This window comes from Ovis aries, chromosome 9, assembly GCF_016772045.2.
Source record: "Ovis aries strain OAR_USU_Benz2616 breed Rambouillet chromosome 9, ARS-UI_Ramb_v3.0, whole genome shotgun sequence".
NCBI classification, from domain to species: Eukaryota; Metazoa; Chordata; class Mammalia; order Artiodactyla; family Bovidae; genus Ovis; species Ovis aries.
In genome coordinates, this window is record NC_056062.1 from 25,461,119 (window position 1) to 25,533,207 (window position 72,089).

Here is a 72,089-nt window from a genome sequence, read left to right on the forward strand (position 1 = left end):
TGTCCCCGGGCACACCCTTTCTTTCATGTCCCAGTGTCCCGGTCACCTTCAGAAAAGATCCACACATCTCCTGGCACTGGACGCATGGCACTACGTCTTCATGGTTGGTGGCTGGATGTTATTTCTTCATGAGAAGTATTACTGAGTCTTCAGCTGAGCATTTATTCTATTGATAAGAACAGCAAGGATGGTGTTGTTCCCTTGAGGCGCGTGGCTACTACTGATGATGTCTATCTAGCTGATTGGATGAGAGGCCAGCTCTCGCATCATGAACTCTTGGGTTGCGTCCCTGTTACTTGCAGCTGTCGACATTTGGTAAGTAGATCTCTTGAGCCTCCGGTTTCTTCATTTTTAAAAAACAGCAACAACAACAACTAGTATTTATCAAGTGTGAACTATGTGTGTACTCCGAGCCAGCGTTATTCTAAGCACTTTACCAACTCACTGAGTGCTCATAACATACCATTATTGTTCTTGGCGTACACAGGAGAAAGCTGAGGCCCAGAAAGGTTAAGTAATCTGCCCAAGTTCACACAGCTATTAAACGTCAGTCCTGGGATTCCATGGGCAGTCTGACGGGAGCCTGTGCTTCAACTGTCATACACAAAAGCTCTCACGAGGTTGTCAGAGGTGGTGTTATGAGATCATAAAAAATAACACGCTTACTGGGCTGCCTGGCACAGAGTAAGGGCTCAAGAGGTTACAGAAGTTAATGATTAGAAGTTAATGTCTTTGGTTAGGCAAAAACACAGGATTACTATAGCAGGCACGTGGTTGATGGCAGCGGGGGTTGGGGGGCGGAAGCTGCTGCCTGCTATGGTACTATTCCTGGACAGGTGTCCTCCCCACCTGTTCCCAGCTGGCATTCTGCCTTGGAGTCTCAGCACAGGCAGGAACAGGGGCGCCGTGCCCATGAATCTATGCGCTGACCTCTCCCGTGGGGAGCTTGCATGGAGATCTACGTAGGGGCAGCCTCAGCGGGGAGCAGACCAGGTCTGAGATTCACCTGGTGGGAAGAACCATCAGATTCCAGAACCAACAGTTCTAACCCCAAGGCAACAGACATGTGCTTCTGAGATTCTCCACAAATGGTTCATCACACAGATTTGGGGGAAAGGGGCGGGAAGATCCCTCGTATGGAAGAGGCAGAGTGGTCTAGAAAAACTGGCGCAATTAGAGCCCTGGCGTGGCAACCGCTACGGACAGTGGGGTGATTGTCCGCCACTCTCTCCATCCTCGGGTGGACACGCTCCGTTCTGTTCGGGTCCTGGGCAGGGAGCAACACCCATGGAAGGGGCCATCCTCTTGTCTCTGCTGGAGGCTGGCTTAGGAGGACAAACTGGCCCCAGCTGGCCAATAAGACAAAAAGGGAAGTATACCGGGGAGTTCTGGGGAATATTTCTTCCCTAACAGAAAACAGATAGTTTGCCCTAAGAAGACGCCCCTCTTCCTGCCTGCCATGTTTCCTGCTCTGGATGCTGTCATGACCAGGTGCCGACTGCAGCAGAAAAGGGCGGCTCAGAGAAGCGAACCCAGTGCCCTGACGAGCCCGAGCTATCAAATGCCTCCTTTTTGACACACCTGACCACACCAGGTGCTGGGGGCAGGTGGGAGTGGGAGTCGGGGGGGGGGGCGAACATGGGGAAACAGAAACCCCTGAGCACCAGAGGTGGAAACACAAACAGGTAGTCATTCTGGAAAACAATCTGGCGGTGCTTGTGAAATGAACTTGAGCAGCATCGTGACTCACCCCCCCACCCCACCCCCAGCCCTGGGTCCGCATCAGAGAGATTCTCCCACTGGCCACGCGGACACAGAACTTGGCTGGGCTTCTCCCTGAAGTGTGTCAGCAGGGATGCAGGAAGTAAACAAGGCAGGGCCCGCAGTCAGGGGAGGGTGGACACTGCCCCTCACATGAGCCCAGCATGCACAGGCCAGCAGGAGTAGAGCTAAAAACAGAAGGCGGCTCTGAGTAAAAAGGAAAACAGAGGGACATCTATAACAGAATCCTGTTTGTCAAAATGAGAAACAGATACCCGATCAGAACAAAACAGGAGGTACCACATGGGGCACACGGCAAACACACTGGGAGGAGTGGGAGTCTGAGAAGCTCCTAGTGAAGAGCTGCTCTCTCTCTATAACTTCCCCAGTCCCAGGGAAGACACGATGCTGTATGTGATTGCCACATCTCAGATTGCTGTTGCTGCCCTTAAGGTGGTCCTCTCTTCTCCATCGCAACCCCTCAGACTTCTGGGAAAGATCTGGTAGCCCAGAAATACCATGTATACCCCTCCAGGACCATTTTCTTTCCAGTTTTGCCCCTAAGTGTGTCTGCCTGTACCAAAATCCCTTCCTGCACACCACTGACTTCTCTCCTCCTGAAACATGTCTTTGAAATACATTCCCCAAATTGGGACACAAGGTCGAAGCGATGCTTTGATAACTCCTGGCAACTGGTTTTCCCCAAAGAACAATATAAGCTGCCACAAACCATGGAAGTGCATGCCAGGTTCCCCTCAAATTCTTAGAATGAATTTCAAATCCTATTAGTCTAGCTCTTGGTGACTTACTTTTGAACTGTGGTGTTGGAGAAGACTCTTGACAGTCCCTTGGACTGCAAGGAGATCCAACCAGCCAATCCTAAAGGAAATCAGTCCTGAATATTCATTAGAAGGACTGATGCTGAAGCTGAAACTCCAACACTTTGGCCACCTGATGCGAAGAACTAACTCATTTGAAAAGACCCTGATGGTGGGAAAGATTGAAGGCGGGAGGAGAAGGGGATGACAGAGGATGAGATGGTTGGATCGCATCATCGACTCAATGGACATGGGTTTGAGTAAGCTCCAGGAGTTGGTGATGGACAGGGAAGCCTGGCATGCTGCAGTCCATGGGGTTGCAAAGAGTCAGACACGACTGAACTAACTGACTGACTTGTGACTTGCAGGTGGTGGGTCGCCACAGTCACACTGTTCTGGTGAGCCTTACTTTCCCTCCCAGCTTCACTGATGCTCTGTATTTCCTTTTTTGAGATCTGTCTGCCTTAGGAGATCTGTCTCCACATAAAGGGACCGCCCTCACTCAGGTGGGCTGAGAGGATGGTGTGAAAGTTGGGGCGGAGGAGCAGCAGCCCGAGGTCACCCAGGAAAGAAGGAAAAACAGAGGGATACCAACGGAAACGTTTGCATGAAAAACTGCACTTTAAAAAGCCCTACATCTTGGGATTTCCATGGCAGTCCAGCAGTTGAGACTTCACCCTCCAAGGCATGGGAGGGTGTGTGGGTTTGACATGCATCCTGGCTAAAAAAAAACCACCAAAAGATTAAAAAATAATCAATACTGTGGCAAATTCAATAAAGATTTTCTAAATGGTCCACATTTTAAAAAATCTTAAAAAAGAAAAGTCTTACGTCCACTGAGAATGTGACTGCATCATAAAATGTCCGCACACCCTGGAGGGGTGGAGGGAACTTGCAGGAGTGACCGTAAGAGCTGGAGCACTGTGGATTCTGGCTCTGGGGTTTTGGGCGTTCTTTAGAATTTTTTTAGCGTCCCTGGTGGCCCCTGCTCACCCCTGACTCCATCTCCCCAGCACGCAGGCTTCTCTGCAGACTGGGAAGTCCGTGGAGCGCTCCTCTGCCCTCGGATCAGGCTAATTCCCACACTTCCTTCCTGGCCCAGCTTCATCATCAGTTCCCCTGGGAAGAATCCCCCTGCCTCTGAGAGCTGATACGATGCCTGTTCCCACCCTGCCCAGACAGCCTTTGCTTCTCTGGTCCCAGGGTCTGTGACAGCGCTGGCTTGAGCTGGACTGCTTCACCAATGGCCTTTCGATTAGAAGCTTGACATGTCAGGGCGTGGACAGAAACACATGGGCTGTGCCAGCCACGGCAGCAGAGTCTGGTCTGGCAGAGGGGAGAGCGAGGACAGAGGCAGAGGTCCTTAGATGGTATTGCTCTCGCTTCTCCCCTTCTACTCCCGACCCCTGCACCACCAATCCAACCAGCTCTTCAAGCACTTATTTCTCAAGTGCTTGTTATCGCCAAGACACCGGGATGAGCAACTGCAACACCAAGGCCATTCTTTGAGTGCTGAACATAGGTAGGGAGTCAAAGCTTTGACATGAGGAATTTCAGATAACCATGGAGGAAGGGAGTGGGAGATAACAAGACAAGACAGTGGAAGATGGATGATGTGTGGGTACCGTATGGTTTGGGTGCAAGAAGGCAGGTCCCTGTGGGCTGCAAAGGGAAGTCCTCTGAGAACCCAGATGGGAAGGAGGGTCATAGGGTAGGGGACTGGGGGACCGGCTAGATGGGGAGGGGCGCTGCATATTAGGGGTCAGTGAGGAGCCCGTGGAGGCTGGAACAGAAAGAAAAGGTCAGGGAGTCCTGGGAACGTGTGTTGGGGCCAGAATTTTGAGGTCCTTGAAAGCCAGGCAGAGGAATCAGTGCTGGGAAAGGGCAGGTGAGGACCATGGATCGCCGTGTAGCTGATGAGAAGTTTCTGGGGAGATGGGCCTCGGGTAGCCCTCAGGGAGGACACTGGAAAGAACCCAGTTATTTAGAGTAACCCCCGCAGAAGTCACAGCAGGGACTGAGACACAGGGGACCCGACCTTCCCTTCCCATCTGCCAGCACGGCCGCCGTCACCCACCCGTCACAGCACACTGTCGCTGTGACCCCAGGTGGGACCGCAGAATTTTCTGCCAACTGAGGCTCTGGCAGCCCCCTACCGATCCATCCAGGGCGACAGGAGCTGCCAAGCAGAGATCTGACCTGTCACCCCCTTCTCATTAGCTTCTTTTTTTATCTTCCTAAAAGAAAATGTCTTGCTGAAATGTTTGGCACGTATGTGGATCCGTCTCCTTGCTAACTGCCTGTCTCTCCAACTAGGATCAAAGCTCCACATCTGCCTTGTTCAGAATGCCGGCACCGAGCAGGGTGCTCAGCAGGTTATCTGGGGGAATGAATGGACGAAAGAATAAACGGAAGTCCCCTGGGGGCTGGGGCTGAGTCAGGTTTATACAGCTGCCCCCGCTGCATAGGACACCCAGCACAGAGTCGCTCATGGGGATTCAGGGAAGTCTGCCAGCTCTTCCTCATGCCTCGGCTTGAGGGAGTGGTGAAGCCCTTCTTCCTCTGTGGGGATTATGCTGAAGACTGGCCTTACCATGTGCAATGTCTGCTGTTAGCAGTTTCAGCCTTGAGACCCTCACTCCCTTCTTCCCCTCCCTTCGGCGCCCGGGACTGGGCATCAGACTGGCCTGAGGACAAGAACGAAGGGCAGAGAGGCCACAGTGAAAGAGACAGGAAGAAGAGACCCCCAGGAGATGTCACAAGTTCGTGCACACTTGTGCACACGCACATGAGTTGTGAAGGCTGGCTCTGGTTTGGATAATTCAGGAAACTCGCTATGTGACCATGGCTGAGTCACTCTTGCTCTGGGCTTCAGTCTCCCTGGTGGTAAAACGTGGCCAGCGAAGACGAACATTCCCAAGGGTCCTTCAAGAATGAAAATGCTAGGAATAAGAAATCACCTAGGGTTACACTTCGGAGAGCGATGTCGATGGGACTGGAGCTTTTGCATGGCTTTTGAGGGCCTAGCACACAGTATGTCAAATATATGAAACCTACCCAGATCCCCCTGAAAAAAAAATTCCCAGATAACTGCAAGAGCTAAGTAGAACTCATTAAGTTGCTATAAAGTTACATATTAACACGTAATGTTATTTCAGTTTTGTAGTTTCATTTTCATATTTTGAGACTAGTCCTTGTATCAACATATAAGTTTTCTAACTTGCTTGTGGGGCCCCAGAATTCTGAGAGGTTCCAGGCACTCTGCTGGTAGAGCCTTCCTAGTCAAAAGGACCTATCTGAGGTGTTTGGTGAAAATGCCCATTTCCGGGCATTAACTCCCTCCTCCCCCTACCCGCCACTGAATCAGAAAATTGGGTGGAGGTGCCTAGGAATCTGTATTTTAGCAAGATTCTCAGGTGATCATTTGCAAACTAAAGTTTGAAAACCACTGCCATAAAAAGCAGCTGAGGAAAGAACCTAGGGCAGGCGATTCTGGAGGACGAAGCAGGGTTATAAAGGGGACCGAAGAGGGAGAGGTGAAACAGAGATGACACGCGGTGGCTCCTGCTTTGCATGTGTGCACACTGCTTCTGCCCACGTGCGTCCTGCGTGTAAACACACTTTGCAAAACCCTGACTCACCCGGTGCCGAGCCCCTTCCTGAGGGGGCTACGCACACTCACATGGCCTGGGTCTACATCCGCTTTCGTGATTTGCGGGAAGAGAACGTTTCCAACATATGGAGTGTAAGACCTGAAGACCGAAACCACTGCTACCGGGGACCGGTACTACAGAAGGACATAAATAGTGCTGGCACCCAGATGTTTGCTGCAATTGGTGCTACCTTTGATTGGTGACAGATACTAGCTCCAGCAGCGGGCGGTCTTAGCTCATCTGTGGAGAGGGAGGTTTCGTTTAATGTCAAGCCATACGCACCAGTTTTTACATACATGCTTGCATGTGTGTGTGAACATGTTGTTGTTTAGCTGCTAAGTCATGTCTGACTCTTTTGTGACCCCGTGGACTATGCAGCCCCACCAGGCTCCTCTGACCATGGGATTTTCCAGGCAAGAATACTAGAATGGGTTGCCATGTTCTTCTCCAGGGTCGATCTTTCCGACCCAAGGATCGAACTCGTGTATCCTGTATTGGCAGGCAGATTCTCTACCACTGAATCACCAGGGAAGCCCACGCATGAACATATACACACCCCAATGTTATTTGCAGGTGTCTGCAAGTTCCTGCAGTAATTAGAGATGTAGCCCAGTTGTCAGAAGTCATCTAGATTATAATGCTGAATGCTAGGTTCCAAGGTATCAGAAAGATGCTAGGCTATCAAGGGTTGGCAAAGGAGTAAACAGATAGGAAGAACCAAGTACTATGTTGGGATTTTCCCAGGTATGTTTCACATCAATTGACCAGGGAGAGTATTATCAGTTCCATTCTCGTGATGAGGAAAACCAAGACACAGAAAAGATCTGTGACTTAGCCACCATCCTGTAAGACTGAACTCTGACCCGGCTAACCCCAGAGTTTATATTCAATGCTTTATGCAGTGCTGCCTTAAAAATCTTAAGCTGTAAACATGGTGGAGAGGGAAAAAGAGGATCTATTCCAGAGAGAGGAAACTGATCTCTCTAGTCAGTGAGAAAACAAAAAATAATTCCTTAATTTAATTCACAAACAATACGTGGTCATTGGGAAAAAATAATTAACAGATAAGCAATTAAAAAAAAGCAAGTAATCACATCTCTCCCCCTAAATAATGGTGGTGTTTGTTTATACTTCTAGTGTTTTCTTTCCATCAAATATATATTTTTCTCTAACCTACAGATAAAATGATATGATTTTTGCAATTTTATCAACAATGCTATAATGCTGATTTTTACCATGGGTAATTAGTGATGCCTATCCAATACTAATCTTCTGTGCATTTAGGTCAATCCATATTTCTTTGCAGATTCTAAGAGGGAGAGATTAAACTTTTCACTTCTCTGTTGCTTGCTTTCTGTTGGCTGTTCATCAGCCACGAATGCATTTAGGAAGGATTAAAGAGTGTTCTGTCTAAATCCTTTGTTCTGCTGAATGATGCAGCTTTAGAAAACATACCAAAATGAAGCAAACAAAAAAAAAACCAACAAAACAAACTTAGTAAATCAGGTTGGTTTCTTCCTCCCTGTGGATGGAAATGGAGCATAGGTTTTTGCAACAACCAAGAAAATGATCCAAAAAACTGAAAGTATCTTAACGCCAAAGGGGAACTGCAGCTGTATCATGCAGAAGAGCTCGAGTCAGGCTCTCTCGCTGCCCCCTTTGCCCACTGCAGGGAACAGCCCTCCAAACGCCCCTCCCTCCCTCACTTCCTGCCATCCCCTAGTTGGGAGAGTGAAAAATAACCTCCCATCACCCCCCCCCCCACCCCCTGCTGATGTTAACGAGGCTCCCTATTGAGACATAGTTAATCACATCAATTAAGAGCCCTTTACACTTGGCCTTGCCTGCCAGGCACAGGCCTTCTGTCCAGGAGAAGGTGGGTAAGGTAAGTTAGGTCATGAGATAATTTGTGTATTTTTTTCTTTTTCCCCCTCCACCTAGTTGGGTTTTTCCCCCCATTTTTAGTTCAGTTTTTTTTTTTTTTAATTTGGGCATAATTAACACTCAGTGAAATGTCCAGATCTGAAAGGAACAGTTTGAGGAGTCCTGACAAATGCACATAGGAAACACACTAACCCACCAAGACACAGAATACCTCTACCACCCAGAGAACACCCTCCACCCTGTTCCCAGAGACGACAATGGCACTGACTTCTAGCACCACTGACTAACTCTGCATGCTCCAAAAATTCATGTAAAAGAAATTATGCGACATTTAAAGTTGAGCATGAGTGATGAGCAAGAAGAGGCAGGTCTGGCGGGAACGAAAACCTGTTGTATACATGTGCTTCGGAAAACAATCTGGCAGTTCCTCAAAAGGTTACCCAGAGAGACACCACATGACCCAGCAATTCCCCTCTTAGGTATACAAACTCAAGAAAGATGAACACCTACAGACACAGAACCTTGTACATCAGAGCAGCATTATTCATAGTAACTCCAGGATGGACAAACTCAGTGTCCATCAACTGACCAATGAACAAAATGTTTATATATATCAACACAATGGAACACTGTCTGGGCATCACAAGGAATTATGTACAGAAAGAAGGGACGAGATGACGTGGATGAACCTTGAGACCATCAGGCCAAGTGAAAGAACCGGTCACAAAAGACCCCACACTAAGCTACACGCCGTATCTCATTTAAACCTCAACCATCTTTGTGCGAGGTGGGTCAGGTGGTAACTCAGCTGAGATTAAAGATTTTGCTGAGCAAAACAGCAGGGTCACGGTAAAACCTGGTCTTTCTGACTCGAGCCCTTGCTTCTGACCATAATAAAACATCATGCCGGCTGCCAGGACACAACAGGGAACCAGATCCACGCAGGCTCAGCTCCAAACGCCACAAATCATGATTTCATTGATTGGAGATGTGTGCTGCAGAAATCACGGGCTGGAGGGAGGAAGAGCATGGTGCAATCCACTGGGAGGGAGGGCCTCTGAGAAAGGGGCACGTGGCCTGAGCCAGGTGACTGGTGCTATGCCAAGTGCCGAGAGAAGAAGGCCCTGCTGTGGATGGCTCAGGACACGGCGGTCTCACACATGGTGGCCGAAGAATAAATGTCCAAACTCCCTGAAGGAGAACGTGGCAAGCTAAACAACCTCAAGAGTCCTTGTTTCAGTCATTGTATGTTATGGGAATGCATCTTAATAAAACAGGAAACTGCAGTTGCAAAGATTTAACGATGAAAATATTCACTGAAGCACTGTTTGTGCGTGTATGCTAAGTCACATCAGTCATGTCTGACTCTGTGACCCTATGGACTATAGCTGGCCAGGCTCTTCCATCCATGAGATTCTCCAGGCAAGAATACAGGAGTGGGTTGCCATGCCCTCCTCCAGGGGATCTTCGAAACCCAGGGATCGAACTCCTGTCTCGTGTGGCTCCTGCATTGCAGGTGGATTCTTTACCCCTGAGCCTCCGGGGAAGCCCGAAGCACTGTTCATAGCAGTGCAAAAGTTGAATTCAGGTGTCTGCCCCAGATGCTTAAGAAACACCGGAGAGGCTTTGCCACTTATGTCTGAACAACGTGAAGCTGGGTGTCCCAAGAGTCAAACGGTGATGAAGCAGAAGGGCAAGATATTTATCACGTATTTAGTAAAATAGCTAGTTACGAGCTGATGTGTAGACTGCTGTACTATTACAAGTACACACACACACATATGCATATGCTTTAATTCGTTTAATTAGTCACCTTTGAGTGATAACAAGTATTCTTAGCTTCCCCCCTTTGTTTGTCTGCATTTGTGTATTTTTCTGGAGAAGATATCTTATGCTTTGTAATAAGAAATGAAGGACAGCTGGTGCCCAGACAGGAGTGCAATTCTCCCAAAGTGGTCTGATTGGTAAGAATCATTCTTCACTCAATTTATCTAGTGCATCCTTAGGAAGAGTCCACCATGAGCCTGGGTTATGCACTGGGAGATGGAGGGAGATAAGGCAGACAGAGCTCCTGTTTCATGAGGAAGCTAGTTAGGTAAACACATCTTTGCAGTCAGTGGTCATATGTTCTATGATATTTGCAGAGAGGCCTCCAGCTTATGAAAACAGGAATGATCTTTTCCCATACTTTGAATGCAGACTCAATTACACCTCACAAACTCAGCCCTAAAGATCTAGTAAACTGAAAGAGTCTCAATAGCTGTGATAAGGCTAGCTTTTGGACTTAAAACTAGCCTGATGTCTCTACCATGGGGGCCTCTGTTTTCCTCGTCTGCAAAGTGGGTGACCTCTCCAGGTGGCCACAAAGATCAGCTAAGGGCTCCACAATAACATAGCTTTGTACACATGATGGAGGGGGCTTAATGCCAAGATCTGAACCCCTCCCTACGAGGACTGACAACCTAGAATTTAAATGGTGATGGATGCCAATGTGTGGGGAAGAAAACAAGTTTACGACTGAAAGACTGAACAGAGCAAGGCAGTGAGCAGCCTGATTCCAAGTCAGAGGCCCCAGCCAGCTCACGCCTAGTGTGCCTTCCAACTCGGGCAGCGCCTGACTTTTGGAATGTGTTTGGAATCCAGAGGACAGTCTGTGCATGTTAAATTAGGGGAAAAAAAAATTATCTGCGAGGTTTTGTTCCCATGTTAAAGGGAAGTATTTAGGACCTATTGCCTTGAAAATAAATCTTCTGTAACTCACCTCTGGGATAGTGAAAAAAAGGCCTTTCCAGTTAGGTGAACAGGGTTTTGAACGTGGGCTCTGTGCCCTTTTGTAAATTATTTATTATCTCCTAGCTTCAGGATAATAATATCTTTCCCACAGGGTAATTATTTAGAACAATGCATTTAGACAGCATAGATGCTCAATAAATGGCAGTTGTTTTTTAATTCGGGGGGACACTCAGAAAGCAATGGGGTCTCATCACCCAGAAGCTGCATCTTGAAGGAAATCAGCTCATCATGAAAGGGAAGGAGGCCCAGGGTGGTCTGGCCACCCAGAGCTAAGGCTGACCTCAGCTCAGCCTGGGAAAGGTGAGGCCAGGATAGTGTGTCTCTGTCAGTGATGTGGGAAAGCTAAATTAGACTGCAAATCCAAATTTGAGGCTGGCCCTGTGCTCTGCGTCCCGCCGAGAGCCCGGTTGTGCATGAGCAGAATGGACTAGGCTTTTCTTGGGGGAGGGGAAGGGACACGTCCTCACTGGAGAGTGAAGATGGCTCCATCAGACGTGGCACAGGGCAGCTGGAGTCCAGCCAGGAGCAGAGTGCCCACGGTGGGTTTCCATCACAGTCACCAAGGGCGACTGGTTAAATATTCCCAGTGTGGGTCTACTTCTTGTTCTCCAGAGGCCTGGGGTGGAGTCTGTGAATAATCCGTATTTTACCAGGCCCCATGGATACGTCTGACACTTTCCAAGCACAGACTTGGGAATCGCTCCCGCAGTAGAGAAGAGCCAGGCGTTGGCCTCAGAAGGCCTCGGTTCAAGACCCAGTTGGGCACCAGCTCTTAGGACCAGTTTTAAAATTCTGGGACTGGACCCAGGGCAAGGCAGGCTGGGACATCTCTGCAGGCTACAAACAAACATAAACAGGGAAACAGTCATATGAACTCTGCACTGTTATATATATATATGTGTGTGTGTATGTATATATATGTGTATATATATGTATATGCGTATATATGGTTGTTGCATAAAACCACAGTATCTGTGTACGTATACATGTATATGAGTTTCCCAGATGGCGCTGGTGGTAAAGAACCTTCCTGCCAATGCAGGAGACATAGAGATGTGACTTCAATCCCTAGGTCAGGAAGATCCACTGGAGGAGGGCATGACAACCCACTCCAGTATTCTTGCCTGGAGAATCCCATGGACAGAGGAGCCTGGTGGGCTACAGTCCATAGGGTCACAAAGAGCTGGACAGGCCTGAAGCAACTTAGCACAGCACGTGCATGTACGCATGCATAAAACCACATATGTGTGCACATAGATACGTATAATGTCATGTGTGTGTACACACACAGGCAGGCATACAAACTTGTATACACGTATTCACACTTACATGCGTGTACAAGTGGATACACACACGTGTCTATATGCACACATGCGTTCACAGGTATAGGAACACACACATTATGTGTTTGAGGATTAGTCTTCCAGTTGATCCTCAAACATCTCTGCTGCTCCTGCCGCTGCTGCTAAGTCGCTTCAGTCATGTCCGACTCTGCGCGACCCCATAGACGGCAGCCCACCAGGCTCCCCAGTCCCTGGGATTCTCCAGGCAAGAACACTGGAGTGGGTTGCCATTTCCTTCTCCAATGCATGAAAGTGAAAAGGGAAAGTGAAGTCGCTCAGTCATGTCTGACTTTAGCGACCCCATGGACTGCAGCCCACCAGGCTCCTCCATCCATGGGATTTGCCAGGCAAGAGTGCTGGAGTGGGGTGCCATTGCCTTTACATCTCTACTGTAGCACTAACAGCCCATTTTCCTGATGTAGAGTCTGAGGCATGGAGAGAATATGAAACTTGCCTAAGATTACAAGACCAGTCCATGGTAGAGGCAGGATTGAAACAAGGAAGACCGACTCCAGAGTCCTTGTGCACCCTGCTACCGTAGGATAGATAACTAAGAGGCTAAGCAGAGGAGAGGCTGAAGCGGGCGCCTTGCTCCCGGCTGGAGACCGTGACCCCTGGCGTCTGCCCCGAATTCCTCTCATTTCTGTACTTATATGTTGTTTCTCCATTGAGAGCTGGAGCCAATGTCTACTGCCCGTGTGTACACACACACACACCCCATAGCCTAGCCAAGCTGATACAGAAGAGTAACACTCAAATTGCATTTCCCCCACTCTGTATCAGTTTGCCCTGCAAACCTGAACCTGACTTTCCTAGCCCATAGTCATGATTTACCACCATTAATCTCACAGACAGCAAAAAGAATGACACTGACAGTTCAGTTCAGTTCAGTCGCTCAGTCGTGTTCGACTCTTTGCGACCCCATGAATCGCAGCACGCCAGGCCTCCCTGTCCATCACCATCTCCTGCAGTTCACTCAGACTCACGTCCATTGAGTCGGTGATGCCATCCAGCCATCTCATCCTCTGTCATCCCCTTCTCCTCCTACCCCCAATCCCTCCCAGCATCAGAGTCTTTTCCAATGAGTCAACTCTTCACATGAGGTGGCCAAAGTACTGGAGTTTCAGCTTTAGCATCATTCCTTCCAAAGAACACCCAGGGTTGATCTCCTTTAGAATGGACTGGTTGGATCTCCTTGCAGTCCAAGGGACTCTCAAGAGTCTTCTCCAACACCACAGTTCAAAAGCATCAATTCTTCGGTGCTCAACTTTCTTCACAGTCCAACTCTCACATCCATACATGACCACTGGAAAACCATAGCCTTGACTAGACGGACCTTTGTTGGCAAAGTAATGTCTCCGCTTTTGAATATGCTATTTAGGTTGGTCATAACTTTTCTTCTAAGGAGTAAGTGTCTTTTAATTTCATGGCGGCAGTCACCATATGCAGTGATTTTGGAGTCCCCCAGAATAAAGTCTGACACTGTTTCCACTGTTTCCCCATCTATTTCCCATGAAGTGATGGGACCAGATGCCATGATCTTAGCTTTCTGAATGTTGAGCTTGAAGCCAACTTTTTCACTCTCCTCTTTCCCTTTCATCAAGAGGCTTTTTAGTTCCTCTTCACTTTCTGCCATAAGGGTGGTGTCATATGCATATCTGAGGTTATTGGTATTTCTCCCGGCAATCTTGATTCCAGCTTGTGCTTCTTCCAGCCCAGAGTTTCTCATGATGTACTCTGCATATAAGTTAAATAAGCAGGGTGACAATATACAGCTTTGATGTACTCCTTTTTCTATTTGGAACCAGTCTGTTGTTCCATGTCCAGTTCTAACCGTTGCTTCCTGACCTGCATATAGGTTTTTCATGAGGCAGGTCAGGTGGTCTGGTATTCCCATCTCTTTCAGAATTTTCCAGAGTTTATTGTGATCTACACAGTCAAAGGCTTTGGCATAGTCAATAAAGCAAAAATAGTTGTTTCTCTGGAACTCTCTCCCTTTTTCCTTGATCCAGTGCATGTTGGCAATTTGATCTCTGGTTCCTCTGCCTTTTCTAAAACCAGCTTGAATATCTGGAAGTTCACGGTTCATGTATTGCTGAAGACTGGCTTGGAGAATTTTGAGCATTACTTTAGTAGCATGTGAGATGAGTGCAATTGTGTGGTAGTTTGAGCATTCTTTGGCATTGCCTTTCTTTGGGGTTGGAATGAAAACTGACCTTTCCCAGTCCTGTGGCCACTGCTGAGTTTTCCAAATTTGCTGGCATATTGAGTGTAGCACTTTCACAGCATCATCTTTCAGGATTTGAAATAGCTCTACTGGAATTCCATCACCTCCACTAGCTTTGTTCGTAGTGATGCTTTCTACGGCCCACTTGACTTCACATTCCAGGATGTCTGGCTCTAGGTGAGTGATCATACCATTGTGATTATCTTGGTCATGAAGATCTTTTTTGTACAGTTCTTCTGTGTATTCTTGCCACCTCTTCTTAATATCTTCCGTTTCTGTTAGGTCCATACCATTTCTGTCCTTTATCGAGCCCATCTTTGCATGAAATGTTCCCTTGGTATCTCTAATTTTCTTGAAGAGATCTCTAGTCTTTCCCATTGTGTTGTCTTCTTCTATTTCTTTGCATTGATTGCTGAGAAAGGCTTTCTTATCTCTCCTTGCTATTCTTTGGAACTCTGCATTCAGATGCTTATATCTTTCCTTTTCTCCTTTGCTTTTTGCCTCTCTTCTTTTCACAGCTATTTGTAAGGCCTCCCCAGACAGCCATTTTGCTTTTTTGCATTTCTTTTCCATGGGGATGGTCTTAATCCCTGTCTCCTGTACAATGTCAAACCTCAGTCCATAGTTCATCAGGCACTCTATCTATCAGATTTAGGCCCTTAAATCTATTTCTCACTTCCACTGTATAATCGTAAGGGATTTGATTTAGGTCATATCTGAATGGTCTAGTGGTTTTCCCTCCTTTCTTCAATTTAAGTCTGAATTTTGCAATAAGGAATTCATGATCTGAGCCACAGTCAGCTCGTCTTGTTTTTGCTGACTGTATAGAGCTTCTCCATCTTTGGCTGCAAAGAATATAATCAATCTGATTTCGGTGTTGACCATCTGGTCATGTCCATGTGTAGAGTCTTCTCTTGTGTTGTTGGAAGAGGGTGTTTGCTATGACCAGTGCATTCTCTTGGCAAAACTCTATTAGCCTTTGCCCTGCTTCATTCCGTATTCCAAGGCCAAATTTGCCTCTTACTCCAGGTGTTTCTTGACTTCCTACTTTTGCATTCCAGTCCCCTATAATAAAAAGGACATCTTTTTTGGGTGTTAGTTTTAAAACGTGTTGTAGGTCTTCATAGAACCGTTCAACTTCAGCTTCTTCAGCGTTACTGGTTGAGGTATAGACTTGGATTACTGTGATATGAATGGTTTGCCTTGGAAACAAACAGAGATCATTCTGTCGTTTTTGAGACTGCATTCAAGTACTGCATTTCGAACTCTTTTGTTGACCATGATGGCTACTCCATTTCTTCTAAGGGATTCCTGCCCGCAGTAGTAGATATAATGGTCATCTGAGTTAAATTCACCCATTCCAGTCCATTTTAGTTCGCTGATTCCTAGAATGTCGATGTTCACTCTTGCCATCTCCTGTTTGACCACTTCCAATTTGCTTTGATTCATGGACCTGACATTCCAGGTTCCTGTGCAATATTGCTCTTTACAGCATTGGACCTTGCTTCTATCACTGGTCACATCCACAACTGGGTATTGTTTTTGCTTTGGCTCCACCCCTTCATTCTTTCTGGAGTTATTTCTCCACTGATCTCCAGTAGCATATTGGGTACCTACTGACCTGGGGAGTTCCTCTTTCAGTATCCTATCATTTTGCCTATTCAAACTGTTCACTGGCAGTTAGAGCCTATCAAATTAAATCATGGGGTGCCTAAAGCAAGAAGGTACCAACCCCACCAAAGGCACTGGCTGGCAAATAAGACTTGAGTATAAGGTCAGCAGGCATGGCTGAAATGGACCATCTGTTTCAGTCAACAGGTAACAGGAACAAAGATGGCAGCATGAATGTCCACTTAAAAGGAGGGAGGAAACCACGGTTGGTTCCAGGCCCTGGCTTTACTCACTACTGACTGTGTGATCTCAGACCACTCTTCACCTCTCTGGCCTCATTTCCCAGGTAAGCTTGGCGATGTCCAAAGAACTACCAAGCTCTCCTCATGATCCTCTTTAGCTTCATCTTAAGCACTAGTCATTGCCATAGCATTTACATTTGACTTGGAGGGAGAAATCCAGCAAATTCCACTTTACCACTGTAAGCAAACAAGGGGACAGAAGGTGTCGTTGACCTTATAGTAACACAGAAAGTCACTGATGAAACCTCCAAACCCAGGCTCTTTCACTCCTACTGGTTAATGCCACTCTGCTCCCATGCTGGATTCTAACTCACCTTTGTAGGAATTCACACCCTCCCACACTACTGGACAAGTCTTACAGTTACTCAGCAGTTCCTCAATTAATGCAGGCTTTTGTGAAGCTATCAATGTCACTGGATTTTGTTTCCTCGCCCCCACCAAAGGCAGCTGCTTCCTTCATATTGGTATCAATCGGGCCAGGAAGTTTCTTTTTCCCTGCAATCTATTGTATGCAGCAAGATCAGAGGGATCTGTCAAATGAAGGACGGAACCAGCTGGTCACGTGGAGATACTGGCTGGCCCCTCTGGACTGGCCCATCCCAGCCCTGCTGGCCAGTTGGTCAGTCCCCTGTGCTAGGGGGTTCCTCTGTCTGATAGTGAGAACAAAGGAGAGTCGTTACGATAATTAATCAGAAGCGCTGTCATCATGCTAAAGAACCTTTGGTCTGTTCCAAAGCCAGCTAGGAAACTGACCTCACCCCCTTCCTATAAACCCACAGCCTCTGGTCCATCCAAGACTGAAGACTGAAATGTGTCTCCTGGAGGCTGTGTGTCCCGGAAAACAAAAATTTTCTGAGGATCTGTGTGGACATCGGATGGGATGTCTACTCATCTCACAGCTGAGAAAGCTAAGGTTGATCAATACCAATGTGTATACAAGTATATAGTGCATGCAAGATTCTATTCTCTATTCTCAGACATGCTCTGATAGGCAGAATAGTGGTCCTCCAAAGATGCCCATACCTGAATCCCTGAAATTTGTGACTATATTGGGTTACATGGCAAAGGGGAATTCAGGATGCAGATGGAAATAAATGACTAAAGTGCTCACCTTATGACAGTGAGATCATCCTGGATTGTTTCTGTGGGCCCAGTATAATTTGCAGTGTGCTTAAAAATGGAAGAGGGAGGTAGAAGAGAAAGATGTGAGAAAGGAAGAAAGGCATGGAAAAAAGGCAAGCAGCTGACTTCATAGATGGAGAAAGGGGCCACAAGCCTAGGGATGCAGGCAGCCTTTAGAAGCTAGAGGAGTCCACAGAAGGAACCAGCACTGTGTTCCCTGGTGGTAGAACCCACCTTGGATTCTAACCTATAGAAGTATAAGATAATTAAATCTGTATTGTTTTAAGCAACTACATTAAAAGGCAGAGACATCACTTTGTCCACAAAGGGCTGTAGAGTCAACACTATGGTTTTCCAGTAGTCGTGTATGGATATGAGAGTTGGACTATAAAGAAGGCTGAACGCCAAAGAACTGATACTTTTGAACCATGGTGTTGAAGACTTTTGAGAGTCCCTTGTACAGCAAGGTGAGCAAACCAGTGAACCCTAAAGGAAATCAACCCTGAATATTCATTGGAAGGATTGATGCTGAAGCTGAAGCTCCAATACTTTGGCCACCTGATGCGAAAATTTGACTCATTGGAAAAGACCTTGATCCTGGGAAAGACTGGAGACGACAGAGGATGAGATGGTTGGATGGCATCATCGACTCAATGGACACAGGTTTGAGCAAACTCCGTGACATAGTGAAGGACAGGGAAGCCTGGCATGCTGCAAGTTCATGGGGTCACAAACAGTCAGAAACAACAGACCAACTGAACAATACCACCATACCATATACCAACAATATCATATACCAATTGAACTACATTCAATGAGAGAACAGATGACTCTCTTCCATTCCCTTGGTGTCAACTTCTCAATCACTAAATCAGCGATTCCCACGGCCAAGCCAAAACCATAACCACCAGTCAATGCCCTAAAGGAGTCCACATCATGCCAAGAAGTCAGACATGGGCAGAAAGAGAAGAGGTCTGTTCCTGCTCTCCACACAGGAGGAGGTCAGAGATCTTCCAACAGAGGAAGATGACTCCCGGGTGGAAGAGCCCAGAGAGAAGGCGAAAGATGGGATGGAACTTGAGCTCAAGTGCATCAGGATAGAGCGGGACAGGCCATCAGAGGGCAGGGAGTCCCCACTTACTGAGGACCTGCCATGAGCCAGACCCCAGCAGACACCTTCAGACAGGTTCTTCTCATGAGAGCCTTGGCACAGGAATGAGATGCCCATGTCTCAGCTGAGGACACTGAGGCTCAGGGTGGTGAAGTGACTTGCTCACAGCCCCAGAGCCAGCCGCTGGTAAAGCTGAGGTTGAACCCAGCCCTCTCGCTGGCCGGAGCCCACGAACCCCTCAGGCTTCCAAAGAAGAAAGGCCGCAAACACGTAAAAGTCAAACAAAGACATTGGCAAATTTGAAAGACAAGGATGAGACCTTGCTTACCGTGGCTGACGCCCCGCACAAGGTGACCGTGATTAAAGCACAGGCGTGGGATGACAATCAGGTGGGCCTTAAACATCACGCTGAGAGGTCAGGCTATTTTTACAAGTGGAGAGGGGTGGGGTCGGAGCTGTGCTTTCAGAATTTGGGCTTGGCCATGGGGAGGAGCATGGGAAACAGCACAGCTGACATGAGACCTGGGGAGGGAGGCGGGGCGGGGGTGCGGGGCGATGGAAGGAAACAGGAAGTGGAGCCAACAGGAAGCAAGCAGAGGCAGGACTGCTGGCTGGAGAGGGGTCCAAGGAGAGGGAGAAACCACTTTTCCTTCCCTTTCTGATGAGGATAAGATTATGCCTTGAGAACAAGGCTTCCCCCCAAAAATCAACAGGAGAGGAAGAACCCTGGGCACATGTCCCCTACAGATGCTACAGTACCCAAATCATGTGGTCGCTCTAACCGCCTTGGTCTACACTGGAGCTCCGTCCATCGGGCGCTCTGGCCTCAGGCCCTGGGTGACCCAGCGGTGCCCCTGCCCCTGGTATCTCAAGGCCAAACCCAGGCCCCGAGATCAATGGAACCCGAAGGCAAGTGATGAGAGACGCCCAGAAAAATGGATGAAGAGACCGAGGCGCAGCGAGGTAAACAACTCACCCAATATACAGCGAACGCGTCCCAGAATCAAGCTGCTAACACAGGCCTTCTGTGTAGACCCTGCCTGTGCCACTCAGGGACCCAGCAGGGGAGAAGCGAAGGAATAAATACTCTGATCTCACTCCCTTCCTACCATCGGGGCTGCCAGTGTCTCTGCAACCGAAGCCCGAGGGCACAGGAGCCCTGTACAGCACCATGCCTACTGCATCCACACAGCTCGGACTTCAAGTGGGGACATGGAGGTTACCCAGGACCTCATCACTCCCACAGCCAAGACTCCGCAGCAGGAGGCCGCTTGCCTCTTTGTACAAGGGCAGGATGCCACACATGCCTCCACCCCAAGCTGGTCCAGCAGCATCATCCCTCTCCTTCCTTCCTCATTCCCAGTCCGGGGCCCTGCCCTGCTTCTATCACATGCAGAAACCTCATGTGGCCTATTTTAGGCAAGGCAGGCTGTTGGGAGCAGCTGTCTCGAAAGAGCAGGGCCAGCTGATGCCACCGCCGGCCAAGCTGCCCACTCCCGGCCCTGGCCCGCCCTGGGACCCTCCCTGCCAGCCCTGCACACGAAGGCCTGGCTGCCAGTAAAAAGAAAGGGCTCCTATCTCTGATTCCGCAGGGCCCCTGATAAGAAATGTCATCCCTTGCTGTGTAATATTACCCGGCCGGATAAGAATCTCTATCAAGCTCAAACACATGGCTGGCTGCAGAACGCAGCCCGCTGGAGCAGGATCATCTATTTGCTTAAGCTGAAAGCCCTGGGCAGCCGAGAGAAGCACACTGAACAAGAGACTAAGCCAAATTAGAGTCTATCTGACTGGGGGAGTCAGGATTTTCTTCCTCCGGAAGGATGAGGCCCCAGAGGACACCAGCAGGCCCGCCTCACTTCTCTCCTGACTCAGTAGGCGCCTTCACCGTCTTCTTTCCTCAAAGGGCACTTTCACTTACGTGATCGCATTTAATCCTCAAGACAACCTCAAGGGAAGCATTTTTAGCCTCCATTTACAGGTCAGAAAATTGAGATTCAGCAAGGTTAAGCAACGTGGCCAAGGTTACAGAGGCAGCCACTCCAGTTCACGGAATCAGACCCGTCCGGTCTGACTCACCAGCCTGCTGTCAGATCAGCTGCTGGGTCGCTCGGCTGTTACAACTAAATTAATAAATTAAGTGACATCAGCCCGATGGACAGTATCAGCTACACAATATCATCTGGAAGGTCCATTTCAAGCTGCTCTCCCATCTCCTTCGAGTCTCTGTAACCTGGGGAATAAAGAAGCCTGGCAGAGGATAGAAAACCGAGGCAGGGGAGGGGAGGCCATAGATGGTACCCAGGAGAAGGAGGAGGGAACCCAGCGCTTCCACTCCTCTGCTGTATTTGAGGAGTACGAGGCAGAGAGCACTGTGGAAAGAAAACTTCGCCTGTGTTCATCATTCAGGTATTCACAGATACTAAGGGAAAGGCCTTAGCTTAGTATGGCTGGATCTGGGCTTGGTCCAGGCAATAATTACCATTGCAAATGAACAGATCCTGCCCTCAAGGAGGGATCTGTCTTGTGGAACTCACAGATCAGCAGCGTTGGGAGCCACAGATTGTAAATGCAGACGCAGGAAGACTAGGCAGCTGATTTGGGAGTGGTGGATGTGCACCATCGGAGCCATCAGCACAGTCTGCACACTGAGCCATGCCCTCCTTTTTTCACTTTTTAAAGTCAGCTTTGTTAACTGGATGTGAGGGGAGTTTGGGGGAGAGAGAAAGGATGCATATATGTGTGTGGCTGAGTCTGCTTTGCTGTGCACCTGAAATTAACACAACATTGTTAATTGGCTATACTCCAATATAAAAACGAAACAGTTAAAAACAAAATAAAAAGTAAATTTAAAAAAATCAACATTGTTAAGGCCAACAGCAGTTAATACAACTTCAAGACTGTTCCATATCACTACATAAAGCCACCCCTTCCTTTTAACAGCTGTATGAAAGTAAAAGTGAAGTTGCTCAGTCCCGTCCTACTCTTTGCGCCAAACTCCTCCATCCATGGGATTTCCCAGGCAAGAATACTGGAGCAGTATTCCATTGTATGGAGGTATTGTGATGCAATCAAGCAATACCCAACTAAGGAGCAGGTAAATTGTGGGAGATGAATAGGTGAAGGGGAGACAGGGAAGTGAAAATATGCCAGATGACACTACCATGGTGGGTACACGCCATTGCACAGTTGTTAAAAAATGTTCAACCCCAAGAGTGAATCCTAATACAGACTATGAACTTGGGTGATGATGATGTTAGTGAATGTAGATTTGTCAACTGTAACAAATATACCATTCTGGCACAGGATGCTGCTGGTAAGGAGGTTGTATGTGGGGACAGAGGATATACGGGAACTCTATACTTTCAACTTTTCTGTGAACCTAATAATAATAATAATAATAATAATAAAATCAATTGATCAGGCAAGTGTAAGTTTAGCTAAAAAATGTCAGTTCCATCTGTTTTCTATTGACAATTTTTCCCCCTAAATTTGGGTTATAGTCTTCTGTTTCTTCACATAGCCAGTAATCTGATTAAAAACCAGGCATTGAAGACAGGGTTAGGAAACGAAGAGGTATAAACTACTAAATATAAAATAATTGACAAGCCTACTGGGAACATACATAACATTTTATAATAACTACAAATGGAGTATAATCTATAAAAATTTTGAATCACTATGTTGATCACTAGTTACAGTAAACCTGTAACTAATAGTATTATAATCAACTATACTTTGATTTTAAAAATAAAATAAAAGCTAGGCATCGTATGTCAATAAATATAGAGAAATAAGTAAATAAAAACAGCCTCACTGTTTGCTATTTCAAGTAACGTTGAGATGAAGACGCTATTCACATCACCTGTACCTATGCATGTGTTTGCGCAGAGTAAGCTCTAAGAATTCAGCCAGCATCTTTAAGCCTGACTTTTCCTGCCCCCTTCACAGTAGGCATAAGAAAGCTTCACTCTTCACCTTGACAGTTGATGGCTCCCAATGCACCTGCCCTGTTCAGAGACTGGCAGGGACTCCCCTAAAAGTGTCTTCATGCTCCTTGTTGAGCAAGGGCTGCCATTCTCAAAACAGCACATGAGCAAACAAATATGTGTCCCTTGGGTCGCGAGACACCATTTCTCTGCCTCTGCCTTAACTGGCTCGTGGCAGTTGAGTTCAGGAATCAAGCCGAGCACAAAATAAGACACCTACCTCTCTTCATCCAAACTGCTCCAGAACTGGTAGGCTTTCTTCTTTTTCTTCTGGACCCGGAGATGCTCAAGAATGCAGAGAACCCAAGGCTGGAGAGAGGCAGATCTTCCACGGGACCTCAGGATGCTTCACATCACTGCTCAGCCTATGAAAATACAGTAAATCAGCGTCAAGTCATGCAACGTGGAACCCAAGGCACCCTGAAAGAAAGCATCCATTACAAACAGAAAAAATCTTCTAATATCCAGAAGGCAAAGAGAATATGTCTTCATGGCTGAAATAAAGTGGAAGCTAAGGTAAAGGAGGTCATCCTCCATGTGGGAGGCTGGCCATTCACTGGTAGATGCTGAGGGAAGGAGAACAATCGTGAGTAAGACCGAGCCTCATTCCTCTGGGAGCTCTGAGGGCACTGAGGAAAACGCCGTGGGCCACATGGTCCAGGATGGAGGGACCAGGAGCTCTGGGAGCAGAGGAAGGCGTCACTGACTCGTTCTGCATAGATGAGAGAAGAGGATATTTGAGCGAGATATTGAAGAGCAGAACTTCACCAGGCAGGGAAAAGTGGGGAAACTTTCAAATGGTATTAACAGCACATGTGACATGAAGTCTGAAAGAACAGTCTACCAGCACTCAGGCTGCAAAGGGGAATCCCTCACAGGCTGTGCTAAGAGTTCGCTGCCGCCCGCCGTCAGCACCCCCCACCCCCCTGCCAGATGACCAGATGCCATGGAGACTCACAGAGGCTCCTGAGCAACAGAGTGACAGGTCCGATCTAGGTCTCAGCATCATCATGAAGGATCAGCTGCTGAGTGCAAATTCTCAGCCGTGTGGGAACCAGTAAACCATCCTGCAGAACAACAGACAAACTGGCTATAACAGTGGCCTCTGGAGCCAGCTCTCTGTCTTCAAATCTCAGCTCTGCCCCTACCAGCTTGAGCAAGTCACTTATCTACTCCATGTACAGTCTTCTCATCTGTGACATGAGGTAACATCAGCAGTGCCCTCCTAGTGCTAGTAACTGGATCGTGAGTTAGATGTTTGTATACATAAGGAGCTTATCCCAGGGCTCAGGACACAGTAAGGGCACAAGACACGACAGCTTTGGGACCACTCCATCTCCTGTGTTCCCCTACAATCCTCTTTCAGCACTGACAGTTCATTTGAAACACAAGTGGTCATGATCTGAGCGAAACAAGCACGGTTTGCTTTAGGAGGGCTGGAACCCCGGTCTGAAATAGAGTTTGGGAATTTACCAGCATCTTGTCAGATTTCCCTACATCGCTGTAAGAGCATGACCTGAGACAGTGGTTCTCGATGCTGCTGCACCATAGAATCACAGGGGAGATATTAGAAAGCTGATTGCCTGGGCTCTGTGCCTAAGTCAGGATCTTTGGGGGTTGGGTCCTGGCAACAAGACTTTTAAATCCCTCAGTTAATTCCAAGGGAAACCCTGTTTGAGAACAACTGACCTATGAGCTTCCCCCATGGCTTAAACAATAAAGAATCTGTCTGCGATCTAGGAGACCCAGGTTCAATCCCTGGGTTGGGAAGATCCCCTGGAGAAAGGAACCGCAACCCACTCCAGTATTCTAGCCTGGAGAAACCCCCAGATAGAGGAGCCTGGAGGGCTACAGTCCATGGAGTTGCAAAGAGTCGGACACAACTGAGTGACTAACACACACCCATGACCTATGAGTCAAATTCAGCAGGAAAGGGAGACCTGACGGAAGGGAAAGTGCCGCCCTTGGAGCTGTGTCACCTCCGGAGGCACTCAGCCCTCTGGGCTCCTCCCGCAAAGGGTGGGTGTGACGATGCCTGGACGCCATACACCTCACAGGGCAGTGGGAGGCAAGCCTGGGCTAACAGACTGAGAGAGCCTGGGTCACTAGCCCTGTGACATGCCCCTCAAAGCTCTTCTGCGAACAGAGGTAGGTACCGCACCCCAGTGATGAAACCAGGAAGGGGACCAGTGGTGAGAGCACTGGTGAGGAGCAGAGAGCTAGTGATGGTCTTAAGTCCCCTCACTAACCAGCTGTGTTACTAGCAGTCTCAACTTTTTGAAGCTCCGTTTCTTCAATTGTTGACTAGGGATAATCGGATAACTAGATTGACCTGACCCACCATTCAGACGAGGGGAGAGTGGGGTGCGAGACAGGAAGACGCAGGTTGAGCTATGAAGAATCAGGCGCCTGCAGAGCATTTTTTAAAAATGGTTGACATTCTCACTGCACTAGATCTTTGTTGCAGCATGTGGTTCTTTGCTGAGGTGTTTGGACTTTAGTTGCAGCATGCAGGATGTGGGATCTTAGTTTTCCAACCAGGGATTGAACCTGCATTCCCCTGCATTGGAAGGCAGACTCGTAACCACTGGACTACCAGAGAAGTTCCCATGCAGAATATTTTGACTGAGCATTTTCCAGATCTTCCCTGGAATGTGACAGGTTCTGGAGGAAGAAATGGTCCCTCTGACAATAGTTGTGACTAAGGGGCTGCAAGCATCTCATGAAAGTTTTCATCTGGGCAGGCTGGGAGGGAGCCTGCCGGGGTCCAAGTGGGGTGGGTGATAGGCCAGCAGGGAAGGGTGTGGTCCAGGGCTGCCCCAGCCGAGACGTTAAGATAGGAAGTGCTATCTAGGAACAATGGAACCACAACACCGTTGTCCTAGCCTGAATCTGACGAGAGGGGATAAGACTCCAGGAAACAGTCCTCCAACAGCTGGCCAGAGCGGCTCTGACAACCCGGGGGCTGCCTTATTTGTTCATTCATCCATTCGCTCAGGTGCATACCAAGATCTGTGTTAGATACTGGGGATGCTGAAGTGAATAAGGTTCCGTCTGCACCCTTAGGAGCCACAAAGATAAATAAGGCAGAGCAAGAAGCAACATCTAAGTATAACACTCTGTGCCAAAACACAACAACGATAATAATATTGATGGCTGACTCTACGCCAGGAGACATGCTTGACATTTTATATTTAACATCTCAAATCCTTGGTGTCCTCTCCAAGCAAGAGTCCATGCTCCATTTTACAAATATGGAAACTGAGGCTCCGAGAGGCTGATGACTCAACACAGATCACACAGCAACTTGGAGGCTGGGCTCATATCTGAATTCAGGGCAGCGGTGCTCCAACACTTGAGCTCCTTCCCCGTGGCTCACTGCTGTAATTCAGAGAGTCACGTGAGAATAAGACAGAGGACCCTCCCCTGTGAACCTCCTATAAGCACTGTCCCCATCACTTCAACAAAACAGTTTAAAAACCATAACAAGCAAACAAGAAAAAAAAAAAAATATGAGGCTTGGCACCCAGCCTGGGCTCATCACTCAATACATGCTGACAAACCAGGATCCAACTCTCACAGCGTCTGAGCAGTGGAGTAGAGATGGGAGGTATTTGGGAAGTAGCAGGTTTGGGGTTGAATCCCGGCTTCAGTATTTATACCTCCCTGAACCTCAGTTTCCTCATCCTAAAAATGGGAGCAACAAAACCCATCTGAGAAAACTGGGACAAGATCCAGGACACAGAGACAATTTCCTGACCTTTAAAATCCCTGCAAAATACCCCCCAACAGATCTCGGGGGAAAGAAAACAGCAAATGAAAGTACAACCAGGAGAGACACTGGCACATTTTAAGAGCTCCCATGTGGAAACAGACACCACATGGGAAACGTGGAGTCTTCCACAGAGCGCTGGTTCCCTCCCTCTGACAAGGCAGCCCTTCAAGAAGGGCAGGAGCTCACTTCAAGCCTGGTGCCACACCTGCCCACCTACCTTAACCACCCCCTTAACCCTCTCAGGATGGCAGCCACCGGTGCCCAAGTTCTGCTCAGAAAGCCGGGGTACAACCAAACAGGGGTGTCCTGGGGCAGCTGCTGCAGGAGCAATGATCACTATTACCTTCAGTTAACGTTTACTGAATCCTGACTTGTTGCAGTCACTATGCTTACTTTTTCTTTTCTGTTTTACCAGCAGGAAGGCAGTCATGGTTTAAATCAGAATTTAAAGGATTAGACTTGAATGTCTCCAGATTCCCCAACTTGTTCAACCTTGAGCCAGCCACTTACTTTACCTCTCTGTGCCTGAGTCTGGGCCTGCAGGGCATCTCTAAAACACACACGCCTAGGGGACTTCCATGCTGGTGCAGTGGGTAAGACTCTGTACTACAGGCGGCGCAGGTGTGATCCCAGGTCAAGGAACTAAGATCCTGCATATTGTGCAATGCAGCCAAAAATTTAAAATAAAATTGACACTCTTCCATGTAGCCTGTATTTACTACTATTTAAATAGTAGGGACTAAAACATTAAATACAACTAACAGGGACTTCCCTGGTGGTCCAGTGGCTAAGACTTCCTTCACCTTCCAATGCAGGGGGTGCAGGTTTAATCCCTGGTCGGGAAACTAAGATCCCATATGTCTCATGGCCAAAAAAATCAAAACATAAAAATGGAACCAATGATGTAACAAGTTCAATAAAGACTTTTAAAAAATAAATTGTAAAAAGAATAAGCACAAATAACAGAGATCTCAGTCAGCAGCATTTGCAGGGAGCGAGAGGGGGTAGGGTTAGGGAAGATAGTCAAGTTTAAGTAACTACATAGAGGGTCAGATTAACAGAGATCAACAGAGGAAGGAAGGCAGAGAGAGATGGGGGTGAGGTGGGTACTGTTTATGCAAGAGTGGCCAGAAACATCTCTCAGGTAAGGAGACATTTGTGTGTGTGTGTGTGTGTGTGTGTGTGTGTGGATGTGCACATATGTGATGTTTATTGAGCATTTACCATACTCCAGGTAGCCATTCCAGGCTTTGGTTAGGTTTTTCACGTACAATAACTCATGTACCTTGCTGGCATCCCTACAGAGAAGACAGGGATGGTTTCCCCACTTTACACAGGACAAAACTGAGACACAGATTGCTTAAGTGACTTGTTCAGATGACCAAGGTGATGAAAAGCAGGGTAGGCTGCAGGCCTCTGAACCGCACACATTAATTCTTCCATTCCTAGAACCGCTTTTGCCAGAGAGTGAGGCTCTGTGGATCATTACTGTGATCACGGTCAAAAGGCTCGTAAGGAAAGGAGAAAAGGAAGAGGATGAAAGGAGAGGGAAGCACAGGACGGCTCATGGCACAAAACACACGTTTGAAACCCATCTGGAAAATAAAGGCGCGGAGACTAGGCTCTTGGCCCTCTCCATCTCGAGATGCTCCACCTTCACTCCCTTTTTATTCGTCTTAATTTCCTCTGAAGGAAGAAGACCTGAGTTTCCGCCTCCATTTCAGGCTGGCTTCTGATCTGCAACTTTGTTCAAGGTCCTCCTGGCTCCCACACCAAAGGAAAAAGCCCAGGACAGCTCGTGCCCTCCTCAGGGCCATCATTCCAGAGCCAACACTGGTGCGTTTCTGCTAAAACCGCAGCCTCTGGCACGGGAAGAAGGGGAGGCTGGGCAGCCCGTGATGGTCCTGCAAGGTCCCAGGAAGCAGACGCGGTAACACAGCAGGCTCGAAAGTTGACTTCTCCTTTGAAAAATGGGCACCTGCCTCAGACACGCATACTCCAAAAGGCTCCTTTGTAAAGACTGTCAGAGAACTTGCTTCCAGGAAGTCTCCACAATGTGCTTTTTCTCTGATTTCCCAGTGGACTGGAGCTCCTGGAGGCAAGGCTTCAGGGTTTTGCCCCATACAATCTCACATCTGTAAGGAGAGCGTGCCTGACCAGTGGATCCAGGGATGGATGGATGCAAGGGAAAGGGAGAAAGGGAAGGAAGGGAGGAGGTGTGCAGGAGGGTGAGGAAACAAACCTATGGCATGACATCAGCGGAGGAAGGAATAAAAGCGGAAAACAGATAAAAGCAAAGTATTACCATTAATATGCGTTCCTACTAAGTTGCTTCAGCTGTATCCGACTCTGTGACCCTATGGACTGTAGCCTGCCAGGCTCCTCCATCCATGGGATTCTCCAGGCAAGAATACTGGAGTGGGTTGCCACGCCCTCCTCCAGGGGATCTTCCTGATGGAACCTGCATCTCTTGCGTCTCCTGAGTTGGCAAGTGGGTTCCTTACCACTAGTGCCGCCCGGGAAGCCCATCCATTAGTATGAAAGAGTTGGGGGGCAGGTGGGGGAAACATGGAATACTACACAGCACTTAAAAGTGAGTAAGGTGTGTACGCACACACAGAAGAGCTACAAGATACACTGCTGAGTGAATACTGAATATGCTGAAATATTTGATCTCCTCCAGCTCTGAATGCCACAGAGTCCATGGAATCAGGGACAAGGCTGATGGCTGGACCTGGGGTTAAGTCCTAAAGAGATGAGCTGACCGAGTTCTCTGCCTTGCGAATACTCACACCCACGAGAAAAGGAAGGTCACGCTTCCCTCTAGGCCTCCAGGCAGTATCCATCTTATGACCCGGTTTCCAGTCTGACTTTGTTTCCACAGTACCTTGAAAATACTTGTACTGGTTTCAAAACAAACAAACAAAAAAGATCCAATGAGCATTCCTCAGTTTCCAGCCCCCAGACTATGATAACCCAGGAAGAACAGTGCATGTGTACAGAGTTATAAACTGAAGAACTATGGGCTCTTTCTGGCTACAAGTTTCACCCATAGAATATTTAAAATACTTCTGAATTCACCAAAAATCCAGGAAATTTCCTTACAAAGTCCAAAAAATGTATTTGGCAGCACTGGTCCCACACAATACCACACCCAGCAGGATGCTGAGGGTGGGGTGGTCCTTTATGTAAGGTATGTACCCTCCCAGAGGATAAGATGGTTAGATAGCATCACCGATTCAATGCACATGTATTTGAGCAAACTCTGGTAGATAGTGGAGGACAGAGAAGCCTGATGGACTGCAGTCTCTGAGGTCGCAAAGAGCTGGACACAACTCAAGTGACTGAACAACAGCCCTCCCAGGGGTGGTTGGGGTCCTATCCCTCAAAGACAACCAAGCCCAAACTCAACACAGATGGAGACATCACTGCTCAGAGAGGTGAGAAAACCTGCCCGAGGTCACACAGCAAACTAGTGGCAGGATGGGAACCAGGACTCTCATTCCTTATATAAAGGCCTGTGTTCCTCCTACCTGCCAGGCTGCACTTCCTCTCATTCAGAACCAGTCACGGCCTTAGAAAGTAGATGATCCACGTGACAGCTGGCTAGAACAGGCTCCTGGGATCACCCTGAGTCCAGAGCAAAATGCAACTCAAGCAGAAGTGATGCCTCGGACGACAGGGGTGCAAGCACACGGCACCATAATTAGCCCAGACTCGGTCATCGGAACACCTTTTGCGCAATGTTATTCTTTGCTTCATGGTTTCCACACCCAGAAGACCAATACTTCCCTAAAAATCAATTGTCCCCAGCAACCCACCTACACAGTTCTTGGAAACTATGGGTTAAGCATTCCGCCTCACACACACTAAAAAAAAAAGGGGAAGAACAAAGAGGGCAGGAAAAATTCATCACCAGTCCTGTGTACTTTTCATTATTTGTCCCAAAGGTTTTTCGAGTCACCAAGTTCAAATGACCCTGTTCCTTGGAGGTGCAGAACTATTTTTACCAACACTTGCTAGAAAGGAGGCGTCACGGGTTTTAATAAGTGCTATTACGCTGTCAAGAGACACTACATGGCTTCAAGAGGCTGGAGGTTTAGGGAATTGAACCTAGGGAACTTCCTAGCAGGAAGACGAGGCTGGGATAATCTGTTCCTGATGCAGGGAAGGAACAGCTAATTCCATTCTGCTGCCCAGAGGAGGTGAGACACAGGAACTGCAAAACATCAGTCAGATAAATAAGTGGCTCCATTGGGATCATTTCCCAACCTTCCAGAACAGGCAAGGAGATAGATGGGTCTGGCTTTAAGAACAGGCAGCATCCAGCAATGGGGGATGCCCAGCACATGGTAAGGGCTCCATAAATATCTCACACACACACACACACACACACACACACACACACACACACACACACACACACGGTTTCTGAATCTCTCGGCTTTGGATGGAGAGACCAGTAGACCAATTCTCTTTGCCCATATGTGCCCTCTTGGTGCTCAGGCCCAGTCTCAAGGCTTAAATAACATGCCTCCCAAATAGGCACCTAAATATATATCCCTTTACTCCATGTCCTACCCCATGTTCTCAGGGTTCTCCAGAAAAACAGGCAAAGAAACAGCCGGAGAGAACGGACACATTTCAGTTCAACCACTTGGTCATGTCCGACTCTGCGACCCCATGAACCGCAGCATGCCAGGCCTCCCTGTCTGTCACCAACCCCCAGAGCTTACTCAAACTCACGTCCATTGAGTCAGTGATGCCATCCAACCGTCTCATCCTCTGTTGTCCCCTTCTCCTCCCACCTTCAATCTTTCCCAGTATCAAGCCCTTTTCAAAAATGAGTCAGTTCTTCATATCAGGTGGCCAAAGTATTGGAGTTTCAGCTTCAGCATCAGTCCTTTCAGTGAATACTGAGAACTGATCTCCTTTAGGATGGACTGGTTGGATCTCCTTTATACATTTTAAGGAATTGGCTTAAACATTCATTGTGGAGGCTGGCAAATCCAAAATCTGCAGGGTGGGCCAGCAGGATGGAGACCCACGGAAGAGGAGATGCTGCAGCTCAAGTCTGAAGGCTGAATGGAGGCCAAATCCCCACTTCCTTGGAGGTTTTCAGTAATTTTCCCTTGGGGGTCGTCAACTGATTAGATGTGGCCCACCCACACGAGGGAGGGTAATCTGCTTCCCTCCGAGTCTATTGATACAGATGTTAATGCCATCCAAAAGACACCTTCACAGTGATATCTAAACTGATCAAATGGCTGGATACCTAGTTAAGCTGATGTGAAATTAACCTTCACACTGCAGATTCATACACCCAGCTGCTTCCTGAATATCTCCACCTGTATGTCTAACGTCCAACTAATATCTCAAGCATGAATCCATCCCTACCCACCACACTCATCCACTGATCCTCCTTAAGAATAAATGGAAACTTCATTCTCTACTTGTTCAAGGGAAAATCTTGCAATCACCCTTTATCTGATACCCCACATCCAATCCACCAGCCAATTCCACCTTCACGATATAGTCATATCTGATCCCTTCTCACAGCATTCTCTGTGACAACAGTCACCATCATCCCGCCCCTGGATTTCTGCAGTGGCTTCTTAACTGGTTCATCTGCTTCTGTCTTTGCCATTTTCAGCCCATTGCCAGCAGCCAGAAAGATTTAGTTAAAACACAAGTCAGATCTGCTCTGAAGCCTCCAACGGCCCTATCTTGATAGAGCAAGAGCCAACATCCCTTCTATGACCCCCTCAGAACTATTTCATCTTTGAGTCTTTCCTGATCTTTGTGGCTGGACCACATTTCTCCCCAGGGCGGGGGTGGGGGCCTGCCCAACTCTTGGTACCCCAATAGGTCATTTCCTGAAGCCCAGCCAGCACCCACCAGGGCCTTAGAAGCCAAGTAGTGACCATGAAGACATTAGGGCGTTAACCTGAGGACCATACTGGGAGACTGCCCGGGGAGCCAAAGGATACTAACTAAAATAGAGGAGGCTGTAGGCTGCGTGCATCTTTGAAAGACCTCCTAAGGCAGCTGGTGTGATTATTCTCTGAAACATGTTGTAAAAGAAGAATGAGGTGGCGTCCAGGTAAGAAGAGGTGCGGGGGGGGGGGTGGCTGCCGGGTGAGAATTCATGCAGGTGCACGGCATCTTCTAAGAGCACGCTGCCAAGGGCTACCGTTTCACACATCTGCAGCCATGGCCGGAGGAAGCCAGAGAACAAAGACAGAAAGAAGATGTGGTATCTGACCGTGGCCAGGAGGAAGAAAGCCTCCCGATGGGCCAGAGCGGGGGTGGGGCATGGTGCCAAGTGGGCGGCGGGGCCAGGGAACTCATTCTCCCTCCCCGCCCTCCTGAGCCCCTATCCCTCTGAGCCCTTGTCTGAAGACTCTGGGGGAGGGAGAGAGCAACTGCCATCCTTTGTCCTCTAGAACCTGGGCAGACCTCCGAGGACTTGCCTACATACTGCAGGTGTTTCATCAGCTAGGCCAGGTTCCAGGCCCTTTTGGGCCTCCCGCCACTGTGCCCAGGGAGACTCTCGGTGAGTGGGACACAGCCTGCTCCAGAGCTTGTTCTTCTAAACAATAAAGGAGTTTGCCCCCGACAAGGCAACTGATGGGAACTGTTCATGAATACAGGGAGATGATCCTGAAAGGGGCTGAACCAGGACTGAGCAGGAGGGCAGGGCTGATGAGAGAGTGTCTTGATTACTAACAGGGTCCTATAATTCCAGAGACTAGCACCCTTGAGCCCATGAATTGGGCTGAACCCCCTATTAGCAGGTACAACCACTGGTAATTCTCTGATTTCTTTCCCAGCCTCCAGTTTATCACTGGCATGTTCCCCATGATCACAAGCCCTCCTTGTAGCATCTTCATGCCCAGGGGAGCACAGGGTGCGTAGAAAGTGCTGAATAGTAACTGTTGAGCAATAACGCTGCTCAAGTCTGCATGGGGAGAAGACAGGAAGGAGACTCCAGGAGAACTCTGGAGCTCAAAGGAAACTTCTTCCATGGTGCGTGTCTGACTCTTTGTCATGTCTGACTCTTTGCGACCCCCCTGGACTGTAGCCCACCAGGCTTCTCTGTCCGTGGGATCCTCCAGACAAGAATACTGGAGTGGGTTGCTATGCCCTCCTCCAGGGGATCTTCCCAGGCCAGGGATCAAATCCACGTTTCCTGCGTCTCTTGCATTGGCAGGTGGATTCTTTATATACCCCTGACCTACCTGGAAAACCCCCACCAGAGATTCTAGTGCCAGAGTCCGGGTGCGGTTAGCAGTCACCGAAAGTTAATGAATATGCAATCCATATGGAGTAAGCACTCAGAAAACACCGCTGGATGACTGATGAACCCATCAGTTAGCGAGATGACTGAACACGGTGAAAACACTCCAAGTTATATAGCTGTCATCTTCCCGTTTACGGTCAGCAGGGATTTTCAGATGGACATAGAAGAACTCTGACCGCACTGTGCACCTCTGGGCAGCCACTCACTCCTCCATCCAGAGGGCATGAGGGCAGTGGCAGGGCTCCTCTGAGTGCCAGGGGCTGAGATGTCATGATGGAGGAGGATGGGGAGAAGCTAGCTCAGGAAACAGTACAGGGTGCCCTCCTCTCCATGAGCCATCCTTATTTCATCTAATTAGAGAAAGACAGAGGTGCAGGTACCAGGTCACTTATTCAGCTTGAAAGAACTAAGCTCGGAGACGTTCAGGGATTGCTCAGTGTCCTGTAGGGAGTCAAGGAGAGTGTCAGCTTCAAAATCAAGTCTTCCTACTCCATGTGGATGAACTTCTTCTCCTGGACTGCAACAAGCACACGGGACACAGGACAGTGGGTACCTCCCTGATGGCAGGACCGCCACATGGAGGAAAATAAAGCAGGAGGAAGAAATCTCACCCGCCTCTCCCAGCGTGCAGGCAGAAACACGTGAAATTCCCAGCGCTGCCTTCTGGAAGTCATCTGTATGCACGCGCATCTTCATTTTCACATCGTGCTCACACGAGATGATGCACTCTGCCTGCATCACTCAGCATGTTATTTCAAGGATCTAAAAATGCTCAGGTGGCATTTAGTCAACCAATTTTATTTCACACCTGCTATGAACCAGGCACCCTGCCGGGCAGTCAAGAAAAAAGTGGTGAGCAAAATGGGCACTGTCCCCATCAAATGAGTTGGGGAAACAGACATTAATTTGAAAATCAGGTAATTAAATGATTACGAAGCATGGCAAGTCATATAAAGGGAAAGTACAGAGTCCTAAGACAGCTTGTAATGAGAACTTCAAAAATGATCATTTAAAGATCTCATAATATTATGCTAGGTAGACAATCATAGTGGACTTAACCATTCTCCATTTAATCATTTGGTTTCAACTTTTTATTACCCTAAACTGAAGTTACCTGAGATATATGGAAGTGAGATATCATGATGTCTATAATTTACTTTAAATATATATTAGAAAAAGATGAAGTAAATAAAACAATGTTTATAATTGTTAAATAGGTAAATGGGTGTTCATTATACTATTCTCTCTACTTTCCTGGATGTCTGAAATTTTCTATAATCCAAAGTAAAAAAAAAAAAAAATCATGGTTTAATGGACATTTTCACAAATGAGTGCTTTTTTTTTTCTTTCTTTGGATTATACCCTTAGGATAAAACTGAGAAATGAGTAATAGAATGAAAATACACAGACATCATCAAGGCCATTTGTGCACACTGCTAAGAAAACCCACTCCAGCGTTCTACCAACTGGCACGGCAGCACAAACATGTACCTGCTCTCCTCCGGCCTCATCGCAGCAAAGGATGCCGACGTTTAAACTGTTTCCTCATTTGATTAGCGTAAATAGGCAAGGCCCCCTGTGCTTCACATTCCTTCTGTTTTCCTCTAAGCATCTGAACTGCCTCGTGTAACCCCAGCAAGCTGCTCCCAGGAGGCAGCAGAGTGCAGAAAGGGAAAGGATGGGGATGGGGGACCCCACTGGGAATGCTGGCCCTACAGCTGTTTAGTTGGGTAAATGTTTGGACAAGCACTTCACGTTCTAGACTCTTACAGCTCTGAAGGTCAGAAATCCGGAAGAAGTCTTCAAGTGCGAAAACCAAGGTGTCAGCAGGGCTGGTTCCTCCTGGAGAAAGTGAAAGTGAAGGTTGCTCAGTCGTGTCCGACTCTTTGCGACACCATGGACTATACAGTCCATGGAACTCTTCAGGCCAGAATACCGGAGGTGGGTAGCTTTCCCTTCTCCGGGGGATCTTCCTGACCGAGGGACTGAACCCAGGTCTCCCGCATTGCAGGCAGATTCTCTTGTAAAGAGCCACAAGGGAAGCCCAAGAATACTGGAGTAGGTAGCCTATCCTTTCTCCAGTGGATCTTCCCGACCCAGGAATCAAACCAGGGTCTCCTACATTGCAGGCAGATTCTTTACCAACTGAGCTCCTAGAGACCCCAAGGCAAAACACGTTTCCTACCTCTTCCATGTCTAGAGGCTGTGGGCATTCCTCAGCTCCTGGCAGCATCTCTCCAATACCTGCTCCCATGATCACAATACCTTGTCCTTTTGTGCTGTCAAATCTCCCTCTCACAAAGATGCTTGTGATGACAATGGGTTCACCCGGCAATCCAAGATAGTCTTGCCATCTCAAGATTCTTAACCACACTGCCAAGTCCCCTTGGCCATGGAAGGTTACAATCATCTGGGAGGGGGCTCTAGGATGTGGATATCTTTGGGGGGCTGTTACTGAACCAACCACGTGCGTTGACTTGTCTTTCTCCGGCAGCATGTGTCACTCATCATCATGTTCCCAGCACACAGCGTGGCGCCTGCCATACAGTGAGTGCCCAGTAAATGCAGATGGAGGGAAGGCTGGGAAGAAAAAGGGAGGGTCAAGGGAAGGAACACAATCCTACTGACCCCACATCATCCCTGAGTCCCAAGTGCAAGCAGGAGAACGTTCCACTAGGAGATCCGCATCTATGAGGAACAGCATCTACGAGGAACAAAGTGTAAGGTATTGGCATCTTACTGGAAGAAGGAAGTCCCTGATGGGTAACATTTGTTCCCCTGTCTCCGTGTGTTCCCACAGCAGGCCAGCAAGCAACAGGTGGCTCTTATCCTGCCCACTTCCTGGCAGACAGGGCTGGAGTAGCCAGCAGGCTTATTGCTGTATGCTCATGAAGGCACTTTTCCCACAAGAAACAAACTCAGGGGATGCGTGCATGCTCAGTCATGTCCAACTCCTTGCGACACTATAGACTGTAGCCCGCCAGGTTCCTCTGTCCATGGGATTCTCCAGGCAAGAATACTGCAGTGTGTTGTCCTGCCCTTCTCCAGGTGATCTGTCTGACTCAGGGATCAAACCTGCATTTCTTTTATCTCATGCATTGGCAGGTGTGTTCTTTACCGTTAGCGCCACCTGGGAAGCCCAAAACAAACCCAGAGAAGCCACAAATATTGTCTCCTTGCCACAAATGTTTTTGTTGTCCCTCCTCTCACCCGCAAGAGATACTAAGAATGGCTCCTTTTCAGAGAAGACAACCACAATGATAGTTACTGCTAACACCAGGGCAATGCAAACATCATGTCTATTCTACTCAACAGATCAGGCAAAATAAACATTCCTACGTCCATCTTACAGGTGGAGAAACGGAGGCACAGGGCAGAAGTAACTTACTCCAAATCACCAGCTGAGATAAGCAGAAAGAAGGAATCTATCAAGTTCTAAGGCTGGGCTCTTTCCACTCCGACACAAATCTGCCAAGAATGAGGGTCAAACTGCAAGCACAGAGTCACAGGCGTTGTCTGTAGATGGTGCTGGGTGTGACAGTCAGTCATTCCAGCCTCCACTCCAGAGTTGAGTGATCTGAAGCCCCAGCCCTGGCTGAACCAGGTGAGGGCATCCCCGCTCACACAGTCCCACTCTGAACACACAAGTCTGCTCCATGTGTGCTTGGCGCTGTGGCACTGGGGATGCTGAGTTAAATAAAGGAGTCGCCATTGCTGCTTTCACAGGGCCAGGTGGACACACAGAAAGATAAACCAGAACAGTGTAGGAAGTACCACCCGGGCTAGAACAGAGCCCTAGAGGTCTGGTGGACCTAAGTGGAGAGGCAGCAACTCTAGCCAGAGGACAGGAAAGCCTCATGGAGAAGGGGGCTCTGCAGCTGGGTATAGTAGGATGAATAGGAGTTTTTCTGGGGGGAAGCAAAAGCTCGTTCTGGCAGGGGAAAGAGCATCCTCTTTATAAACCTCTAGCTCACTTGAAAAAGTAAAGAAATAGCTGGGTTGATGTTTGGCACAGAATAGGTGCAGAGAGGAGGCAGGGAGGGGAGAGAGGGGGTGTCTCTGGTTTCTATCTCCCCCATTCAAGGTTCCGTGCTTTGCTTTTATCAGGCCAAAGTTGGGGCAAAAGAGGTGCAGACGATACCACTGTCAAGCTCTCAGCTCAACAGAGGCACAGAGGCGGGCCTGCAAAGCAGATGGCTGCCCAGCCTTCCAAATCCTGCCATCTAGCCATCACCCTCAGCCGTGTCTTTGGCCTGGGACAGCAGCGTGGACGGGGGCCCAAGATGAGTGAGCGGAGAACAGTGCTCTTAAGGACCAGCCTCCGGGTTGGAGGTCAGAGACTGAATTTGGTATTTTTTTTATTCCTTGGGCCTCTGCCCTGGGTGAAGCAGGGCAGGGCAGCAGGAGAAAGAGCTCCAACCCTACAAGGAGGATCTACTTGCTTAGAGGCAATTTTTGAAGTCAGAGCCCCGACTGAGTTTCCATCCTCCAGACTGGAAATATAACCGGCGAGGCCCCAGCCTGCGTGCTGTGGTCAGTCAACAGCTGAAGGGCCTCATTCCCCCCAAGACAGGGACATTTCAGAAGCTCCTTTTCCAAAGGTTCCCAGAGTTACAAGAGGAATCCTCTGCTATGTTCTATCCTAGATACGGGGGGAGGCTGGCCCAGAGGGAAATTTAAGGAATACTGGTGTGTCTCTCTGCACCCCTGGGAAGAAGAGGGTACTGCTTTTCTGCCCTGCAGCTTCTTTCCTCCCAGCCTCTAACCCTCACAAGAACATAGAGTTTAGTCTTACTAAACCCATCTGACACATGAGAGAGCCATAGCACAGAGCAGGGGAGGGGTCGCTAGCTTTGAGGTTAACGCCGCATCGCGCTGTGCAAGGTGCAGGCCAGAATCGCTCCCCTGGCCTCCTCACTCCAACAACAAAACCCAGGAAACAGGCTGATAAGCTCCCTGGCAGTCTCTGGGTCATTTTCAAGTTATTTGTGCTGCTTTTTTTGCAGCTTTTGTCTTCCACAAATGCACTCGGCTGGGCAGGCGGCCCTGGAGGGCATCAAAGGCCCCGCTGGCCGCAGACACAAGAGCACGGCAGTGCCAAGGCGTCTCCCCTGCCAGCTACCCGCCACCCGCCATGCAGCCTGGGAGAGTCACAAAGAGGAGGTGCCTGGTCTTACAACCATTCCAGGTGTGACTTCACCCTCAGCCGTGAGCTCTGTTCCAAACCAGTCCAGGTCTGCCAAGCCCAGGTGGGGTGGGCAGGGGCTGAGGTCCAAGCTGCCTCTGGACCAGTGATGGTAGGACGATCGCTGGCAATTTGATAGGCCTGGGGAACTTGACCGCCGCCCGTGATGAAAGAGGGCAAAACAGGTTTGTGGCAAGGGCGCTGCCGCAAATCCACAGCGGAGAGACCCTTGCTTCTGCAACCCCGTGTTCATTTACTGAACACCTGCTCCAGGCCTGGCCTTGGAGATGGGCAGAGGGCAATGCCGCTTGTTGACATCCCCCTGGAATCAATGACACGGCCCTGGCCTGAGTAGCCAAACTGAGGGCGGCCACATGGAAAGCCACCTTAAACGTGAGAAACGGGGCCACAGAGGAAGCGGGCTCTGTTCATTCTCTGACCGCCAACAGGCCCAACTTGCAGCAGATGCTGGGAGGTGCTTTCAAAATTACACGGAGCAGAGGACCCCTCGTTGTCCCCTGGGTGTTTCACAGGAATAACAGGGGCGGGAGCCTGGGAGTGCAGGGGGAGGACACGCTGGACTCGCCCACAGCCGCCTGCTCTTCCTGGGCTCCAATGCTCTTCCGCCACAGTGACCATCACCGAGTGACAACGTGCTCCAGCAGCTAGCAGGGACACTTTCACGACGGGCTGACGACAGGACGGCTTTCCTCCTCCCTGGACATCTGTGAACGAGGATGTTCTGTTCTTCCCCCTTACAGAGGGGAGACTACGGCACGAGGCAGGTGAGTCCCACGGCTGGGGACGGCAGAGAGAGGCGCTCAAGGCAGGTCCGGGGCCAAGGCCCGGGGTCTGCTCCCCGCCCCCGCCCTGCCTTTCCTTAGGGAGCTGGGAACCGGGCCAGGCTGCTCCTGGTCCTCTGTGGGGCCCAGGGGGGCCGGGGTGGGGTTGAGAGTCTCACTACGGAGGAGGCCTGGGAACTGGACCCAGAGCCCATCCGGCGGCCCCGGATGAAGGCGCAGGCGAACATCCGGGCATTTCCTGTTCCCGAGCGCGGGGGCCTGGGCCCGGCCAGCTCCAGGGAGCCGGCTAGGCGGGAAGGGGCTGCCAGGGCCCTGGCACCAGCCCCGGGCGTGTGCGCTCGGCCAGCTTCTTTGGCTGCCCGTCAAGGCTTCAAAGGGGTGGGTGAAGCGAGCCGGGGGGCCGGGCTGGCCGGGTCTGCCCGAAACCGAGACGGGAGAACAAAAGGAGGCCGTTGTGGGCTGGCTGGGCAGGAGCCCTGGCGGGAAGGAGGGCGGGAACCGGGAGGCCCCAAGGTGCGGGCGGCCCTGGGCGGTAGGCAGGATCCAGGCATGGCTCCTGCGCAGCGAGAACCCGGGCCCAGGAAAAGCACCTTGGCAGGTGGCGGCGGCCAGCTTCAGGGCCACAGGCTGCATCTGTCAGGGATCTGTAGGACTTGGGGGCTGTGCCTTGCGGAGAATTCACTCGTCTCTCCCCTAGGCCGATGTGCCCGCCCAGCCACCAGGAGCCAGGCACTCTTGTGTCGCCGGATGCCAGCTGTGAGCCAGGACAACAGGAGCCCTGCCTTGGCTGGTCTGCGCAGGTACAATCCCAGGGTCTCTCCAAGATGAAGACAGAGCAGAAGCCACAGAAGTCTCGGACCTGACAGACACCTGGGCTCCCCTCTGGACTGCATCACCAGCTATGATCTTGGACAAGTGACAGACCCCCAAGCCTTAGTACCGGGCACACAATATGTGCTCAATAAACGTCCCATGCTGGGAGTACATCAGCACATTGGAAGGTGGGGGTAAGCCCTCAATGTAGGACTCCTCTCCCCAACAAAATGTTCTTCTAACTGCATTTTGCCAGCTCCCAGGAAACCACCGCCGTGGGGGCCTAGACAGCCTGGCGCATTCTAAGAACCCAGTCATGGGAAGCTGTAGTCATTGTTGAAGGTGAATACAATGGGGGGGGGGGGTGTCACTACAGAGACAACCGGTAGCTTGCCATCGGGCACACAGGCCGAGCAGGAACCTCTGACTCACAGTCCCAGTGTTTAGCCGGTTCCAAAGATACAGTCACACATGGCCCCTGCCTCTGAGGTCCTGCCTGGTGGTCTTCCTGGAGCTGATGATCAAGCATAAATGGAACTGGGGGTACCACACACATCAGCATGTGGTTAAGGGTCCCAACAGGTGACCTTCAGGAAAGCATGAAGGATCAGAGGAAGCAGAGACAGAGAGACCAGGAGGAGGCAGGAGGGGAAAGGAGCTCAGGGCACACACAGGCCCAGGAGGCAGAGGGGTCTCAGGTTCCACTCCAAGCTCTGCCATCCCTTCCATGGGATGCGGGCAGTCCCACCCCCTCTGCCCCCAGAGTATCTTCTTGGTTGGTAAGTGAGGGGCCTGGAGCAGGGGGCCTACAGGTCCTTCCACATCACAGATTCATGAGGCTGGACCAGAGGGCGGCAGGGACACTATAAAGAGGAGGCTGGTGTCAGAGCTTTTCCTGCAGAAAGACCAGCAGAGCATCCGCAGCTCTGGGTGCAGACCCAGCCCTGGCAGGAGGTACACCAGGTCTTGCCCCGCTGGCTGGCCCTGGCACAATGGTCTCAGCAGACAGGCATGTGGCACTTGGAGAGGAAGGGTGAGGCACTGGAGGCTGAGACCCGGGCCCGATTTCTTCTCCCATGTCCACAGTAATCGGCACTTGGGGAAAGACATATCGCCTCTGGGGGCCCTGGCTTCTTGCGGGTAACATGAAGGTAAATACCTGCCTCCAGAGACTATATGGGACAACATGAATCGTTGAGTCGCTCAGTAGTATCTGACTCTCGCAACCCCGTGTACTGTAGCTTCTCTGTCTAAGGGATTTCCCTGGCAAGAGTACTGGAGGGGGTTGCCATTTCCTCCTCCAGGGGATCTTCCTGACCCAGGGACTGAACCTGCATCTCTGTGTCTCTGGCATTGCAGGCAGATTCTTTACTGCTGAGCCACTGGGGAAACCCTGACACCACATGGGATAGAGCCTAAACAAAAAGCAACTCAGTGAAACATTCATTCCTTTTCTCTCTACTTGACTTTACTGGGGTGCAACCCCCTGGATAGAAAACCCACATCTTCTTTAATGTTTCCTATTACTAAAGAGTGAATTAGAAGGCTGTGTTTTTAGGGCAAGACCTGGCTCCCAGTCTCTGCTGCAGTGTTGTTTCTTCTACCTGTAGGGCATTGAGTAAGTTACCTAAGCTCTTTCAGCCTCAGTTACCTCACCTGTAAAATGGGGCTATTAACAATCCTTCATTCACAGGGTGCAGAAGATTCGTGGTGAGGTCAAGTATGAGAAAGTGCTTATCAAGGAAGAAGCCCTCTTGTCAGGAGAAGTGGCCTCGGAACCAACCTCACTTGTGGTACTGAACTGAAATTGCTCCTGATGTCTAATCCAAGGCCGGCAGTGTGTCAGCGCAGGTTCTTGCCAGAACTGCAGCAAACACTTGCTGACGTGGCACAAAACAGGCTGGGAATGGCACGAAGTGGGCCATTTGGAGGGCCCTGGGGTGCTGCCCTGCCAGAGGGGGACCTCTCTTCCTCTGGGGCTGAACGGGCCTAATGCCGAGCTCCCGGGCACCCTGCCATGCTCCTTCTGTGCCCGCTACCCGGGTTTCCTGCCATCTCCCCAGGGTGACGTTAGGTGCTGGTCAGATTATCACCTGCTTGTCAGGTAGTTGAGAGAGGGAGGTACAGAGAGGGCAAGAGACAGTTCTTCAGAGAAGGTGCCAGCCCCAGCAGCTGGCCCCCGGGGCCCGGAACGCCCAGGGCCCGACGGAAAGCATCCTGCTTCCTCTCCCGACCGCTGAGCAAACACACAAGCATGGCAGGTGCCCGGGGCGGCTGTCCAAGCAGGGCCTATGCCCGCTGTTCCCTCCGCCTCCCGCCCAGCCAGCGCCAGCCTGAGCCAAGGCCCGTGACCTCCCTGGCGCCTGCCCCGTTCTCACCCTCCGAGCTGGCAGGCGGGAGGATGGGCGAGCCAGCGCCTGGATGGGGGGCTCCTCGGGGCAGCCCCTGGTGGGGTGGGAACAGCACACAGCCTTCTATGCTGTTCTATGCGCTGTGCTTGTCGCTCAGTTGTGTGCGACGCTTTGCGACCCCATGGACTGCAGCCCACCAGGCTCCTCTGTCCATGGGATTCTCCAGGCAGGAATACTGGTGTGGATTGCCATGCCCTCCTCCAGGGCGTCTTCCTAAACCCGGGATGGAACCCCGCACTACAGGAGGATTCTTTCCCATATGAGGCACCGAGGAAGCCATACTGTTCTGTACTGTGCATTTAAAGGTGCTGATGTGAAGCACAGAAAAATGACAATGCCTTCATGGGAAACTTACCAAGGCACTTCCATGACACCCACTGACCAGTGAGATCTCCACCCTGAGGGCCCTGGAAGGGGTATCAGGTGACCTGATCAGAATGTAGAACCTTGGGCAAGCCATGCACCCTCTCCAGGTGAGGTTTCCTGTTCCAGGTGATGAAGGGAGTGGATGACGACTAAGGTCCCTGCAGAGTGCGATGGGGTTTAAAAGAGGCTGTCGAGCAGTCAGGCAGCCCTTGTTGTTCAGTCACTCAATGTATCCGACCCTTTGCGGACCCCATGGACTGCAGCATGCCAGGCTTGCCTGTCCTTCACCATCTCCCTGGACTTTTGTAAAAGCTCACTCTGCCACCTTCTTAGCTGTGTGCCCCTGGTCATTCATTTGATGTCTCTGAGTTTCTTCATCTTAAAATAGGAAAGATAATTCCTCCCTGCAGAGTCCTGTGAAAAATCAAACCAGAATGGCTAAAAAGGGCCTGCTGGGGAGCAAGTGCCCAAAATATGGGGGCAGCCATTTCTCTAACTCATCCATGGTAGGTTCTTAAACTAATATCTGTGTCAAATCATGTTCCCCCTGAGGAATAAAACAGGAATTCCCTGTCTGGGGCCCAAAGAACCCAGCAGATCAGCTGAGGCTTACCCTGTAGCTTTTGCAAACTAAGACCATGGCTGCCCTATTTCCCTACACACACACACACACACACACACACACACACACACACACACTCCCTCTTTCTCTCTCCCCTTACTCTATGCATATCCACTAATGGAACCTCTGCTCCTATAGGAAACCAAGTGAATAGGGAAATGGCAGGGATCCCAGTCCATTAGAGATGCTCTGTGTAGAGGGAACAGCAAGTGCTTGTCATGTTCACAGAGAGGATACCTGATTTACCCTCATCAGATCAGTCAATCAGTCAGTCATACATCAGATGTATCAGTTAATGCATATGGTACTGGACAACCCATGCCCTTACAGAATTCAACGCATCTAACCCATTCTATCTACCACCGAAGATTACCACATAACAATACAACCTCAGCGGCATAAGCACTAAGTGTCCATGCTCCTGGGTGGTCAGGCAGGCAGCTCTGACGATCTTGGCTGGGCTCACTCAGGGGGCTGGGAGCTGACTGGTTGTCAGCTGGTCTAGGCTGGTCTTAATTAGGATGATGAAAGCACCTTGGTTATGTTCTATATGTGTCTCTCATCCTTCTCCTGGAACCAGAAAGCCAGTCTGGAAATGTCCTTCCCGTGGTGATAACAGAGGTCCAACAGCACAAATGGAAATGCTTTTTCAAAGCTCTCCTTGCAGTGTACCTGTTAACACTTCACTAGACAAAACCAGTCACATGATGGAGTCCAGCATCAGAAATAACAGGGAATGGGCTATGAGTTGGACCATTCATGAAGTCACCGCATTGCTTATTAGAGAGAAAAGGCAGGGCGCATATAATTAAAGTTACTAAGCTAAGGGGGAGTCCCTGGCGGCTCAGTGGTAAAGAATCCACCTACCAATGTAGGAGACGTGGGTTCCATCCCTGAGTCGAGAAGATATCCTGGAGGAGAAAATAGCAACCCACTCCAGTATTCTTGCCTGGAGGATCCCATGGACAGAGGAGCTTGGCAGGCTACAGTCCATAGGGTTGCAAAGAGTCAGACATGAGTTAGCAAGCAAACAACAGCTGAGTTAAGCAATCCATTCAGGATTAGAACCCAGTGCTAAGTCCTATGCCACTGCCACCAGAGCACAGGCAGAGAGGAGAGGTAGTGACAGCTGGGAACGCTGCCCAGGAAGGGACTTGCAGGCTGAGAACACACCTAGGTTCTGGTCACTGAATGTTCTCCTTCCCCCAGTACCGGATGAGCGCAAATAGCTGTGAGTCAAATAGTTGGAATCAACCAGCAGCCCTACTTGAGCACGTGAGTAAGAAGGAAGCAGTTCCAGAGAAAGGAATGCAGTCTTCCCTGCATTTCCAAGCTCCATAAATCTAGGATCAAGGGCAAGCAAAGGCTCCATGTTCCTTGATCCACCTCTTCCCATCTCCACCCCACCACGCCCTGGTTTTGCTGGAGATGAGAAGAAGGGCAGCAAACCCTGCTTTGCAAGGGGTCTGCAGCTCTCCTGCCTCTGCTAGGTTGAGACTAGAAAGAAAAGGGCAGATGAGGATCCCAATTGATGCCCAGCACCTGATCCGGTGGTGCTGGGTTGGGGCCCAGGAGATAGCATTTTCCATCAACTCCGGCACAGGGATTCTTCAGCTCACATTTTGACTCCCTTCTCCCCAGGATGGGCGAAGGAATGCAGCTGTCCAATCACTCCACACCTCACTGAGATGTTACGTGCTCCAAGCTCTAAAGCATTCACATTCTAGTGGGAAACAGACATAAATAAACCCATGTGCAAGTGTATACATGAACACACACCCTCCCAGGTGTACACAGAAAGAGGGAAAGCTGTGATGACAGTAATCGCAAGCACACACACTTCACACGGCAGGTGGCATTTTAAACCTGAGCTCACATTATCACATCTAAGCCTCGCAGTAACTCTGTGAGGTGGAGCTATTTTTAGTGCCATTCTTCAGGTGAGAAAAATACAGACACAGAGAAGTTCAAGTGTCCAAAGGCCCCGAGCTGGTAAACGTGGAGTCAGCAGGGCCAGGTCTGACCCCAGGGCTGCAGAGACGGGGAAGCATTAACTCTGCCTGGCGGTGCTGCCTGCCACCAGAAACTCCAGCCTGTCCTTCAACGCCATTAAACACAGGAGAATAAAGTTCTTGAACTTGGCATGTAGCCCCAGCGCCTTAGAGCAAAACTGCGGTCATGAACTACCTTCTGTAATGCTTTTTCAGTGGGAAACGGCTTCATCACATTATGTGTTGTGTTCTGCCCACCTCCTCACGCTGGCTTCCTCCACCCTTTCTGGGGATGCATCATCCAAAGAGGGAGTGCCATGAGGAAAGTGATTACACCTGGGCCCGCTGTGTGTGCACCCAGGGGAGGAACACAGTTTTATCAATAGACGTGCAGGGACCAAAATCTCCCCTCTGGCAAACACGGAACTGAAGGTGCCTCAGAGAGGTTAAAGGACTTGTCCAGGGCCACACAGCCAGACCAAGGCCCAGCCCCGTATTTGAACTTTAGTCTCATCTGATCTAGCTAGATCCAGAGCTCTCGGCTGTTCTAAAACGTGATTCACAAGCTCGTGTTGAGGGGCTGGGGGATTTGCTGAAAACGTCAAGACGTCCGCTGAAAAGTGTGATGACCGTGGTTTCCTGGGGGGAGAGAAACTTCCTGCATGGTTATTAAAAGTAATGAAGAGGGCAGGGCAGGTCTGGGAATAGGAAGTCTTCAGCTTCTCAGCAGAGCGGGCGTTCTGCAGCCAAATAGATGCTGTGCTCTGGAGGGCACATTCCAAGACAGGGTCAGGCTGCCTGCAGCCATCGATGCGTAGGGCCCCGTGGAGGGCCCCGTGGAGGTCCCCGGGGCCAGCCACTGACTAAAGCTCCAGGAGCGGACGTGGCTTCTGAGGACGGGGACGGGCTTCAAGCCAGCAGCCGGCAGTACGGGCTCTTTGGCAGGCTTCCCTAGGATGGAATAGGGAAAGATATTTCGCCTCCTTACTTCATGTGTCCTCAGCTTGGGAAAAAAGAGAAGAAAGAAAAAAAAATATGGACCTCCTTATCCCAACAGAGGAGATAAGATCTCACAAATGGAAAATCCACAGACAAGAAATGAAATTCTAAAGAGAACATCATCGTTTCCCATTCAGGCTGGTGCAGACACTTGTTGTGGGCACTTCTATGGTCTGCCTGGTGTGGGAACAGTAGTGTTTAGTGTGGGGTGGGGCAGGGCCAGGTCAGGGGTCTTCCCTGTGGAAGAAGAGATTCCAGCCTGGGGGCAAGGAGTCCTGGGGCGTAAGTCCTTGGTACCCAGTGGGGTTCAGTGGGATTGTGACCTTGGACTTGAGCATTTCATGTGGGACACGTCTGTGAAGTGGGAATCATTTTGTTGCTTACACCAGCCTCACATCCCTGTAAAGGGCTAAAAATAGCAACAACCCGCCAACTACAGGAGCAATGTTATTGATGTTCACCCAAGGGACACGGAATCGTTTCTCCCTTTGAGTGTGTGTGTTAGTTGCTCAGTCGTGTCCAACTCTTTGCAACCCCATGGACTGTAGCCCACGAGGCTCCTCTGTCCATGGAATTCTCCAGGCAAGAATACTGGAGTGGGTGGCCATTCCTTTCTGATGAGCGGGACAAAATGGTGGCTGTAGAGGGAGGTACACGGCACGATGCGGCTGCAAAGTTCTCAAGACAAGCTACCTAGGCGGGAAATTGTGCTCTACTGCTGTGTGACCTTGGGCAGGTCACTCAATCTCTCTGCGCCCTAGTTTCCTCATCCATAAACTGGAGATACTAATAGTCCAACCTCAGTGCACTGTGTAAAGATGTAATGACCTGAGGATTAATGATGATCAATACGTGGTCAATATGTGTTAGTGATTATTATAAAATTGGTGACAGTCATACATAGTAAAATATTACTCATCAACATTCAGGCCATCTTTGAATTCAGTAGCAGCTGCTCCTACAAACAGAGTAGTTGTTGCCAGGAGAGGGAGATACAAATGCTTCATGTTTCAAGATCTTAGAGGCCTCCATTTTAAGATGATACAAAAGGAATCCATGGAATACTCATTTAAGGGGTATTTTAATGAGCAACAGCAGGGCTAACAGGGGAGACAGACCCCCAGGGTTCTGTTGCTTTCCTCTGTCATTCTGGAACCCCCTTGACCAGGTAGTAAGCAAGGGTGATGGGTGTCATTATGTCTCCAGCACTGCAGGAGGTGCTGGGAGAGGACAGGGGAGAAAGGTCCTTCGAAAGCATGTACCATCCAAGGGGTAGATGTACCTGGTGCCTCATGCATCTCAGTGGGGGTTCCACAAGGGGAGCAAGGCTGAGATGGCATGGGAGCAGGGCCCAGAGGGCTGGTGGACCCATGGGACATGGGGCTGGGAATGCTTGGGCTTGCTAGCGGATAAGAGCAGGCTGCAAATGTACAGAGCAGGACCTGGGAGGCCAGGCTACAGAGGAATGCTTCTGTCCTAACGACTGAATTCTAGACCTTGGGGTCAGTGAGAACAGGAAAACCGCACATGCCTTCACTGGGAAGGGACAGATGCAAGCCAAGCTGGGCTTCTGGAAGATGCCATGGGCAATGCGGAGGGTGGGTAGGAAGACAATAGCTGGGAGAAGGAAAGGCCTGGAGCTGGGGGCTACTGCAGCATCTCAGTGACATCGGGAGCTGACCCCCATGTTGTGATGATAAGATCCACTGAGGGGTGACAAGTGGATGGTTTCAGAGATAAACTGGCCACATCACTTGATTCAGGAGAGCCAAAGCTGGGCTGGGACAGGGTGCAAGGGAGACACTAGGACTTGAGGATCTCCTGAAGAGGAGCAAATGTTCTGGAAGTCAGAAAAGAGCCTAAAACTTGCGTTCCCCACCACTGTGATTCTGTATTAGTTTTCTACAGCTGCCTGTGTGACTCAGCACAAACCTAGAAGTTTAAAATAAGATTTGGGAGCAACCTAAGTGTCCATCAACAGATGAATGGATAAAGATGTGATACACACATACACACACACACACACACACACACACACACACACAGGAATATTACTCGCCCATGAAAAAGAATGAAATTTAGCCACTTGCAACATGAACCCAGAAGGCATTACGCTTAGTGAAATAGATCAGAAAAGAGAAAGACAAATACTGTATGTTTTCACTTAAATGTGGAACCTAAAAAAATAATATAACAAAACAGAGACAGACTCACAGAAACAGAGAACAAACTACTGTTTATCAATGGGGAAAGGACTGAGGGAGGAGCAAGACAGGGGAAGAAGTTTAAGAGGTACAAACTACTAGAAATAAAAATAAAAATAAGATAGAGGATCTGATGTACAGCACAGGGAATATAGTTTTTATTTCATAACAACTTTATATGGTGTATGATCTTTAAAATATTGAATCACCATGTCAGGCATCTGATACTAATATTGTACTGTAAGTCCATTATACTTCCAAAAAATAAAGTTTTTGGTCAAATTTAGTTTGTAGGGCTGAGGCCCCATTACTTTGCTGGAAGTTGACTGGAGGCCACTCCTAGCAACTAGAGGCCACTGCTCTCTTTGCAGGCGGGTCCCCACCTCTAGTGCTTTCCAGGTACCACTAGTGGTAAAGAACATGCCTGCCAATGTAGGACACATAAAAGACGTGGGTTCCATCAGTGGGTTGGATAGATTCCCTGGAGCAGGAAATGGCAACCCACTCCAGTGCTCTTGCCTGGAGAATCCCATTGACAGAGGAACCTGGCAGGCTACAGTCCCTGGGGGTCACAAAGAGTCAGACACAACTGAAATGACTTGGCATGCATGTACCCCACTTACAAGTCAGCAGCAGTCCACCAAAGCCTTCTCACACTTGGAATCTCTCTGACTCTGCTTTGGAGGTATGTCTGTGGTTCCATTCAGAGATAGTTCTCTGAACAATCCAGGATAACCCTGCTGTACTGGCCCACTGATTATTATCATTAATTACATCTGCAAAGTCCCTTGTGCCATGTGAAGAAGTACCACACTCATAGGCAAAACACTAGGGGTTAGAATATGGAGCCTACCAGGCTTCTTTGCTTTTCAATAGGAAACTGGTAAACATCATACAATAAACTATAAGGTATGGTGAGCATGATCACGGATGATAGCCCTCAGTTCTAAGGAATCCTGGAGAGGAGGCACTTTGCCACCCTGAAGTAGGGTGAATATCAGGGGAAGTAGGGGAATATCAGGGCATGCTGGGCTTCTCCAGTGGCTCAGTGGTAAAGAATCTACCTGCTAATGCAGGAGACTTGAGCTCCATCTCTGGGTCAGGAAGAGCTCCTGGAGAAGAAAATGGCAACCCACTCCAGTATTCCTGCCTGGGAAACCCCATGGACAGAGCAGCCTGGTGGGCTACAGTCCATGGGGTCACAAAAGAGTCAGGTGTGACTGAGCAACTGAACAACAGGAAAGGCTTCCCGGAAGAAAAATGAGATTACCTAATGGAATCTATGGATGAACAGGAGCGAAGGGAAGTGTCACTCCCAGACTTGATTAGCCTGTGGATTATTAGAATACCATGTTTACAAGAGGCCAGAAGCTAAACTCTAAGGAAACACTCTGCGTCAGAGATGTGGACAGTGTCGCAGGAGCCAGCCCCCCTGCAGGCTAAGAGATGCTGGCCCTCTCCCCACTCCTGGTCGGGAGACTCTGCTTTTCTAAGAACCTTCCAGAAGTAACACAGTGCACCTTCATGGAAACCCCACTCCACGAAGGATAGGATTTAAGTAAGTCTGCACTGCAGGTGCTGCTCTGGACAGAGGTTTGTGATACTGGAAATACAAATGATATGCAGATCAGTGTGCAGGATAAATTTCCAATTTCCCAAAGGAAAGAAGAAAGTAATCACTTGTGAGTATGCAGGGCCTTGGGGAAGTCAATCGTCAACTATTCAAAATTTTTGCAAAATGGTTTTTAAACCTTTGGTAGCCTGAAAATGGCCATAGCAGGATTTCCCCACAGAAATAAACAAACCTACAATTCACGGCTTTTATTCCTTCCTGAGAGGTCGAACGGTGCACCACTGGGTTTGAATAAATCACCAAATTGATAACCGGGATTATCTCAGGAAGAGGTGGGATAGGTTTCATGGTGGTGTTGGTTACTTCCCCTTCCTTATATTATTACTTTTAAAAAGTAGTGCAATTAAAGCGATTATTAATTTTTTAAATTACTTTCCCGGATATTAAAAATAATGAATACAAAACAAACTGCAGTGTGCTAGAACCCACTTTTCAAGGCTCTCTGCCTGGGATGCGGCTTCAGCATCCTGAACACCATATCGGCTTCCAGCTGGTCCAGGCAGATGGGAGGCACCACCCAGCGATAATGGGGTGCTCCTCACCACCGACCGCACTGCTGGGAGTTAGGCAGCCCAGAAGGCTGGAGTCCTGAGGAGGCTGGGCATGCCTCCCTGGAAAGTCTTCACCAACTGCAATCTCAGCCCCAGGCCTCATGCCTCATCTGCTACAATCATCATGAATCAGACTCAGATAATCAAGGAACAAGAAAGCTTCTCCAGGGCCCTCCAGCTCTGCTCCCAGATTGGCCCCTCCCCTGTGATGTCAGATTCAGAGGATTTGAAGGCGGTGGGGAGGTCCCTGAGCCACAGAGAGCAGACCCCCCAACCCCCACGATCAGCCCAGTGGATGTGAAGCTTTCTCATTTATCACAGTCTCCCTCAGCAACACACTCACCGGAGTCCCCAGATCTTGGACAGGAGAAGACAGGCTCCTGCCTGGGGAGCTGAATGGAGACCCAGCTGTAGACTAACACGCTCCTCCAGGCAGACACTCCCTGGTTTACCCCGATTTCACAGCTGTTGCCACCTGGACCAGAGACTTTTCCCCCGGGAACGTTTCGGGGGACTCTTTCCCCTGGCATCTCTCTGATGACTCATTTCCTCTGTGACTTCTCAGTGCAGTGAGCACACAGAGTGCCATCACATGCAGTGGTGAACACGCCATGACACGCAGCCACGATGGCAGCTCAGAGCCACACTGTCAGGGGCAGCCGAGTGGGGAAGCCAAGGCACAGGCAGACGGCTGCCCATTTCCTGGAGAGCCTCCGCAGAGACCCCCGGCCCGGATGCTTGGCACACTACACTTGATTATGACACGACTGCCGAGCAGAGGGTGATCTTCTCTGACCTCTCACAGCATCTTTGTCTCCCCTTATCATATCACCGGCAGGGGAGCAACTTACAGCCTGTCCTTCCCCATCACGGAGCCACTGTTAACCATCATCATCGTGTCTAATAATGAAATCTCTGCAAATGCTACAGTTCCCTCAACCACTCCCATATTCCATGACACTGCACTCTTATTCTCATTTTTCACGGTTGCAAGTACCGCTACAGCCAACATCTTTGTGCACAAGCACAACTGGATGCTGAAAAGTTACTCTGAAACAAAACTACCAATTTTTGATTGCTGCCAACTCCCAGAATACCGGCCGCTCAGTGCCTGTCATGTCGAAGTTGACACTAAGAAATGAAGGCACCAGAGACCAAGCTCCTATCTACAGGTGACAGGCGACTGACTGAGGATGGCTGCCAATGTAAATAGGGTGTGGGTGCCCAGGAGGAGGCAGCGAACACACTTCGTACTGGATCATGAACTGGACAGCAGGAGTTCTGGGGTGTCACGCACCTACCCCTTGTCAGCTATCCTACCACTGCTCTGGAACTCACTGCAGGGTCTCTTGGACATGGTCCAGGAGAGGTCCATATGCAGCGTTCAGACCAGCACTCAGGGAGCGTGATACAAGTCAGGAAGCCCAACTCACCTGGACACCTGGATTTGAGGCCAGCTGGGTTTGCACTTACCTTTCTTAAGTCCTTCAACCTCTCTGAGTCTCTGTTTTTCCATCTATAGGTAGATGGGTCTGAGGTGACATCTGAGATTCTTTATCTGATGCTCCATGAGCCTCTGCAACCCAAGAGAAGGCAGCTGCTGGCCCCGGAAAGGCAGGAGCCAGTGTCCTCACTTAGACCAGGATCGTGTGCACTCGCAACCTCCACAGCGCTGAAGCTCTGATTTGGAGGACCACCACTATCTGTGCAAGGTAACTACCCCGTGTGACCTGAGTGGCTTGTGGAAGTGTGAGTGTCCTGAGGGCAGAATATGTGTGTGACTCACCTCTGCCTCCCTTTGGCACCTCAAACGGGCTCCTGCCTTTCCGGGGCCAGCAGCTGCCTTCTCTTGGGTCGCAGAGGCTTATAGAGCATCAGATCCTAGCTGAGTGGTGAGTGTGTATGCGAATTCATACTGTATCCTTTGTAACAGCAAATTCAAAAAATAATCTAAAAGACACCAGCAAAGAACGAGTTAACATAGATCGTGATCCAGCTACAGAAGATGGCAGGTAGCTATCACCCTTACGATGGAGATCTAGCCTTACTAACACAGCAAGATGCCCACAACATATTCTCCAGGCATAAATTCATTACAGGCCCACAGGAATGGTCCTGGTCAACATGTGTGCCATGTGTGGAAATCTCTGGGTCTTGGGATTTTAGGTGAATTTTTAAACTTTATCCTTTGTCTTGTTCTGAATTATTTCACTTTTTTCATAGTTAGTAAGTATCCCTTTCTAGCAGTGTCTAAGGCAGGAGCAAATAGGAAAAGGAGTACGTCAAGGCTGTATATTGTCACCTTGCTTATTTAACTTATATGCAGAGTATATCATGAGAAACGCTGGGCTGGAGGAAGCACAAGCTGGAATCAAGATTGCCGGGAGAAATATCAATAACCTCAGATATGCAGATGACACCACCCTTATGGCAGAAAGTGAAGAAGAACTAAAAGCCTCTTGATGAAAGGGAAAGAGGAGAGTGAAAATGTTGGCTTAAAGATCAACATTCAGAAAACAAAGATCATGGCATCTGGTCCCATCACTTCATGGGAAATAGATGGGGAAACAGTGGAAACAGTGTCAGACTTTATTTTTGGGGACTCCAAAATCATTGCAGATGGTGACTGCAGCCATGAAATGAAAAGACACTTACTCCTTGGAAGAAAAGTTATGACCAACCTAGATAGCATATTCAAAAGCAGAGACATTACTTTGACAACAAAGGTCCGTCTCGTCAAGGCTATGGTTTTTCCAGTGGTCATGTATGGATGTGAGGGTTGAACTGTGACGAAAGCTGAGCGCCAAAGAATTGATGCTTTCGAACTGTGGTGTTGGAGAAGACTATTGAGAGCCCCTTGGACTACAAGGAGATCCAACCAGTCCATTCTAGAGGAGATCAGCCCTGGGATTTCTTTTGGAGGGAATGATGCTGAAGCTGAAACTCCAGTACTTTGGCCACCTCATGTGAAGAGTTGACTCATTGGAAAAGACTCTGATGCTGGGGGGGATTGGGGGCAGGAGGGAAAGGGGACGACAGAGGATGAGATGGCTGGATGGCATCACCGACTCAATGGACATGAGTTTGAGTGAACTCCGGGAGATGGTGATGGACAGGGAGGCCTGGCGTGCTGCGATGCATGGGGTCGCAAAGAGTCGGACACGACTGAGCGACTGAAGTGAACTGAACTGAAGGCAGGAGCTGGCAAACTTTGGCCTTCAGGCCAAATCTGGCTACCATCTGTTTTTTTCAGCTAAGAATGTTTTTTACATTTTTAAATGATTGGGGTTAAAAATCAGAAGAATAGAGTTTTGTGACATGAAAATTATGTGAAATTCATTTCAGTGTGCAAAAATAAAGGTTTACTTAGCACATCCATGCCCATTTGTTGTAGACTGTCCACAGTTGCTTTTGGGTCACACTAGTGACACAGGGATGGTGTGGCCTGCCCATCCTAAAATATTTACTCCTTTACCCTCTGCACAGAAAGTCTTGCATCCCTGGCTTTAAAAAATTCTTGAAACCTACTCCAGAATTCTGGCTCACTGGGGTCCTAAGTCTCACATTTGATCACGACATATTTAGTCAGTCCTCACTATTTGTAGATTCCGTATCTGTGAATTCATGCTCAGTCACTCACTTGTGTCCAATTTTCTGTGACCCTTTGTACTGGAGCCCCCTAGGCTCCTCTGTCCATGGGATGATCCTGGCAAGAACACTGGAGTAGGCTGCCATTCATCCACTCGCTAAAATTTATCTGTAGCCCCAAAGTCTCAGCACTTTTATAGTCATTCACCAACATTCCCAAGAGGCACAGGAAAAAAAAAAAACAAACAAACAAAAACGGAGTCACCTATCACTGAGGTCCCAGCTAAGGGCCACCAAGGAGACAGCTTCTTGCAAAAAAAGTGACCCGATGCCCCTTTCAGGACAAGGTGTCTAGGCGCCTCTACCTTCCCTTTTTGCCTCTGCCAGCCTGATGGATATCAGAGTCCTTGAAGGATGGCAGGCCAACAACCTGGAAGAGACCTAAATCTTCTAATCAGCGTCTGAAGAAACACCATCCACTGACGACGAACGTCCTCCTTGAGCTATTTTTAGAGTGAGAAATAGGCATCTACTGTGCTGAGCTACTAAGATGTTGAGGCTTATTTGCTACAGCATCTCAAGTTACTCAAACGAAACATTTTCATCTTCCCCCACCCCCCACCTTGGATGAGGAAACTGAGACTCAAAGTGGTAAATTAAACTTGACAAGATTACACAGCTGGAAAAGTGTTGATTTTCTTGCGTTCCATGGAAAGTTTATAAAGAGAATGCTTTTGTTATTTTTTTTTCCTTTGCCGCATACAGGATCTTAGTTCTTTGACAGATCAGGGATCGAACCTATGCCTCCGGTGGTGAAAATGCAGTCTTAAACCACTGGACCACCAGGGAAATCCCAATGTTCTTTCTGTAACACCCACCTACTGATGTGCTAAGAGCTCTTTAAGTGCTCTGAGAGCCCGGATGAAAAAGAGTTCAGGGGGGAAATACTCTAAAAAGTACAAGGCACTCTAGAAATAACCAAGCCGCATTTATCGTCAGCTTTCCTGTCCACCTTCTCTTTTTTTGGTCAAGTTCACTCCATCCAAAATTTCATTTTCATTGGAAACAGAGAAAGCGAGTGTGGTAGCAGGCATCACCAGCCATTCTCAAAGCCTTTTCGTTACTTTGAAATGGGCTAAAAAAAGCCATCTTCTCCACCCAGTGGGGCCCCACCTCCCCACCCCGAAGCCTGTCTTCGTGATGGGTTCACTGTGAGCACCTCCTACAGCTAGGCACGACCAGGCGGCTTCACAGAAGCCAAAGAAGTTATCAGAAATGAGGGCTGGATCTGACAGTGAGGCCAACTGTGCAGACAGGGGCATTTCAAGGCCCTCACTTCCCCACTCATAATTAGTCAGCTTCTAGCAATGATGAGAATCGGAGGGTGTCACCCAATAGTGACCTCCTCGGTCACTCCAGTGAGGAAAGATCATTTCAGCCTCCACCGCAGGACTCTCAAATGTGAACGCTGATGGAGAGCTTCGCAACATTAGCTGACCTTCAGCTTAGAGGTGAGGACGAACTCCCAGAGGAAAGATACTTAGTCTGTCCAGCGACTCTCCGTGCAGTTGATGTGTACCTACTACGTACGTGTCAGGCTGCAAGCAAAACCCACGGGAGACACAATTGCTCACCTTGAGAACCCAGGGCACAGTGAGAGACACAGACACGTTTGCTTCAGGTCCATATATTTTCAAGGGCACACTCCTTTTGGATCCCCATTCTTCACTGGACCAACGGCAATCATAGCAGCCGCGATGGTCCAAACCTATGTGCACTTACACGTCTGTCTTCCCCAGAAGATTAAGAGGAGTTCTGTGAAGTTCTTTTCATCTGTGTGACCCCAGCATTTAACACAGATCCTCACAATGTGTGGTGTGGGCTGAACTGAGTCGAATGAATGAATGAGTGAAGCCCACTGGGAGTACAAAAATGAACAAAACACATTTCTGAAGCCCAAGGCAATGAGAATAGATTAATATCGAGGGTGCACAGGTAAATAATCACAGTAAATCCACGAACGTCAGACACGTAAAGAAACATGGCAGGAGTTGTTCTGGGAGGAGGAGTCACGCCATGGAATGTGTGTGCCACGCGCTCAGTCACATCCAACTTTTTGTGACCCCATGGACCATAGCCCACCAGGCTTCTCTGTCCAAGGGATTCTCCAGGCAAGAATACTGGAGTGGATCGCCACTTCCTACTCCGTGGGATCTTCCTGACCCAGGGATTGAACCCAGTCTCCTGTGCCTCTTATATTGCAGGTGGATTTCTTACCCGCTGAACCATCAGGGAAACCCCTCCCCATAGTAACTAGGCACGAATTAGGGCCACTGGTTAGCAGTTCCATGGCTTCCTGACCTGCCCCAACAGAGCATCCGCTTTGCTGTTGTTCAGTTGCTAAGTCATGTCTGACCCTCTGTGACCCCGTGGACTGCAGCACACCAGGCTTCCCTGTCCACTATTTTCCAGAGTTTGCTCAAATTCATGTCCATTGAGTCGGTGATGCCATTCTCTGCCACCCTCTCCTCCTTTGGCCTTCAGTCTTTCCTAGCATCAGGTCAGCATTCACTGCATACCGTTAAAACCTCTTGCTCATCATCTGTCCCCTTCAAAGACAGGAGCTTTGGAGCAGAGACAGCTCCCATAGGAGCAGAGACAGCTCCTCTCCTGTCCATTCCCCAGCATTTGGCAGTGCTCATGAACATTTTTGGAATGGATACTCCAAGTTAGAGACACAAAGGCACGTTCCAATTCCATAATGGATATAAATATCTGTCTATCTACCGACAGTGTTGATACGCTTACACACAAGAAGCAGCAGCTGACTCTGCCGTGAAGGAAATATAAAGAATATTATATAAACATACATAACATGTGGTTACTGCAATGATAACCACAACCATCCTTATGGAGCCCTAGCTGTTCACTGGGCGTGGTCCCCCGAGGTAAATCTCACAATAGCCTCATGAGGAAATCGGCAGTATTATTCTCATGTTTCAGAGGAGGAGATGGAGGCAGAAGCACAGAGAAGTGAAACTGGCTTCCCAAGGTCACACAGCTGGCAAGGACAGAGTTACAGTGTGACTTCATGGCATCCTGCGAAAGCATGACCTTAAGTCAGGAGAACTGGAGAGAAGGAGAAATGAAATCACTTGTGCACAGCAAAAAGCATCCAGCACAGAGCGAGACAGACCCTGGGAACAAAGCAGCCCATGGCCTTCACACCTCATCACAACAACCTGCATGCACAGATCTGCCCACAAATACCAGTTTGGTGATTCTCAACCATCTGAAGAGATTTTTTTACAAACCCTGAGGCCCAGATCCCTCCATAGGCCACTGAACCCCAGGTCGTGCAGTACAGGGCTTCCCTGGAAGCTCAGTAGGTAAAGAATCTGCCTGTAGTGCAGGAGACACAGGTTTGATCCCTGGGTCGGGAAGATCCCCTGGAGAAGGGAATGGCAAACCACTCCAGTATCCTTGCCTGGAAAATCCCATGGACAGAGGAGTGCAGTGGTAAAGAACCCGCCTGCCAATGCAGAGATACAAGAGACTCAGGTTCAATCCCTGGCTCAGGAAGATCACTTGATGCAGGAGATGGCACCCTGCTCCATTATTCTTGCCTGGGAAATCCCATGGAGGAGCCCAGCAGGCTACAGTCCCTTGGGGTTGCCAAGAGTCAGACACGACTGAGCATGCAGCATGCATGCGCTAGGAGGGCTGGCGAAAGGAATCAGGTCCTGATGTTCTCTGCAAGCTCCCAGGTGACTATGGCATGCATCCAGGGCTGAGAAACTCCACTGCCTTCCCAGGAGCACAGAGCAGGGCTCCGGAGGAACTGCAGACAGGTTGCTGAGAATCAGGCATTGAGTACAACAAGAAAAAAATGACTTCACTGCTGGACTACTGTTTCCCGAGACTAGTTACTCAATTCACCCACAGCTATAACCTGAAACAGGCTCTGCATCATCTCAGCTTGTGGCCAAGAACTCCGTGCATGCCCACCAGCACCAAGATGATGGGCTCGCATTTGCTTGGAGAGAATGTCCGCAGCCCCCAAACCTAAGACTCTGCCACATAGGAGCTGGAGACCTAGCAAAAGTCCCCTTACTCTCTGAGCATCAATTTTCTCATGTGCAAAGTAAAAATAATCATACCTATTTCAGAGAGCTACCAAGGGGGTTGAAGGTGATATAGATGCTGAAGAATTTACTAAGATGAAGAACAAAAACAGAAAAGTACCACTCTGAGAGAAAGTGTTATCACTGCCCACTTGGAAGAAGTGGAGGAGATTGGGGTTCAAGCCAGACTTAGCCTTGACTTTTGAGTCAAAAAATCACTCTGCCTCTTCTGTCATCCACAGCATAGCATCCTCCCCCTCAGCAAACTTGGACTGGGCATCAACCATCATGTTCTTCTATGAATCAAATTAGACAGTACATGTGAACTGTTTTGAAGTTGCAACTTGGTCTACAAATGAGAGGAAATGGTTCTTGCTTGTAATGATTAATTATGGGTTCATGGAACCTTAGGGCCAATGGGGACCTTACAGGATCATATACAGTGTGATGTTGGATCCCTCTCAGTCCCAGTGTGGCCTCTAAGTGGACACCTCCACCCATGATGCCCTGACCGCTGTCTGAGACAAGCGATTCATCCACAAGGCTCCGTTTTCTTTTATTTGGTTGCTACCTGTCTGCTTGTCCTATCCTCTTTCTCATCTTTGTTCTGATCTTTGGGGTCATAAAAAGCAAGTCTGACCTACTGCCTTCCTCTCAGCCTTTCATTATTTGGAGATTATTTCATTATCACGGAAGTCCACCTCCATCACTCAAGGTCCCTCCAGTCTTGTCTATGTGATGCTAAAGCAGCCCTTGACCCTGTATCTCAGCTGACTTAGGCTGCCACAAAAAAATATCATAGATTGGGCGGCTTAAGCAGAAATGCTTTCTCAGAAGTGTGGAAACTGAAGTCCAAGGTCAAGGTGTAGGCAGGTCCAGTATCTTCCAAGGCCTCTCTCTTTGGGATGCACCCTGGCCACTTTCTCGCTGTGTCCACATATAGAGGGGAAGGAGAGAAATAAAGCTCTCTTCACTTCTTTTTATTCAAGGCACTAATCCCACCACAGGAGCACCACTCTCATCACCTCACCTAACCCTAATCTGCCCCAAAGGCCCCATGTCCAAACTCTATCCCCTTGGGGGTTAGCACTTCCATGAATGAAATTGGGGGGAACACGATTCAGTCCATAGCACATCCCCCTAGAAGGTTCTCTGGCTAAGCAAAAGCAAATCTTACTCAGATACTGACCAGGTGTGCACAATGTCCCCCAAGCACTGGTTGTATATGCCAAGGAAACAGATAAGCGTTACTTGCCCTTAAGACACAAAGAGGTTCACTGTCGACACGTAAGAGGTCTCTGGATCCTAAGAGAGACTGGGCCACCAACGGGGAGAGGAAGTTCACAAAGGAGTCGAAGAGATGACAGCAGGAAGGAAGCACAGCCCTGCCCTTTGATTAGCTTTTATTATAGAGGTGATGACCACTGAGCTGAAATCAGAAAATCCCTATCCATCTATTATGGACAGAGCGCCGTCTGCACCAGACCCCAGGCTCTAAGCTACAGGCATACCTTTTTGGGGTCAGTTTTGTCACTGATAAATTCAAAGGATGTTACCTAGTACAGTTCTCCCTTGGTATCCACGGGGGAATGTTTCCAGGCCCTCCACATATACTAGTATGTGAAGACGCTCAAGTTCCTGGTATACAATGGTATAGTGGCTACCACTTAACCCTGGTGATCCAGTGGTTAAGACTTTATGCTTCCACTGCAGAGGGTGTGGGTTCAATCCCTGGTGGGAACTAAGATTTCTCATGCTGCACAGCATGCCCCTTCCCCACAAAAAGAAAAAAAAAAAAGGAAAAATATTCTGCAGACCACCCAGTCCAGTCTCCTACTGATTGGTTCATCTAAAACACACAAAAAGGGCTCATTTCAGAATGAGTCATTCTTATTTTTTAAAAATGGTGTACCATTTGCATATAACCTACACACATCCCCTGTACACTTTAAATCACCTTTAGATTGCATATAATATCTGATATGATACAAATTCTATGTAAATAGTTGCCAGCATGCAGCAAATTCAAGTTTTGCTTTTTGGAACTTTCTGGAATTTTTTTGCAAATATTTGCAATCTGTGGTTGGTTGATTCCGCAGATGCAGAGCCCAAGAATACAGAGGTTGGACTATAGAGAGGAGGTTATATCAGTCAACATTGGTAAAAGCTCACAACACATTGTAGGCTCTCAAGACATGTTATTTTTGTCGTTGCTTCTCCTTTCTTGAATCAAGGAGCATCTGCTCTGAGATGGGAAAACAAACCTATACATACAAATAAATCTAAGTGAAATTTTACATGTACTACAAAAGCCTAGTGATCATTAAAAATTCCTGGGAGAAACTGATGCGGTACACTAATTAATCAGCTTTACAGATATCCAGCATCACTTAACGAATCCTTGCTCCTTAGAGGAGCAAATATTAGGACTGTCACTTGGCAGATTTCTAATTTATATGTCTCTGGGGAGACCAGAAGGATACTCACTTAGGAATAAAGTTCTCTCTAAAGTGTTTGAGAGTGAACAATTGCCAGCTCCATAGGATAAAGATGAGTTAGCTGTCATTACTATCAAGCAGCGTGGTCCACAGCCTCCCTTTGTGTCCACAACCAACAGGCTTTGCTGAGGATCAGATGTGAGAAAGCAGATCATGAGGCAACACACGGGTAAGTGTGCTTGAGGTAAGACTTGTTGCAGGGCGTTCATAGTGTGTGGAAGAAAATGCAATAGAAATTGAGTTGGATAGAAGACATCAAACCAGCATTCACGTGCAAAAGCGCACCCCACTCCCCACAAACCACATGCTTATCACTTTCCCATTACAATATTAAAGTATGCTCTTTGTTTAAAAAAAAAAAAAAAACCAAATTCAAAAAGTAAAAGTTCCCAGTTTCTCACATCTTCCAATTACATTTCCCGGAAATGTCTGTCAACAGGAAGTTCATACCCTTCTCAGAACTTCTCTCATGTGCAAACAGGCATGTGTACTATTTTGCTCTGTCTTGTTTTGACAAAGGTGGGCTGATTTTACACCAAAAAGGCTACAGCTTTTCTTATTCAAATAACTGATTATGAATACCTTTCCATACTAGTATATATAAATGCATCTATTTAAATTTTTTTTACTTTCACTTTGAAATAATTTCACACTGACAAGAGTTTAAAAACAGAATGAACGCCCACAGCCTTGAAGATCCTCATATTGATATCTCATATAACCACATTATAATGATCAAGTTGTATTGGGAAATTAACACTAAACTACTCCTGTCGTTTAACAGAGACATGACTCAAATTTTACCAATACTGTCTTTTTCCGACCCAGAAGCCAACCCAGGGTCACACACTGCCTTTAGTCATCATGCCCCTTAGTTTTCTTGAATTTGGCATCATTCCTCAGCCTTGCTTTGTCTTTCATTTTTAAAAAGTACTGGCCAGTAACTTGCAGAATGTCCCTCAATTTGTGTTTGTCTGGTTATTTCCTCATGATTAAATCCAGGTTATGCACTTCTGGCGAGAACTGACTCCAGGGCTGGGACAGAGAGAGCACAGCATCAGCCTGGAACATCTCCTGGCACCAGAAAATACAGCAGAGCTCACAAAATGACCCAGAGATGTCAAAAGGACATAGAACCCAACTTGAAGGGCATCCCAGTGGTCGAATCTGGGAACACTTGAGGGAAAAAAATGTAATCGTGCACTGTAACCAATTAAAATTTATGAGTTCACGCATCTTGCATGCGTGTGTTCTCAGTCATATCCAATGCTTCACAACCCCATGGACTGTAGCCTGTCAGGCTCCTTGGTCCATGGGATTTTCCAGGCAAGAATACAGGAGTAGGTTGCCATTTCCTCCTCCAAACAATCTTCCCAATCCAGGAATCGAACTCGAGTCTCTGTGGTCTCCTGCATTGCAGGCGGATTCTTTACAATACAATATTTGTAAAGAAAGGAAAATTCTACCTTACATTAGAATTCCAACTGATAACGTGGAAGTGATGATGGAAAGAGATGCTGTTTGGCAATACCATAATAATCGTTTCAGGCAAGAATTATCAATGGAGGCTAAGATTAGTTAAGTAAAAGATTGCTGAGAAACGTGATATTTATATACTAATCAAAGTATCTCTTGATAAGATACTTACTGATTACAAAGGGAGAAACAGTAACTTGATGGTGGAAAAATCTAGCAGACACCACTTTCATCAACAGATCAAGGCAAACATCATCAGTCCTGGGACAAGCCAGCACCAAGGGCCTCCGGATCTACCCTAGAGAAGGTCACGAGACCTCATTCTTCTCTGTGACTAAGGAGTATGACACTGTTACTCAGGGAAGCTATCCTCCAGCCTCTGCTGCTTTATCAATGCTGTGACACAATCATCTCTTGAAATGTGCTTTACTATCTCTAGAGGACAGATTCATCGGCGAGGGTGGGGGGCTTCCAGGTCAAAGGGGGCACACACTGTAAACCATGAGTTGTTGCTGCTGTTGTTGTTCAGTTGCTAAGTCATGTCTGACTCTTTTCGACCCCCAGGGAAGCACGCCAGGCTTCCCTGTCCTTCACTATCTCCCAGAGTTTGCTCAAATTCACATCCATGGAGTTGGTGATGCTATCAAACCATTTCATCCTCTGCCACCCGCTTCTCCTTTTGCCTTCAGTCTTTCCCAGCATCAGGGTCTTTTCCAGTGAGTCAGCTCTTCACCTTCGGTGGCAAAAGTATTGGAGCTTCAGCAACAATCCTTCCAATGAATACTCAGGGTTGATTTCCATTAGGATTGACTGGTTTGTTCTTGCAGTCCAAGGGACTCTCAAGAGTCTTCTCAACATCACAATTTGAAAGCATCAAATTTTTGGCGCTCAGCCTGCTTTAGTGTCCAACTCTCACATCTATATATGACTACTGGAAAAACCACAGCTTTGACGATATAGACCTTTGTTGGCAAATTGATATCTCTGCTTTAATAATTAAAAACAACAACTTTGAGAGGTTCTGCCAAATCCTCCTTCAATGAGGCTGGTCCGACTCATCACCACCCAGCAGTGCCTAAGACGACCTGTTTTCCTTTGCCAACAACATTCATCACTACAAGTTGCCAGAATGCCTAACGTGGGAGCAAAGGAGGCCAGTTAGGTCTGTGTTAGCCCCTGGGTAGGTGCAGCGGGAACAGCAAGTCAGGAGAACTTGAAGCAGCCTCCTTTACGGAGGTGACTGAGGTTAAACGAGGTCATAAGAATGGAGCCCTTATCCACAGAATTAGTGTACTTATAAGAAGAGACACCAGAAAGCTAGTGCCTCCCCTCCCCCACCCACTTCTGTGAAGATACAGCAGGAAAGTAGCTGTCTGCAAACCAGGAAGACAACTCTCACGAGAATCTGCTGTACCTTGATCTTGGACTTCCCAGCTTCCGGAACTGTGAGAAAATAAATTTTCTGTTGTTGAAGGCACCCAATTTACGGTTTTGTGTTATGGTAGCTCAGGTTGACAAAGAGCTGAGCCCTCCATGAACCAGACCAGTGGCCTGATTGGTTTGTTTTTAAAGTATATCCTCATCACTCTTTGCCCCCAGCATCTGCATGTGTGTGTGTGCGTGTGCTCAGTCGTGTCCAACTCTTTGCGACCCCATGGGCTGTAGCCCACCAGGCTCCTCTGTCCATGGATTCTCCAGGCAAGAATGCTGGTGTGGGTTGCCAAGCCCTCCTCCAGGGGATCTTCCCGACCCAGGGATCGAACCTGCATCTCCTACATCTCCTGCATTGGCAGGTGGGGTCGTTACCACTAGCACCACCTGGAAAGCCCAGTGTCTGCAGAAGTATTTATAACTTACACACAGAAGTGCCTATATTATTATAAAATGTATAACACTTCATAGGAAAGAAACAAAAATAGTTGTGACATTTTCTTCACATCCTGGATGCAGGGTGAACTATGTCCACCACCACCCCCCCCACCACCACCACCAAAGTTAGGCTGATGTTCTAAGTTCCAGACTGGTGAGTGTGACCTTATTTGGAAATAGGATCTTGGCAAAAGCCATCGAGTTAAGATGAGGTCAGATTAGGGGCGATCCGGATCAGGTGCACAGCAGAGGAATCCAGGTGAGGATGGAAGCAGAAACTGCAGCAACGCACTACCAGCCAAGGAAAGTCAAGGACTGCCAACCACCACCAGGGAAAGACTGAGGGCAGGAGGAGAAGGGGCGACACAGGATGAGACAGCTGGGGGGCATGAGTTTGAACAAACTCCGGGAGACAGCGAAGGACAGGGGTCACAAAGAGTCGGACACGACCTGGCAACTGAGCAACAAGGAGAGAGGAAAGGAAACACTCTTCCTTAGAACCTTTGGATGGCAGACATCCTGCTACCCTGTGAGGTCAGGCTTCAAGCCTGGAAAACCAGGAGAGGATATATTTCAGTTGTTTTGGGCCAGCTAGTGCGTGCTGTTTTGTTACAGCAGCCCAAGCAAACTGATACACACCCCAGTAAGTCCGCCCAAGCTCTCCATTGGCCAACATTGGATACGGCTGAGCATCACAATGCTCGTGATCAACTAGGAGCTCGTGAGGACTAGCATGACTTATGATCAATCACGTCACACCCTGAAAAACATAAAGTTTCAGCATCAGGGTGACACAAGGACCGTCGACGTGTCAGGTCAGGATGGTGAGTTCAGAGCCCAGGGGAAGACTGTGCAGCAAAGCTGGTTTTGAAGGCACACTGTTGAGTGAGCGGCTCTAATGCGGGAAGGGAGCAAGAGATTCTCGGGTATGACAGGGCCATGGGGGAGTCAGGGGTCCGGCATGCACAGCAGAGGCAGCCTTGCGCAGGGCACTGGCACGGAGGAAACCCCCTAGGAATCACCCAGCCCACGTTTTCTCCTCAGGCCAGCCTCACTTCCCCCTATCAGCACAGCCCCGGCTTATTTTGACAAAGCTGTTTCCACTGAGCACAGGCGCATGCCCCTGGAGACACAGAGAAGCCCAGCGCACCCTGGGGACTGGTCGGTGCTCATCATGGAAAACCCAAAGCATCACCTCCAGGCGCAGCAGGCTGTGGAAAGGGGGCACCAGCAAGCCCCCCGGGAGTGGCCGTGGTTGTGGGCAAGCAGCGAGCGTCAGACATAGAGCTTCCGGGCACAGGGCTGCAGGTGGGCGGTGGGCAGGGGGTGGGGGGTGAGGGGGGTGGAGGCAGTCTGGGCCTCAAAGCAACAGGCTCGGAAATACAGAAATACACCTTGCGTATTCATCAAGCCTCAACAAGGGAAGAAGAAACATACCCGCTGAATTTCAGGTAAAGGATGGACCATTTACTGAAAAGACAAGAGGGAGACTCCGAGGTATCTGAGAAGTAGGGGCTGCAGAGAGAGCAAGCACACCTTTTTAGGGATGGGGCATGGGGTAGAGTTATCAGAACTGAGAAGCCTGGGGAGCCTGGGGGAGCCCCAGCTGGGGGTGTCATCTCTAGAGCAGTCAGTGAGGCGGGTTCAGGGAGTGGGGGCCAAAAAAAAAAAAAAAATCCCTGTAAACTGGAAGCAACTATTGGTACTGGGACTGAGTGCCGCTGCCAGGGGAAGTGTTGCTACCAGAAAAATCAGGAACGAACAGAAGTGAACAGAACGGGGCAAGACCCTCCCACCTGCCCCACTTCCAGTCTCCCTGGAATAGTGAGATCTGGCCACACCAGGCCAGCGGTTGTCCAGGACCACAATCAGCAGCCGTGGACTAGGCACCGACCCCTTTACACTGGGCAGGCATAGGGAAGATGGTCAAAAAACTTAGGAACAATTGGTCAGGCACAGACCTCAGCCCACCAGGCAGGATGCGAACTAAGGCAGATGGCCAGGCCAGAGTGTCACAATATACATCCTGGCTCTTCATCAGCCACGTATGCCTTCCAGTTGCCCACCAATCCCTGTTGACTGCCCACAAGGCCCACATCATTATTTATATCGCCTGCCTGGCCCCTGTAGACAGCTGTTTGAGACCCTGACCCAGCCAAAAAGTAAATGAGGTAGGGGATTCTGTATTGTATGAGGATTCCTTCATTCCCATTTGTGTCTGTCAAGGCCACAGGACTTTGGCCACCTGATGTGAACAGCAGATCATGGGAAAAGACTCTGATGCTGGGAAAGACTGAGGGCAGGAGGAGAAGGGGGCGACAGAGGATCCGTTGGTTAGATAGCATCATTGACTCAATGGACATGAATTTGAGCAAACTCCAGGAGATGGAGGACAGAAGAGCCTCGCATGCTGTGGTCCATAGGGTCACAGGGAGTCGGACTGACTTAGGGACTCAACAACAACAACACATTCCACAAGGCAAGGATGTGTGTCTCGTCCACTGCTTTGTTCCCCCAACCAACTTCAAAACTGAACTCTGCTTTGGTTTGGGGGGATTGTGTAAGGGACTGCCCGGGGGACATGGTGCTCCCCTCAAGGATGTGGTCTACTTGGGAGGAGTGGACAGGTAGAGAGTTTTATAAAGTGGGTCCTTATCTGATGGGATAAGCCCAGGGTACTCTAGGAGTGTGTCGGGGGTAAACATATGTAGTGGGGGAAATATGGGAGGGGAGGGAGAACAGCGAAGGCTTCCCAGGAGGACAGAAAGCCCAGAAGCCAGGAAGGGTACATAGTGGCCTGGTGTGCGAGCATTCTAGGCAGGACGTGTTTCTGAGTCTCTGTGAAGGCGCATCCAACTCTTGACTTCTGTTCACGAGACCACACTGCCCCAGAAGGAAAAGTCCAGTGTTCCCAGGGCACCGCCCTGTGCCCGGGTGTACTTGCAGAAGTCACTCTTCAGTACTGCCTCTTGCCAGCCAATGCAGGCAAAAATAAGTTTGTCCAAAAGTGTATGGAGTAGTTATGGATTCGAGTTGGAACATCAGGATGAATTCATGGTTAGCTTAACATGGATACGATGGGTATCTATGGAAATATTTACACGTGTGTGTATACATATACACATGGGTTAGGACGTTCACACTTATCTCATTGCTCTGTCAGCTAAGTGGGCCTAGAAGCAGTGATACCCCAGCAGCAATGAGCACATCTCAAACCCATTTGTTGATTTCTAATACCATGCTCCAATAAAGCAAACAAGGGCTCCTTGGGGAAATGGCTGATCCTAGGACTGTGGCAGGAAATATACAAGATGAACCTGGAGCCAGAAAGTAAGGAAATGCACAAAAAAAACCCACAAAAATCCAAAAACAAATCCCCTTACAATGATGGGGGTATATCAGAAGGACCCAGGAGCTAGCTGAAGAAATTACCAAAGGCCAAAGCTGATAAACATTGAGCAAGAACATAAAGTCGTATTGAATTAGAATCCAAAATCCATTCAAACAAACAAACCGCCAGTTCATATGGATATAAATAAACAGGGGAGAAGAGAAAAATCTCCCACGGAGAATTCCAGACAATTTTTGTAAATACTCCACCCCTGAGGTGAAGCAAAACGTCCCATTCCAGAGGTGTGACATACTTCCGAGCATGATGAGAAATTGGGGCAGGGGTGTGTAATTTTATGGTGGGGAAATCTAACAAACAGTACCATAGCCAGGTGATCAAGGTTACTTTACCCTTGTGGTCTTCCTCCCCAAGCCCATCATCTCAGACTAATAATGAGAAAAACATCAGACAGATCCTAAGAGAGACCATCTACAAGATACCTGACCTGTACTCCCCAAAACTATCAAGGTCATCAAAAACAAGAAAAGTTTGAAAAAGCCTTTCCAAAGGAGGAGCCTAAGGAACCACAATGAGTGTGTGCATGCTAAGTCGCTTCAGTCGTGTTTGAGTCCGTGCGACCCTAGGGATTGCAACCTGCCAGGCTCCTCTGTCCATGGGATTCTCCAGGCAAGAATAGTGGAGTGGGATGCCATGCCCTCCTCCAGGGGATCTTCCCAACCCAGGGATCAAACCTGCATCTCATGTCTCCTGCATTGGCAAGGCAGGTTCTCTACCACTTTCCTAGCACCACCTGGGAAGCCCAACGAAACAATAACTAAATGTAATATAGTATCCTGGATGGGATGCTGGAACAGAAAAAGGACTTCAGGTAAAAATTAATGAAACCTAAACAAAAGTATGGTCTGTAGAGACTGTCAGTTCAGTTCAGTTCAGTTCAGTTGCTCAGTCGTGTCTGACTCTTTGTGACTCCATGGCCTGCAGCACGCCAGGCCTCCCTGACCATCACCAACTCCTGGAGTTTACTCAAACTCATGTACAGACTGTAGTTAAAAAAATTTATCAGTCTGAAAAGGGAACTGGCGAGAAAGTGAAATGTGTAAGCTGGGAGGGACCGACTGGCCGGGGCAGCCGTCCAGTCCTCTGCTTTCAATTAATGGTGAGGAGAATGAAGTTCAAAGACCCAAAGCAAACAGCCGATAAATTCCTCAGCACAGTGCCTGTGGGTGGAGCATCTTCAGTGACTTAGACGAGTCACAGACAATCATGTCATTTGGTCCTCAGAACAGGAAACCGAGACTCAGAAGTGCCTAAAGCCTTCATCCCAGCCCAGGGCTGGCAAGTGGCAAAGCAGAGACCCAGGCTCCCATCTCCTTTACTGTTTCCTGTGCAGTGGCCCTCCCCCACTTCCATGACCCACCCTCACCCATCCTCACCATGGCCAGCCACTTTCCCAAGTCCCTCTACCTCCAACAGGCAGGGCTGATACTCAGCGAAGAAGGCAGCTCGGAGAGGGTGACACTTAGATTGGTTTTCCTTTTTTTCCTCTTACTTCTATTTTCATGAAACTTTTCCTTAACCCAGCATTTTTTTTTAAGTCTCCTTTCTGATTTCCTGGGCTTCCCTGGTGGCTGAGATGGTAAAGAATCCACCTGCAATGTGGGAGACCTGGGTTCGATCCCCTGGAGGAGGGCATGGCAACCCACTCCAGTATTCCTGCCTGAAGAATCCCATGGACAGAGGAGCCTGGTGGGCAACAGTCCATGGGGTCACAGAGTCGGACACGACTGAGCGACTAAGCACTTTTCATTTCCCACAGGAATGAAGCCAGGTGTCTCTGCTTTACAACAGCAGGAAAATGCCCCTCTGAGTCCTTGCAGCCAAACACTGTATGATGCTGGGACAGGTGGATCCCTTAGTCTTATGGTTGCCACCTTTGGAGGGGAAAAAAATTTCCACTGGATGCCTTGCATCCAACAATGGTACCCACTTCATAAAGGTACCCATTACAACTAGCTGCAGAAGAGAGATAAGACTGGGGAGAAAACGGCTAGATGCCAAAGAACGTGAATTTTCAGCAGACCAGGCAATAATACCAAGAGCAAGAACAAGGGCCCAGAGCCTTGGCAGTTCAGGCTTTCTGAAAGCCACCTGCACCCCAGAGCCAGTCATGGAGCTAGAGAGTTGTGTGCCTTGTGGGGCTCTGTCATTCACTCCATTACAGACCAAGGATAAAACCTGCTGGATCTCAGACTCTGTTCAGTTCCACCAGGTATCCCTAGGTCCCACGGGAGCAGAAAATGATGGGTGAGTCCTGGAGAAAACCAGGAGCTCAAGCTGGTAGGTCCCTTGAGGGAATAGGTGGTGTGTGGGGACATGGTCAGAGGCACGAAGAGACATACCGGGATGGAGTTACTGGTGATGTGTGGCACTTACATCATTTTAGCTGACGGTCTTCTCATTAGTAAAAGATTCTAAACATTAGCCTCAAGTTTAAAAAGGAAAAGAGCTTGAGATTGTGCAAAAGCACAAAGCGTGAATATGCTGGTGTGTGCTTCGTATCCATTCCAAGGGGAGATGCTCTCATTTGCTGTCTCCGGCATGTTGGTTAATCCCTACTTCCTTGTATGCTCTGAAGAGCAGATGAGATAATATATGTAAAGTGCTGGGAACCTGTGGATAATACATTTGCGCTATTATTATTTTTATTATTATTACTGGTAGTATTAGTAGCAGTGCCTTCACCATACTACACACACTACTCTCACTCCTTATTGGTGGACCTTATTGGTGGTGCCTAATAGGAGCTGTTAGAACTACTACTGCTTAGCACTTCGGAGGCAAACTGATTGACCAGTAGAATGTACAAACGACTAACAAGACGAACAATCCTCTAGAATATGGGGAGAGCATCTTAAAAGGGAGGCAGCCCACTGGATCCCAAAAAGCAAGACCAGGCGTCCAGAGGTGCCTCTGCTTCCAGGAAGCTGGTGCTATGACCACAAGAGAGTTCAGCATATACACCTGATTATGTCTTAGCAAGGAAGAAGGGAGAAAACAAAGAATTCAGCCCAGCTCAGGGAAACCTTGAACATCAGGATACAGACAGGGCAGGACGAGAACTCGGTTTGGGCTCCTAGTTTTAAACACTAGGAGCTGGGACGGTTCAAAGGCAACAGCCTCATCTCAACACCAGAGACTGTGGAGTCAAGGCAGTCAAACCAGCCTGCAGCCTGTGATCTGAGGCGTCTATCCACCGTGTGGCTTGGTCAGCCCAGACTGCCATAACAAAACACCAGAAGCTTTGTGGCTCACACAACAGTTCTGGAGAAGTCCAAGATCAAGGGTCCAGCTGATTTGGTGTCTGGTAGCACTCCAGCTCTGGCATGCAAACAGTGGTCTTCCTGCCCTGTCCTTACATGACAGAGATGGAGAGGAGGTCTTTGGTGTCTCTTTTTACATAGACACTAATCCTATCAGAACAGGGCCCCACCCTGATGACCTTATTTAACCTTAATTACTCCCTTAATTCCAGTACAGCTGCCCTCAAGGTTAGGGCTTCAGTCTATGAATCTGGGGGTCTGGAGGGTACCTAAACATCCCATCCACAAGGCTGTGCAAACAGGGGTTTGAATACAATGTTTCTCCCCAGGACAGTTTTTTCCTCCTCTGCTGTCTCCCATGGATGAGCGCAAAGCCTGGCTCACATCAGGAAAGTGGAGGAAGGCAGGAGGGCAGGAGAACATTGCTACATCATGGCAGTCACCACGGTAGGTGCTGGGGAGGTGGATTCGCCAAGACAGACACCACCCGGCAGAGCAGGAACACAGCCCCCTTATCATCAGGTCCCTTTCACCAAAAAAAAGGTAATATTTAGAGAAAGATCCGCTTCTTCAAAAGGAAAAGAGCTGGAAG

General features: G+C 48.8%; 1 long non-coding RNA gene across 1 annotated transcript; it reads left to right on the forward strand.

Moving 5' to 3' along the window:
• Window positions 1-38,905: 38,905 nt before the first annotated feature.
• Window positions 38,906-40,664, forward strand: LOC121820324 (uncharacterized). The gene is made up of 2 exons (XR_006060808.1): window positions 38,906-39,662; window positions 40,378-40,664. It is a non-coding gene; the product is annotated as an uncharacterized LOC121820324 (long non-coding RNA).
• Window positions 40,665-72,089: the final 31,425 nt, after the last annotated feature.